This window comes from Dendropsophus ebraccatus, chromosome 1, assembly GCF_027789765.1.
Source record: "Dendropsophus ebraccatus isolate aDenEbr1 chromosome 1, aDenEbr1.pat, whole genome shotgun sequence".
NCBI lineage: Eukaryota > Metazoa > Chordata > Amphibia > Anura > Hylidae > Dendropsophus > Dendropsophus ebraccatus.
Window position 1 is genome coordinate 156,286,801 of NC_091454.1, and position 60,948 is coordinate 156,347,748.

Below are 60,948 nucleotides of genomic sequence, written 5' to 3' on the forward strand. Positions count from 1 at the left end.
TCTTCAGGAGCCTGACTTTAACAACCAGGAGATATACAATCTATGTTGGAAAAGTGCCTGTAAATCGCTTTTTTAACAGTACATTTGTGAAAATTGTATGCAGACATACACATATTGGGCGTTAAATTAAACATTTTCTGCATAATAAAAAAAATCATAATAAAAACATAATATGTTCTGCTAATTGCTTTATAAAATATTGAGCTCATCCCAAAAAACTGGAGGCCTTTACAAGCCTACTTAATATTGCATAGGGCAGTATAGTTTAAAAAAACAGCCTTGATCAAATGCAATGTACCACTTAATCTTGGCTGCGCTGGCTTGTTACTGCGCGTTGTAAACATCTGGCACAGCATTTTTTTTTTCTTGCACCTGCAAGTGTAAGAACGCACATAAACAAAAAAAAAGAAAAAGAAAAAGGAAATTAAATCTTGAACAGCGGCTGAGAAAAAAGAAACAGCCACAAGGCTCAAGGGAGCAGTGTGACAAGTACTGAGCAGTAAACAAGCTTGAGAGGGATTTAATTCTTGTGACAAGTGCCAGTGGTGGCTTCCAACATGGACTGAGCATATGTACGCATTTCAACAGAGGAAATCAAAGAGGGCTTAATTCAAACAATTGAGAGATCACAACGTATCACCTTACCTCACTGCAAATGCAGGAGGGGGATTGCTGCTAGAATAATGGTACGGTTCGGGTTTGTTTGCAAGCGAGATTCAACACATATATGGGGGGAGATCTTTTACGCCTGGACATTTGCTTCAGCACTGATGTACCCGCTTCTGCAAGTGCTTTGTCAGTTTCATTAAGGTAAAGCTTATCAAGGGCACGGGGCTATTGGAGATATGGCCACAAGAGAAGAAGAAATTTGCTTTGTTCATCTTTGCTTGTCATTTTCTATAAAGATATGTTGCACACGAATCAAATAAGTAATGTCTCTTAATAAAAGCTGTCTGCTGTGCTCAGTGATGATCACCAGTATTTTCGCCCCCTAGTATATTCCAATTTAAAAATAGCTGCTTAGAGAAGTCACTTAACAGCTCAGCTGCAGAAGAGTGGCAAAAATGTTCTAGGGCCACAGCTCAGCCATTGTCACTTGTGTCGTGTAGCTCAGAGCGTGTAACCCTCTAGATGCTAAATCTACTTACAGAACAGATCACTGCTTCATGGTTAACATTATTATTTCAACTTCTAGTACCACTAATTGTGGAATAAAGGATAATCAAAGTATGTAACAAATCCAGCAGAAGTATGATCAAACAGGTTGGATTTATTCTTGTTATCACAGTCAAAAACAACAAGAAAGGGATAAAAATCTAAATGTCGTCATTCAAGATCTGACATGCTAACTATCACAGCACTAAAAAGAATAATGATGATGATGATAATAATAGTAAAAATAATGATAAATAATAATAATTATTATTATTATTATTATTATTATTATTATCATCATCTTTTACTATTTATATACTGACACCTTTTGTATTAGAAATAGTAAATGTATAAAATGACAAAGATGAGCTACTCATAAAAAATTATGAGTTATTAAAAGGGTTTGTGGGATAAGGTTCTGGCCACCTTCTGAACTGTAGGTACATTGAAGTAAATAATGTAAGTATTGTACTGCTTTTTTTTTTTTTTTTAACCCAGTCATCCATACTTTTTATTTTATTTTATCCCTCTAGGCAATCCTTTTGCTTATAAGCCAGTTGTGGGGAAAAACAAGGACCATGTACCTTTAACTATGTAAATTAATTATGTAATTCCAAAGAGATCACAATGCGAGTTCATGTGTATATAAGAATAAAATAAGGCACCTATCACTTTTTTCTTAGCATTTTCTCAATGTTTTCGATGCCACCACACTCACCATCTTTTTTGGTAACATAACCTCCGTTTATGTAGTACGTTAGTTATAAATAGAGATGAGCGAACCTCGAGCATGCTCGAGTCGATCCGAACCCGAACTTTCGGCATTTGATTAGCGGTGGCTGCTGAACTTGGATAAAGCCCTAAGGCTATGTGGAAATCATGGATATAGTCATGGGCTGTATCCATGTTTTCCGGACAACCTTAGAGCTTTATCCAAGTTCAGCAGCCATCGCTAATCTAATGCCGAACGTTCGGGTTCGGATCGACACGAACCCGAACCCGGTTCGCTTATCTCTAGTTATAATGTAATCCTTTTATGAATAAGGTTCTATCTTAGTTCATGGAGATGACTGTTGTCTGACTTCATTGTCAGCAAACACTTTTCCTTTCCACCCATAATTATGAGAATGAAAACAATTCAATTCATGAGCAACAAATGCAATATGAATTTTCGGCAGTACCCACCCTAGAGGCATCATGCTGTAGTTTTCAAATATTGTTATATTGTGCTGTAAGTCATACTCATATGTGCTGGCTACAATAAGACTTCCACACTGACAACATGAGATATATACCACCACCCCAAGGCCATAGAAATTTGGCTTCCCGAACACATGCAACATTTCTTGCACCACTTTCTTAACTCACTACCTGTGATTGAAGAGATGACTAAATGCTATGGGCTTGCAGATATGGCAAATATTACAGTGAAATATGTCTCTGCATCAGTTTGTACTGTCACGTCTTTTTATTTTCCCATATTTAATAATTCTTCATTAAGGCCCTGCTCACACAACAGAATCACACGAATCCTGCCTTCTATCAGTTTGAATTGGAGGGTTCGCACGCCTTTGCTCTCCGCGCCTCTCCGCTCAAAGAATTGACATGTCAATTCTTTGAGCGGAGAGGCACAGAAGGTGGAAGTGCGCGAACCATCCCATAGACAGCCTGTATGACACTGAGGCAGACGGGATTCCGCGGCAGAGAGTTCCACTGCTTTCCCTCTGTGTTAACAGGTCCTAATTTGAGATCAACGAGGCTCACTTGGGACTTCTGATGGAGAGGATACTAAAAAACAACACCATTATAGTAATGAAACTGTCACAGTGTAAACTTGTTATAGTGGAATTTATAAAGCAAACAAACCTGAAATGTTCCAAAAATGGTTCCATGGTCTTTTCTTGGTAACATATTTGCAAACTAGTAGTGAAAAGTAAATCAAGAGGTGGACAAGTTCCAGTTTTCAAAACCGACAACTGCTCAAACCTATACAGTATGTACAATGACCTACTGTTTTGGCACTACTCTAAAAAAGGTATTTCAAGTTTTTCAGTCCAAAATCTGCTTCAAATGCACCATTTGCTATATCCAGTGTTAATATAATTTTGTGTTGCTGTTTTGTGTATTAGAAAATTAATGTAGTTCGCCCCTCTACACTCAGAACAGGTTTACACTCATAAGTCCTATCCTTTTTTTTTCATTCACTGTCAATGGTTGGGGAGGCCGTACGGCAAGACCCTGCAAGATGCATTCCACCATACAGGCTGTCCGCCGATCCCATGGCACAGCTGAATAGCTGGATGCTTTGAACTGTCCTATTCAAATAATTAGAAGTCCAAAGATCTGTTTCCCTACGACACTTTGCTATTGCACCAGAGGGAAACATCGCCGGATAGCCTCATGAGTGTAAACCCACCCTTAATCTCCTTATGGGCCATTCCTTGTCAGTCAGTGAAATTTTCCAGTGGCTTAGTTTCACTGCACATGCTCCTAATGCATATTTAGAATAGGGAGTTATGTCTTATCCATTAGCATTAGAGATGAGCGAACCTCAAGCATGCTCGAGTCCATCCGAACCCGAACGATCGGCATTTGATTAGCTGGGGCTGCTGAAGTTAGATAAAGCCCTAAGGCTATGTGGAAAACATGGATATAGTCATTGGCTGTATCCATGTTTTCTGGACAACCTTAGAGCTTCATCCAACTTCAGCAGCCCCCGCTAATCAAATGCTGATCGTTCGGGTTCGGATGGACTCGAACCCGAACCCGGTTCGCTCATCTCTAATTAGCATCCAATTGCTGGGACAACCATAAATCCATAAGAACAGGGGTCCAATGTGCCCTATTTGAATGGAGCAGACCTATGGTCAGACCTATGCGCTGTCGCTTTATTCAGCCATAATGGCTGAACTAATTCACAGTTCATATTTAGTGATTAGTATTAGAAACCAACAAACCAAAAATCACAATGTGAATTGTAAAATCCAAGAATTTATTAACTAACTAACTTATTTATTAATAGTAAGGACAATGATCCTTTGTAGAGATAGAATATACATACTTATTCAGTAGATAAGATTGAAAAAATAACAAGAAGAGTTTAACCAGCCCCGGAACCCCTACCGAAAGGCATTTTCCCCTGAGTTCTGATGACGTCACGGCTTAGGGGAAAATGCCTGTCCCGGGTGATGGACTGCCTGCTCAGTCCATCAGCTGGGTCGTAATATGTCAGCGCTGGAGTTCCTTGAAGCCAACGGGGGTCCCGAGGCTGGTCCCAACACCTACCGCGGTCATGGAGAGAGGTTAGTTCATAAATCTGATCAAATTTCCCCTGTTAAATTTTAAAGACTTCTCCTTTAAACTTAATTTGCTATTTCTCTAACCAAGCCTCCAGCTTCCCCAAATCCCTCCGTAATATTAAATTATCCTCTGTGTTGATTACCACGTTTAGTGTAATTTCCAAATATCATCATTCTACTGTATAATCCCTCAACAAGGTCATTAGAAAACATGTTGAAAAGAAGCAGACACAATACTGACCTCTGCAGCACCCCACTTGTAGCTGTGACCCAATCGATCAATAACCACCCTGTGTTTTCACTGAGCTAGTAACTTACTCATTTACATATCTTCTTCTCTAGTGCCACCATTCTATTTTATGGGCAAACCGCTCCCTCATAAACCTATGCTGGTGCTGTGTTAAAAGGTTATTTTCATTAAAATACTCCAGTATAGCAAATATTTATCAATAATAGATGTTAAACTTACAGGCCTATAATTTCCAGGATCACTCTTTGACCCCTTCTTGAATATTGGCACCACATTTACAAAGCACCAGTCCTGTGGAACAATCCTGATATTATACAATCTTTAAGGAATAAGGGTCTGTCTAGCACAGGATGGATGCCATCTGGGCCCTCTGCTGCACTTCTTTTTGGGGCATGCAAACACTGCAAAGCTTTAAGTTAATATTCAAATGCGCCATAAAGAATAAATCAAGCAGTGGTTGCCCAGGTGCAGTGTGCCCCATTAATTCCAGGGCACAATCTACCTGCATCCTTTAGATTGAAGGGGATCCCACTGATCAGCTAGTTATCCCCTTGGTATCCCATGAAAAGGGGACAACTTGGTAAAAGGAGAATACCTCTCTTTATTACGATTTGTTTGTTTTTATGAACAATCCTAGCAATAATATTTCAGTATAACCATACAGAAATATGAATCATTAATAATAAAATATCATAGATCTAAACCAACAGAAAAAAATTGAATTGTTCAATACATGTTCCTGCCAAGCACACAGCTTTCAAACGATCTGTCAATGGCCGACCATAATGTTGTCTGGCCGAGAAAGCATCCCCCCCTTGATGAGCCTTCTGTTGAAAAATTTACCAAAAATTCTCTGTACGATCATTTCCAGTTTCCAATCGGTTGTCTATGGTTTAAAAACTATATTGTGCAAAAGTAAATAAAAGTAATCCTGCAGCAACCATTCCAATACTGTACGTAGAAAAACAGTGACAACTGCTGTATGTGTGGCAATAAAAGTCTTTATTTTGTACATTGAACAGGTTCAACACAAGCTTAATTTTTATTTTATTTTTTTATCCTTTAAATTGTTCTGGTGATTAAACATTTATTTGAATCCCGTAAAACTTAATGAAGCCATATTTCAGTGCAACCCATACATCTGACTGCTCAAAGTGTATCCAACTCACAATTATTTTTAATAGGTTTTACTATATATTTTTTACTGCATAACTTTACCTGAGTGCTCTCCTGAGAGAATGTGTTTTCAGAAAATATAGGAAATAAAAAGATATTTGCTTTCAGAGCTGGTTGATATAATAAGCACATAGAGATCCAGGATAAGAGGGATGTGTAAAGCCTTACAGCAAGGACATGAAGAATAAAATAGCTGAGATTTTCACAAAGTCCAGTTGTTGGATTAATTTAAGCCCCTGAGCTTCCTGTAGAAGACGCAGGTCGTGTGCTGTATTTAGACACAAGATCTGGAAATTGTATGTGGTCAAATAATAACAGAAGACATGAAACAATGCCTGTAAAAAAACGATATGAAATAAGCAGATAGAGAGATAGACTGTGGATATGTAATATAGTTCTACTGGACTACTGTCAAAACACAATTGATCCAGCAGCAGGCTTGCTTACCGGATAAAGTACTTATTTGCGGAAATGCAGGGTCTCAATGAATGCTAATGTGTCTAGAAAGGGTGTTAATTCAGCGGGAAATAAGGAATGTCTGAAAAGAGGATAAAAAGCAGCACACAGAGCAGCAAGTAGGAGAAACAGGTTTAAATGCAAATACAAGTTAAATTGCACATCGCCCTGTAAAGCTGCATTCTGCTTTAGATTCTCCCAAGTCTTCCTGTTCTGCAAATTGCAAATCATGGGCGCTGAAATTGAATTCCATTCTGCCTTTTGAACATTATTTTTTCTAGCAAGCCAAATAAATAAAGAAAGGATAAGCAAATCAGGCCATGCAAGCAGTCATCTAAAGAGAGAGAAAATAGTACTGATACGCTGTTCTCTGAGCCTCAGTCCATTAATTTCCAGCCAGGGTGGAACCACAAACCTCACATTAGTAACCTGCGAGATTTGTTTAAGACTTTAGCCTTCATATTCCCAGATGGGTGTTTTAATGTTGACAGCTGTTATAATTCTCAAAGTGGAGCTTAGGATCTGTATAACCCTCCGAACAGACACCTGTAATGTGATTCATTTGTTTTCTCTGCTGTTCCCTATGCTCATTTAAAAGTAATTTGCATCTCTTGCCATATTGTAGTGTGAACCCTTCCGGTGCTGGAGAGGACTGGTTCAGCAGAATCCTTTGGAGAACACAATGTTAGAGACTGTTCTCTACTGACACAAGACAGATTGATCAATAATAACACTTCTAGACCATAGAGCCACCACTAAAATTAGTGTCCTCATCCATATGCTGTTATCTATATAAATAATTAGGGGGACGTCACTAAAGCTGTAAAATTACTGGTAATTGCATTTCTGCCTCATTGTCATGACTTGATCATTTTTTCAGAGAGTTACTGGACAACAGTGGACTGTGCACTATTATTTGTGGGGGCAGAAGTAGGAGGCCATTTTAATTGTATAAAATGCTTTGCCATAGTATTGTGCCAACCAAAAGTAGCACTATTGATATAGCATTACTATACAAAAGCAGTCATACAAATATGACAACCAAAATGGCCTTCTAAAGTCCCTGTCAGGACTGTGAGGTAGAGACAAGATGAGACAGTGGACCCTAAGGCTGAACCCACTCACTGTCTCTACCTACTTGCCTCAAACGTGAAGACTACCCTGAAGACGTGCCCTACACTTATTAAGTGTAACACCAAACAAGACAGACAGAGAAACACAACAAAGGAGAGTCGACAAGCAAAGTCAGAACCAAACGGACCATGCAGTACAAAATCAGAGATCAAACGGATAGTCAAAAGGTCAAGCGAGAGATCAGGTAACAAGTCAAGCAAACAGAGGAATTTGGAACAGCGATCGCAGGAGTAGACAGGGGAGCTCGGTCTGGATCCTTATTGGACCGGCGCTCTGATCCTCAAGGGTCCGGACAGACAGAGGCATGTGACAATCAAAAGACACTGCTCAGCTGCAGCAATCAAGGCTAGCAGTGAGCAGTGTAACTCCTGCATTGCCAGGAGGCTGAGAAGCAAGTGGGTGTGTCAGCCAAAAAGTAAAAACAGGCCCAGTTCACACCAGGCTCACTGCACATTCCTGACAGTCCCACTCTGCTCTTCAGCCTGATGACTCGTTTGCAATCAATCAGCGGCCACGAAAATGCAGTTACTTCTTCCTGTGCCAATCTGTGCCGCATTAGAAAAGTCAGCAGAAAGGGTCACAGATGTGTGCCATCAAATCATGAAGATGAATGTAAGATTTACCTAATGCATCCAAGTGTACAAATGAGCATACATTATTTACTGAATACCAGTGACTTGTTGAAAATTCCAAGTTCTAACAAGGCAACAGTTGTTGGAAGCAGAACGTAGTACTTATGGTTGCCTTAAGGCATCTCATTGTGAACTCCAGGGATCTTGAATGTTTCCATAGACACTATTAGGCAGGATAATATTTTAACTGGATCTGGCACAAAGTCATTCATTTACAAGACACAAAATGTTTGCACAACACTGATTTGCAGTAACGGTAGTATCCATCATATTAAATAGATGAGCACCAGAGCCGGCCAATGGTTAAACCTTTCTGCAAAGTAAACAGGAGAATTATTAAGACACAGTACAGTGATTTTTGGTTCTTGAGACAGTTTGTGGATTAATGGGGCACTTTCCCTTATCATCCTTTCTCCCATACTGCTCCCAGCTATGAGCAAAATGCTGACAGAGTCAGCACTTCCAGGGCGTGATCCTGGGTCCTCAGCACAATGTTTAAGAGCCTTATCCTCATAATGAATTACTTTTTTAATGATACTTCTGCAAACATATGGCGAGAGGAAATGTTGAACAAACAAGATTGTTTCTATTAAGTGATCGCTCCTATTAACTGTTTATTCCACTGACTCTTGCAGATTTACAGCTACTCACCTGGTGAATTATTAAAGGTTTTATACATTTGCTGCAAGAGATTTGCCATTACTTTGCTCGCTGTTTATGCTCAAATAAATTAAGTTCCAATTAGGTTGTTGTTAAAAATTTAACAGTATTATGTGGTTTATGTTTGCCTGTTTTCTTGCAGACATATGGTAAGCATAAAAATAATATCTCCAGACTAGGGCTACCCTGAAATATTTATTACTGTGACCATAGAACATTGGTGCAAAGTAACACTACGTTTTCTCATGAACAACAGCCAAATGGATATGATGAAATAGGACGCAGCTTAATGACTGTAAACATATATGATATAGAGGAGGATAAGAACCAAAGCTACCTGGACCCAGATGACCTATAGTCCCTATAGTCCTAAGTGTAGAAGCAAAATCACACCCAGATATATCAATATACAATGTGGAATTTTGCATGTAACTTGCACCCTCTAAGAATTTCAAGCAGAGTGATTTATTTTCTGTTCTTATTTACTATAAATTATTTTCGCGCTTGACAGGTGTCTGTTAATTTACTTTATGATATAGAGTACGTGCAAGCTTTAGGGAACAGATTATAAGCATAAGTTCTTCAACTGTCCCATTCACCTGAATGGGGCTTGCAGAAATGTACGTGCTTGCAGCAGAAACAACCTATATTCATATGTATGGAACAATCATTCTGCAACAAATATGATGTATGTTAATATACCCTTAAGTACATTATTACCTTTAGCCTTTTTGCCTGTTCTAAACATGGGGTTTAGATGGGATCACATTGTAATAATATTACAAACGTATCATGAGAATTATAGTGCATCAGTATACTTAAAACCTATTTGCAGCTGCAAGGAACTAAAGTGCAAATATTGATACATGGCGCCCTCTTCTGTTAGGCACCGAGAACTACATTTCCAAATGCCGTATTCTGTATTAATCTATAAAGTCACAATCGCACACTGTATTTGAGTGTGGTGTCCTCGAGTGGAAAATCTAGAGAACTATAATGGAAAAATCTGTAGCTCTGCCTGGGTCTGTGTCAAATACTGATTTAATATTTTCTAGTGTGAATGAGGCCTAAGTTTCTGCTCCTTAAGGCCATGTTCACACATGGCACAAACAGCGCCCCAGCTAGTCCTAGAACAGCTGCTGTCTGAGATGTTCACCTGGCCGATACTGCAGTATCAGCCGGCAGAACATCACTTCATTTGTTTTTGTTTTGTTGCATAGCACTGAAGACTGTCTTTAGATGGCCATACACACTGGCGTGGCTAACTAAAAGGCCAACTATGCAGTTGCTACAGGCCTATGTGGTAGGGGGGCCCGCTTTTATGGGACTGCTCATAAAAGCACCAAGCCTATTCCGAATGTGCCTGCAATCCAATTAAGATAAAGTGATCGTGTCACACAACGGCCGCTGTTTGTGCCATGTGTGAACATGGCCTAATGGTGCGCTTACACAGAGAAATTTATCTGGCAGATTTTTGAAGCCAAATCCAGGAACAGACTATAAACAGAGAACAGCTCATAAAGAAAAGACTGAGATTTCTCCTCTTTTTAAATCCATTCCTGGCTTTGCCATCAAAACTCTGTTAGAAAATATCTCTGAGTAAAAGGACCCTAAGATAGCGATCAAATTTTACACAATTATTTTAAATGAAGGAAACACTGGTTTATGAGATAAACATGCAGATGTTTAAACCTAATATTTTGTTGAAGGTGCAAATAACGAGTCTGCAATAAATCTTTCAGAAACCAAAGTCTTATGGCCCTATTCCACGGAACGATTATCGTTCATTTTCGGACGATATCGACCGCTACGGACGATAATCGTTCCGTGGAATAGAGTGCAACGATCAGCCGACATCGTTCATGTCGGCTGATCGTTGCAGTCGCTTGTTTTTCAACATGTTGAAAAACAAGCGACTGATATAGCAGCGATCTGCTGCCGTCGCTCCGTTGAATAGGAGCATCGGCAGCAGACGCTGCTATATCCTATGGGCTGCCCGGATGATCAGCGATCCTCCGAGCAGCCCCCCCGCAGCTCCCCGCCGCCCCTCCCGCACTCACCCGCTCGCTGCAGCCGCGTTGAATAGCGGCGGCAGCGAGCGGGGAACGAGGAGCAAACGAGCGCTAATAGCGCTCGTTTGCTCCTCTAAAACGGCCCGTGGAATAGGGCCATTAGGGCCCTATTCCACCGGACGATTATCGTTAGCATAATCGTTAACGATTAACGATCTCAAACGACCGCTATTGCGAAAGACCTGAAAACGTTCACTCATTTCCATGGAACGATAATCGTTACTTATGATCGTAATTGCGATCGTTTCTTCTTCCGTATTTCTTCGCTATTGCGTTCGTATCTATTGTGAACGACCGAACGATGTCTTATTCAATGCGAACGATTTGCGAATGTTTTGCGAACGAGCAACGATAAAAATAGGTCCAGGTCTTATAAAGCGATCAACGATTTCTCGTTCGGTCGTTAATCGTTACTGCATTTCAACCGAACGATTATCGTTTAGATTCGAACGATTTAACGATAATCTGAACGATAATCGTCCGGTGGAATAGGGCCCTTAGAGGAATTTGCATTAACAGTGGAGGACAGGGGATAAGTCTTGTGCTAGAATGATAACTAATGCTCTGCTCCCACTGCCATGATGGCTTCCATTGCAACAGAAATCATGGTGGCAGCGCTAGACCAGTCAAAAGATGGGCTTCATCAGAGCCTGAAGGACCCCTCTGACCCCATCTGTAGGGTTCTGTTGTTTTGAGAGGAGGAAAAGCAGAATATTAGGGTGAATGGCGCCTTAGGTAGGACATGAAATGAACACATTCCACTTTCTGGTGCAACTTATGGAGTTGGTTCACATAGGCTGTATACTTAGGTTTTCTGAAAGAGATAGATAAATGACATTCTGCCTGAATCATAGGCAGTGCCTGGTAGCTTCTCCTTGCCAGGCATGATTGCTCGTGAAGGACGTGAGGGACTACCTGACAGATATTTAATTCTGTAATGTGTGTATGTAAATGTAAACCCTGGGTTGTGCAAAAAAACTGAATCTATTGGTGTTATACAAATAAATATTATTATTATTATATACTAAGGGTTTTATATTATTCGATCTTCGCCCATTGTAAGCGAGCGCTGGTCAGTAAGATTGACACTCTTTTGCAGTGCCTTCACAAGGCAGGATCAATGGTGCGTCCATTAACATTCATTGCAATCATCTCCTTAGAGATGTGCATCCAATAATTATATATTTTCCCACTTATTAGCTTGTTGGCCCTTTTACATAAGCAGAATGAGCATTTCTAGGTATTTTCGTTGCCAATATTAAGCCTGTGTAAAAGGGCGTTAAAGGTCCAGGAAAAAATTATACTTAGCCATACTGCTGGGGCTGTGGGGGGGCATGTCAGTAATGTATACTTACCCATCCTACTCCCCTGCTACAGGAAGTTCCTGGGCAGCCATATCTGCGATACTGTCGGCATATTGAAAATATCCCATGACATGCCACTGCCACTCAAAATAGCCGCTAAGTATAGAGTCTATGCTGATTGACAATTTCCTATGGGAATGGGACATCATTGGGTGTTACAAAAAAACACTGACAGCAGCAGAGAGTGGGTGGCCCAAGAAGCGGCAACAGTGGGGGAGGAAGATGGGTAAGTATTCATTACTGACATGTCCCCTGCAGCCTCGCCAGCATGACTAAGTATGAATTTTTCCTAGACAACCCCTTTAAGACTACTGTTATGTAGTGTACATCTTTGGCAACAGTAACTTACATTTAACATTTTGCCATCAGTGTGGCTTACAGACCTGGTGCAAATATATGCAGTTCTTGCTTTGTGTCAGGTGTAACACAGAAGATTAATGTCCTAGTAAACTCCCAAGGCTACTTTATCTACAGACTGCCACAATGTTATCTCTGCTGGGGCAGAACCTGTAAAATAGTGCATTATCCTCAACATTTAATTATTCATCAACTGCTGCAAATTAAAACTTTGCATTTGTAATCCTTTGTTTTGTCAGAGAGAAGACATAGTTCTAATAATGAGAACTGGACGACTCTGCTCATTATTCTACCAGTGACAAATTCATTATGGGACATTTCCAGATTAACATCAGTAGGTTGTAAATAAGTAATGTGTGTTACATTGTATCAGTATTTATATAAGAAATCAGTATCTAAGTATACTGTACATAGAGCTTCAGGTACATGTAATCATTATTACTAGTGTTGAACGACCCTGTCAAAATGTTCAGGTTCCTCAGCGTTATCTGAACCTGAGAAATATGGATACAGCCACAGACTGTATCTATGTTTTCCTGGCAGTCCTAGGGCGGCATCAATCTTCCGCAGCCACAGGGAATCAGATGCCAAGTGTTTGAGTTCTGATGACATTTTAACAGGTTTGCTCAACAATAATTATTACTTAAAGCAACACTGTCACCCCCTTTTTGCATTATGACTTGTAAAGGGTAAATTTTGCTGTTTTAACACCTTAGATAGCACAATCCACAGATGATAAAAGATCACTTTTCAGTGGAACAAGCACCATGACGCATGATATAAAATAAGGTATGAAAACTGCTATATTTACCCTTTACACCAATGAAGAGAAGTAATAATGCAAAAAAGAGGTGACAGTGTCCCTTTAAATAGGCAAACAGCCGTATTCACATATTAACAAAACAGTTAAAGGGAATCTGTCAGCTCCTGAGCCTTACCTAAGGTGCTGGCAGTCCCCTAGTGAGCATGTTACCTTTTGGTAATTTGTCCGTGCAGTGGATTATGCACAATCTCAGGTCTCCTCTGACACGCCTCACCACTCCTTCCTCCTCCCTGTTCTTCATGAATAATGCTGCCCAGCCTCCTGTTCGCTCAGCTGTCAGCCAGTGTCTCTGATTGCAGACTTAAAGTGACTCTGTACCCACAATCTGACCCCCCAAACCACTTGTACCTTCGGATAGCTGCTTTTAATCCAAGATCTGTCCTGGGGTCCGTTCGGCAGGTGATGCAGTTATTGACCAACAAAAAAAAATACTTTTAAACTTGCAGCCCGTGCCAAACGGGAGTATCTGTGCCCTAACTTTGCACCACCCCTGCGTCCCTCCTCCCCACCCTCTTCATCATTAGGAATGCTCCAGGCAGATTGCCTCCTATTCCCCACCTGTGTCAGCCCGGCACATGGGCTGGATCGTTAAGGACCTGTGCAATGTTCAGCATGGAGAAAATGTTCCAGTGGCATTCCTAATGATGAAGAGGGTGGGGAGGAGGGACGGAGGGGTGGTGCAAAGTTAGGGCACAGATACTTCTGTATGGCATGTGCTTCAAGTTTAAAAGTAGTTTTTTTGGACAATAACTGTATCACCTGCCAAACGGACCCCAGGACAGATCTTGGATTAAAAGCAGCTATCCGAAGGTACAAGTGGTTTGGGGGGGACAGATTGTGGGTACAGAGTCACTTTAAGTCTAATAAATAACAGCCATTGTTTCAAAATAAAGCCTTTCTGTGAATATAGCCTTACTGTGTTTTCAATCCACTCCTAGTTTAAGTTGAAAAATACTGATCAAAAATACTGTGTGGGACCTATATTTCATTTCCATCTGGGGATTTGAACTAAAGAACAAATTGTTGGCAGAACTGTAGACAGGTCATTTACCCTTAGACCAAAGATCCGATCGCCACCCCTGCCGCCGCTGCTCCGATCGCTGCCGCTCCGATCGCCCCCGCCGCCCCGGCCACGAACATACGTTACCTGCTCCGCGTAGCAGGTCTTCGAGATCCCCGGCTCCCCTCTTCAGCGCACTGATTGGCTGAAGAGGGAAGGCGGGAATTTCAAACGGCTCCCCTTCAGCCAATCAATGCTGCCTTGCATTGATTGGCTGAAGAGGGGAGCCGGGAATTTCAAATGGCTCCTCTTCAACCAATCAGTGCTGCCTTGCATTGATTGGCTGAAGAGGGAAGCCGGGAGTTTCAAACGGCTCCCCTTCAGCCAATCAGTGCTGCCTTGCATTGATTGGCTGAAAAGGGGAGCCGTGAATTTCAAACGGCTCCGCTTCAGCCAATCAATGCGCTGAAGAGGGGAGTCGGGGATTTGAAGGACTGCCAAGCGGGGCAGGTAACGTATGCTCGTGGCCGGGGCGGTGGGGGCGATCGGAGCGGGGGGGGGGGCCGCGATCGGAGCGGCGGGGGTGGCGATCGTAGTGGCAGCAAGGTGGCGATCAGAGCGGCAGGGGGGGGTTGGGGGATAGCGATCGGAGCGGCGGGGGGGGGGCGATCGGAGCAACGGGGGTGGCATTCGGGGCGGCGCAGGGGGCTGCGGTTGAGCGGGGGGGCGGGCTGGGCTGCGGGCGCGCGATCGCAAAACGATAGCAAAACTATTTTTCGGTTCGATATATCAAACCGTCTAAACGATGATCGTTATAAAAAAAAAATTATTACTTCTAAATCGTTAATCGTACGATCAGGCCAATAATCGCCTTGTGTAAACTTAGCATTAGACATAAACTGCCTACAGAGGACTGATATGCAATCAGAGATACTGGCTGACAGCTGAGAGAGCAGGGGGCTGGGCAGCATTGATTATTCATGAAGAAGAGGGAGGAGGAAGGAGTGGTGAGGTGTGCCAGAGTGTGGCACAAACAACTTCTGTTTGAGACCTAAGGAGACCTGAGATTGTGCATAATTCACTGCAAGGACAAATTACCATAAGGCAACATGCTCACAAGGGAACTGCTAGCTACAGCACACTGTCAGCACCTCAGGCACCTCCATTGCAATACAACGTATGTTGTGTATAAATCACGGCCGATGTTGCAAATTGCAAAAACGGCCGTAATTTATACACAACATACATTGTGTGAACATGGCCTACAGGTGTATAAACATACCAGGTCTTTTGCAAAGATTGCTGCAGCCAAAAATCAGCTCCATATATCAGTTGAACAGGCAAGCACACAGATTTCTGCAAGCCCAATATAGAAAAATGGGACAGTAAAGAATAAATTCTGGAAGAAATCTACCACACGTGACTGTACCCACAATCAGTAAATACACACTTTAAGTCGCTAATATTCTGGTGCAGCTGTCATTTCACACATATAAAAAACCTAACCAAGAACTAAAATCATCTAAAGAGAAAAAATCTCTAGTAATAAAAAAATTTCCACGCTGTAAGGAACTGCAAAGGCTCCACAAACTTCAGAGAGTCTTCTGCTGAACTAGGGGAATCAGGATGCAGGAAACAGCACATCCTGACAGATCTCCTCCTAAAGGCAGCCATTAATATAAATCAACAGTAGCAATTTGGTTTGATCATTTATTTGCAAGAATCATTAGGGTTTATTAGCATAATTATTCCCTGAGGGGATTCATGTCACTTAAGTGAAAAATGTTGTTATCAATATTTTAAGGATATGTGTGTAATGCTCAGGGAGTGCTTAAAGAGTGCTCTGTAGGTGGTGTCCAGCTGGAGAAAACAACAAGCTATATGGTTCATTTAGTAAATTAAATGTTCAGATATTTTCTGCCTATAACCTTGTATCATTAATACAAAAGCTGCTTTTGGGGAAGATGGACATTAACTCTATTTTATTCTATTTCAATTCTGTGTAATGCACAGCAAAATGGGCTAAGCTACTAAGCAATGTTTGATCACAGGGTCTCATTTAACCCCTAGACGACCCTGGACGTAACGTTACGTCATGGAAGTCTGTCCCCAGACGACCCATGACGTAACGTTACGTCATGGGCATTCCGCGCTGCAGGGGGTTAATAATAACATATAAAGTAAAGATCGCTGCTGATCCTTTCAGCAGCGACCTTTTACTCACCTGCAGCCGCGGAATCGCGTCCCCCACGCCATCACGATCGCTGTGATTGGCTGGCCAATTAAGGGCAGCCAATCACAGCAATACCGGTGCATTGTGGGCCGGTATGACGTTAGAAAACCGTGATTGGTGCTGTCAGAGACAGCACCAATCACGGTTATGCCGGACGCCGTGTACCACGTGACCCCCGCCCCCCGATCACCCGGATTGGCCGTTTGCCAGTAACTGGCCAATCACGGGCGAGGCGGGCGTTTCAAAATATTGATCCCTCCCTGCTCGCCCTCCTTTTCGTCAGGATCGCCGAGCAGAGAGGGTGTTTGTGAGTTGCCCGCTGCTGCCCCGTTGTGCCCCGTCATCGCCCCCCCCTGTGCCATCGCCCCCCTGTGCCATCGCTCCCCTGTGCCATCCGCCCCCCTGTGAGATCCGCCCCTGTGCCATCCGCCCCCCTGTGAGGTCCGCCCCTGTGCCATCCGCCCCCCTGTGAGATCCGCCCCCCTGTCCCATTCCCCCCTGTGCCATCGCCCCCCCTGTGCCATCGCCCCCCTGTGCCATCGCTCCCCTGTGCCATCCGCCCCCCTGTGAGATCCGCCCCTGTGCCATCCGCCCCCCTGTGAGATCCGCCCCTGTGCCATCCGCCCCCCTGTGAGATCCGCCCCCCTGTCCCATTCCCCCCTGTGCCATCTTCCCCCCCTCTTCCCATCAGCTACTGCCCCCCTTCCTCCCCTATCTTCCCCCTCTTCTCCCCCCTGTCTTCCTCCTCTTCTCCCCCTGTCTTCCTCCTCTTCTCCCCCCCCTGTCATCCTCTTCTCCCCCCCCTGTCATCCTCTCCTTCTCCCCTGTGCCCTCCCACTGTTCTTGTGCTCCCCCCCCCATCTGTGCCAGCCTCGTTGGTGGCATAGTGCAGGGTGATCAGCCAGCAGTGCCCACTGTGTGCTGCCTGGCTGATCTCCTGAAATTTGTGACTGTGCAGCAGCAGTAGTTCTACTGCTGCTGCTGCTGCTCCTGTCTCTCTTGTTCTGATCAGTGACTCATCACTGATCAGCAACAAGTGGGCACAAGTTTTTTTTTTTTGTAAAAAATAAAAAAAAAATTCTTGTTTTCCCCTGCGCCACTCCGTGCTGCCCGTGCTGTCGCATCCGTCGGTGGCATAGTGTGTGCAGGGAGATCCTGCTAGCAGCATCCTCTGTGCTGCTAGCGGTCCCCCTGCCTCTCTTTGCCCCCCTCAGACCGTTCCTCCGCACCGCCCCCTCATCTGCCCACCTCACTTTCCCACCCCTGTGCCAGCCTCCCCCTGCCTCTTTTTGACCCCTCAGACCGTTCCTCCACCAGCCTCACCTGCCCACCCCTGTGCCATCCTCCACCTGCCCACCCCTGTGCCATCCTCCACCTGCCCACCCCTGTGCCATCCTCTCTGCCCCTCTTTGCCCCCTCAGACAGTTCCCCCCCACCTCACCTGCCCACCCCTGTGCCATCCTCCACCCTTGCCTCTTTGTTCCTCCAACCCCCACCCACCGCCCCGTTTCTCTTGTTCTGATCAGTGACTAATCACTGATCAGCAACAAGTGTGCCCCTTTTTTTCCCTAACAAATACTTTTTTCCCCCTTTTTTTGCGTCCGTGCTGCCCAGTCCCTCTGCCTCTCTTTGCCCCCTCAGACCTCACCTGCCCACCTCACCGACCCACCCCTGTACCAGCCTCTCCCCCCTGAGTCACTTTGCCCACTCAGACCGTTCCTCTGCCACCCTCCCCCTCACCTGGCCACCTCACCTGCCCACCCCTGTGCCAGCTTCTCCCCCCTGACTCTCTTTGCCCACTCAGACAGTTCCTCCGCCACCCACCCCCTCACCTGCCCACCCCTCTGCCATCCCCCCTGTCTCTCTTGTTCTGATCAGTGACTATTCACTGATCAGCAACAAGTGGGCACAGGTTTTTTTTCCCTTGAAAAGTGTAAGTGTAAAAAACACACACACTACACATAAATAAATTTTACTGATTTACATAACCCCCCATATCTAAATCTTACAAAAATGTCCCATCGTCTGTATTCGGCTGAAGAGGCATATGCTCTTATTGCCTCTGACACCGATACAGCCAGTGAGGGAGAAGAGGAAGATCCTACTTTCCTCGTTTCGACCTCCTCCTCCTCCTCTTCATCATGTAGCGATGATGAACCCCCAAGGCGCCGAAGGCGTCCAAGGCGAACGCCTCCTCCGATCTCCACCCCAGTGACCCCATCTCCACCCCAGCCCCCCATACAAGTGAGCCCATCTGGACCCCAGTCCCCCCCAATTTTGAGCCACAGATTCCCGATTTTGTGGGACAATCGGGAATCCAATTTGACGCCTCAGGCTTCACTGAAATAGACTTTTTTAAGCTCTTTTTCAGTGATGAACTGATAAGTCTGATGGTCGTGCAAACTAATTTGTACGCCCAGCAGTTTCTGGCTCAGCACCCCGTCTCCTCTTTTTTTTCGGGATCCCACAGCTGGACCCCAGTTGATGCAGCAGAAATGACCACATTTTGGGGTCTTCTGCTGCACATGGGGCTAGTTAAAAAACCCCGAATTAGGCAGTATTGGAGTGTGGATATTTTATATAACACTCCAATACACCGGATGGCCATGACAAGGCATCGCTTTGAGGCCATCCTCAAATTCCTGCATTACAACGATAATGCAAGGTGCCCCCCCCCCCGAGATGATCCCTCTTACGACCGCCTATACAAAATTAGGCCGGTCATTGATCATCTTGCGGCCAAATTTTCGGAGGTATATATCCCAGGGAAATATATCTACATTGACAAATCCCTTGTCAGCTTCAAGGGGAGAGTCCAATTTCGCCAGTACCTTCCAAGTAAGAGGGCAAGGTACGGCATCAAACTCTATAAACTCTGTGAGAGTATCTCAGGGTACACTCACAGATTTAGAGTTTATGAAGGGAGGGACACCCACATCCAACCTCCAGAATGTCCCCCCACTCTGGGAGTTAGTGGGAAGCTTGTGTGGGAACTGATGTTCCCACTACTGGATAAAGATTACCACCTCTACGTGGATAACTTTTATACCAGTCTCCCTCTTTTCAAATCCCTCAGTACCCGAGCTACTGTAGCTTGCGGCACTGTGAGGAAAAATCAGAGAGGCCTCCCGAGATCTCCTGTGGCAGAAGTACTGCGACGGGGTGTCTTCAAGGCCCATTGTAGCGACAACCTGGTATTAGTCAAATATAAGGACAAACGCGATGTCCTTATTTTGACTACTATCCATGGTCCTGGCACCACCCCTGTTCCTGTCCGCGGTACCACCGCAGTAGCACTCAAACCCGATTGTATTTTGGACTACAATCGGTATATGGGAGGAGTTGATCTTTCAGATCAAGTCCTAAAGCCATATAGTGCTCTGCGGAAAACAAACATCTGGTACAAAAAGTTAGCCGTGCACATGGTCCAAACGGCAATGTACAACGCGTTTGTACTTTACCGTTGTGCCGGCCACCCTGGGAAATACCTCCAGTTTCAGGAGGCAGTTGTCAAGGCCCTGATTTTTTGTGGAGGAGAAGGAGGAGGGCCTAGTACTTCTGCAGCTGCAACTGGAGGTCCCCGTATCGTGCCAGGGCAGCACTTTCCTGGCGAAGTCCCTCACACTGGCAAGAAGGGCAAAAGCCAGAAAAGGTGTCGCGTGTGCTACAAAAGGGGGTTTAGAAAGGACACGTGTTTTCAGTGTGATACATGTCCTGATAAACCTGGCCTCTGTATAAAAGAATGCTTCAAGACGTACCATACGTCCATGGAGTATTAATTCCCAACCTGCAAAATTTCCAAATTTGTCCTTTCTACTTCTGGTCACTGGTCACTAGAGATGAGCGGACCGTTAGACTTTTGGTCGCTCTCTCGTAATGCCTGTGATCCCGGCTGCATAGTTGCGCTCCCGCGAATATGCGGGCAGGATATTCCAGGGAATTCAACATGGATTCCCTGGAATATACTGGCCACATATTCCCGGGAGCGCAAATATGCAGCCAGGAACACAGGCATTACGAGAGAGCGCCGATGCCATCGGACCAAAAGTCCGAACAGTTCGCTCATCTCTACTGGCCACATGTAGGGTTTATTTTTATTTTATTTTATTTTTATATAGGGTACATAGGGTCCATTTACACGGAAAGATTATCTGCCAAAGATTTGAAGCCAACGCCAGGAATGGATTTGAAAGAGGAGAAATCTCAGGCTTTCCTTTATGACCTGATCTCTGATCCAGCTTTGGAAACAGACTATAAACAGAGATCAGGTCGTAAAGGAAAGTCTGAGATTTCTCCACTTTCAAATCCATTCCTGGCTTTGGCTTCAAATCTTTGGCACATAATCTGTCAGATAATCTTTCTGTGTAAATAGACCCATACACGGCATAATTAGTGGAGGGCAGACTTTCCATGTCGGCATCACATGCCGATGTGGAAAGTCATACTGGCCTGACAGTTGAGCTTCTATGTTTCAACTGTCAGCCAATGCCGTGCCTATCTCCTAATTTAGACCTCAAATACACATGGGCTCCCAAGGCCCATTGTATTTGCAGGCTTATAATTAGAGCCAGATTTAGATTTTTTTTTCTAGAAGGAACATACACGGCATAATTAGGGCATGATCACACTGAGCAAAATCGGGGGAATTCCAAAGCAGAGCTCCACTTGTCTCAGTCTCAAACAGTGTTAGTATGGGAGGGCTCGCGCGTCTCCGCTCAAAGAATTTATATGTCAGTTCTTTGAGCGGAGGCGTGCAAGCCCTCCCATAGACACACTGGTTTACACTGGGGCAGGTGGAATTCCAACGTTTTTGCTCGGTGTGAACGCACCCTTAGGGCCAGTTCACAATGAGTAAACACGGTGTAAATCCCACTGTGCTCAGTGTGCTGCTGTAAGTGAATGAGAGGACGCACGCTAGTTTGAGCGGAGAGGACAGGGAGCGGACCAGCGAGCACCCTCTCAATCACTTACAGCAGCACACTGAGCACGGCGGAGAGGTCCGCCACGGAATAACGCCGTGTTTACTCAGTGTGAACTGGCCCTTTAGTGGAGGGCAGACTTTCCATGACGGCATCAAATGCCGACGTGGAGAGTCATACTGGCCTTACAGTTGAGCAGTGTGAAAATTGGCATTTCTAATTTTCAACTACTGCAGCACATTCAGTCCAGGAAAATAAATTTTTGAAATGCTTTTGCACCCTACACCTCCTAAATACATTTCTTGGGTGGTGTAGTTTCTGTAATGGCGTCCTTTTGCTTGGGCATTTTTCTATTTATTTTCCTGAGAATGTCTGCAACTGTCAGCCAACTCCGTGCATGTCTAATTTATTTTTCTCTTTTAACCCTACCTATGTGCCGGTCACCAGTGAGGTCCATGTAGCATGAGGGCTCAAAAGGGCATTCCGGCCTCAAAAGGGCACTCTGTCCTTTTGGAGGCTTGTCCTGTGCCCACATAGCAATTCATTTCCACACCTATATGCAAAGTGGATACCCCCCACAAGTGGGGTCCATATGCTCACTACACCCCTTGTTAAATTCCTTGAGGGGTGTAGTTTCCATAATGGGGTCACTTGTGGGGCATATCTACTGTCTTGGTAACCTGGGGGCTTTGTTAATTTAACATGGCTTCAATGATCCTTTCTGGCCTCAAGAGGGCACTCTGTCCTTTTGGAGGCTTGTCCTGTGTCCACTTAGTAATGTATGTCCACTTGTGGGGTATTTCCCCCTTCGGCGGAAATTGCTCTGCTCATTCCCCATCCACCCCACTTTTAACCCCTTGAGAAAATGAAAGATTCCAGGCTAGACCAACCTTTTAGTCTAAAAAATTAAATTTTTTATACTAAAATGTTGGTCTAGCTTAGAATCTTTCATTTTCACAAGGGGTTAGAAGAAAAAAATACCCCCTAAACATGTAGAGAATTTGCCCCCGAGTATGGAAATACCTCACATGTGGACTTAAAGTGCCAAGCGGGCGCAAGGAAAGCCTCCAAAGGGAAGGAGCACCGTTTTGGAAGCTGGATTTTGCGAAAATAAAGGACGGACACCATGTTGACTTTACAAAGCGCCTGTGCTGCCAAAACAGTGAAAATACCCACAAGTGACCCCATTATGGAAAGTACACCCCTCAAGGAATCTAAAAAGGGGTGTAGTGAGCATATGGACCCCACTGGTGGAAGGCACATAGGTGGAACAATGTGCTGTGAAAATGAAAAAATTCATTTTTTAATTTTTACAACCCATTGTCCCATATTGTGCCTGCCACCAGTGGGGTCCATATACTAACTATACCCCTTGTTACGTTCCTTGAGGGGTGTAGTTTCCATAATGGTGTCACTTGTGGGGGGTTTCTACTGTTTTGGCAGCACTGGGCCTTTGTAAAGGCAACATGGCCTCCGTCCTCCAATCTGGCCAAATCCAGCTTCCAAAATCCAAACAGCGCTCCTTCCCTTTGGAGGCTTTCCTAGCGCCCACTTGGCATTTCACGTCCACATGTGGGGTATTTCCGTACTCGGGGGGAATTTCTCTACATGTCTAGCAGGTTTTTTTCTTTTTCAACCACTTGTGAAAATGAAAAATTTGAGGCTAGACTAACTTTTTGGTCAAAAAAAAGTAATTTTTCATTTTCTTAGCAGATTGTGCTTGCCACCAATAGGGTCCATATGCTCACTACACCCCTTGTTACGTTCCTTGAGGGGTGTAGTTTCCATAATGGTGTCACTTGTGGGGGGTTTCTACTGTTTTGGCAGCACTGGGCCTTTGTAAAGGCAACATGGCCTCCGTCCTCCAATCTGGCCAAATCCAGCTTCCAAAATCCAAACAGCGCTCCTTCCCTTTGGAGGCTTTCCTAGCGCCCACTTGGCATTTCACGTCCACATGTGGGGTATTTCCGTACTCGGGGGGAATTGCTCTACATGTCTAGCAGGTTTTTTTCTTTTTTAACCCCTTGTGAAAATGAAAAATGTGAGGCTAGACTAACATTTTAGTTAGAAATATAAAATTTTTCATTTTCACGGCACATTGTTCCACATTTGTACCGGTCACCAGTGGGGTCCATAAGCTCACTACACCCCTTGTTACGTTCCTTGAGGGGTGTAGTTTCCATAATGGTGTCACTTGTGGGGGGTTTCTACTGTTTTGGCAGCACTGGGCCTCTGTAAAGGCAACATGGCCTCCGTCCTCCAATCTGGCCAAATCCAGCTTCCAAAATCCAAACAGCGCTCCTTCCCTTTGGAGGCTTTCCTAGCGCCCACTTGGCATTTCACGTCCACATGTGGGGTATTTCCGTACTCGGGGGGAATTTCTCTACATGTCTAGCAGGTTTTTTTCTTTTTCAACCACTTGTGAAAATGAAAAATTTGAGGCTAGACTAACTTTTTGGTCAAAAAAAAGTAATTTTTCATTTTCTTAGCAGATTGTGCCTGCCACCAATAGGGTCCATATGCTCACTACACCCCTTGTTACGTTCCTTGAGGGGTGTAGTTTCCATAATGGTGTCACTTGTGGGGGGTTTCTACTGTTTTGGCAGCACTGGGCCTTTGTAAAGGCAACATGGCCTCCGTCCTCCAATCTGGCCAAATCCAGCTTCCAAAATCCAAACAGCGCTCCTTCCCTTTGGAGGCTTTCCTAGCGCCCACTTGGCATTTCACGTCCACATGTGGGGTATTTCCGTACTCGGGGGGAATTGCTCTACATGTCTAGCAGGTTTTTTTCTTTTTTAACCCCTTGTGAAAATGAAAAATGTGAGGCTAGACTAACATTTTAGTTAGAAATATAAAATTTTTCATTTTCACGGCACATTGTTCCACATTTGTACCGGTCACCAGTGGGGTCCATAAGCTCACTACACCCCTTGTTACGTTCCTTGAGGGGTGTAGTTTCCATAATGGTGTCACTTGTGGGGGGTTTCTACTGTTTTGGCAGCACTGGGCCTCTGTAAAGGCAACATGGCCTCCGTCCTCCAATCTGGCCAAATCCAGCTTCCAAAATCCAAACAGCGCTCCTTCCCTTTGGAGGCTTTCCTAGCGCCCACTTGGCATTTCACGTCCACATGTGGGGTATTTCCGTACTCGGGGGGAATTGCTCTACATGTCTAGCAGGTTTTTTTCTTTTTTAACCCCTTGTGAAAATGAAAAATGTGAGGCTAGACTAACATTTTAGTTAGAAATATAAAATTTTTCATTTTCACGGCACATTGTTCCACATTTGTACCGGTCACCAGTGGGGTCCATAAGCTCACTATACCCCTTGTTACGTTCCTTGAGGGGTGTAGTTTCCATAATGGTGTCACTTGTGGGGGGTTTCTACTGTTTTGGCAGCACTGGGCCTCTGTAAAGGCAACATGGCCTCCGTCCTCCAATCTGGCCAAATCCAGCTTCCAAAATCCAAACAGCGCTCCTTCCCTTTGGAGGCTTTCCTAGCGCCCACTTGGCATTTCACATCCACATGTGGGGTATTTCCGTACTCGGGGGGAATTTCTCTACATGTCTAGCAGGTTTTTTTCTTTTTCAACCACTTGTGAAAATGAAAAATTTGAGGCTAGACTAACTTTTTGGTCAAAAAAAAGTAATTTTTCATTTTCTTAGCAGATTGTGCCTGCCACCAATAGGGTCCATATGCTCACTACACCCCTTGTTACGTTCCTTGAGGGGTGTAGTTTCCATAATGGTGTCACTTGTGGGGGGTTTCTACTGTTTTGGCAGCACTGGGCCTTTGTAAAGGCAACATGGCCTCCGTCCTCCAATCTGGCCAAATCCAGCTTCCAAAATCCAAACAGCGCTCCTTCCCTTTGGAGGCTTTCCTAGCGCCCACTTGGCATTTCACGTCCACATGTGGGGTATTTCCGTACTCGGGGGGAATTGCTCTACATGTCTAGCAGGTTTTTTTCTTTTTCAACCACTTGTGAAAATGAAAAATTTGAGGCTAGACTAACTTTTTGGTCAAAAAAAAGTAATTTTTCATTTTCTTAGCAGATTGTGCCTGCCACCAATAGGGTCTATATGCTCACTACACCCTTTTTTACATTCCTTGAGGGGTGTAGTTTCCATAATGGTGTCACTTGTGGGGGGTTTCTACTGTTTTGGCAGCACTGGGCCTTTGTAAAGGCAACATGGCCTCCGTCCTCCAATCTGGCCAAATCCAGCTTCCAAAATCCAAACGGCGCTCCTTCCCTTTGGAGGCTCTCCTAGCACCCACTTGGCAGTTTATGTCCACATATGGGGTATTTCTCTAAACTGCAGAAACAGGGCAATACATTTTGTGGTGCATTTCTCTGGTAATAGGTTTTCTACTATGAGAGAAATTGGATTACAATATAATTTGTGCACAGAAAATTGAAATTTTCGATTTTCTTACACATTTAGCTTTTATTTCTGTGACTCAACTAAAGAGTTAAAAAACTTTTTGGGAGTGATTTTGAACAGTTTAGGGGGTGCAGTTTCTGAAATGGGGTGATTTGTGGGGGGGTTATTACATACAATCCCCTTAAATTCACTTCAAACCTCAACTGGTCCCTAACAAAAGCTGATTTTGATATTTTCTCGAAAATTTGGAAAATTGTTGCTAAACTTTTAAGCTTTCCAGTGTTTTAAAAAATTGAAAGCAAGTTTAAAAAATGCTGCCAACATAAAGTAGACATATTGCTAATGTTATTTAGTGTCTAATTTATGTGGTATAACTATTTTCCTTACAGGCAGAATATTTCAAAGTTAGAAAAATGAAAATTTTCACAATTTTTCACATTATTTCGTGATTTTTCATAAGTATTCGCTATAAATATCCACTCAAATTTACCAGTAATTTAAAGTAGAATATGTCACGAGAAAACAGTCTCAGAATCATTAGGATATGTAAAAGCATCTAGACATTATTAATGGATAAAGTGAAACAGGTCAAAATCACAAAATCTGGCCTGGTCCACTGGGTCATTTTGGGCCGGGTCCTCAAGGGGTTAATACAATGCAAATTCAGGGCATCAGAGGAGGTAGGCTGCTTATCAGGTTAATAAGGGAGGGTAATGCTGGGTTTACACGTAGCGATCATTCGATTAACGATTTCAAAGTAACGATTTTTTTTTTATAACGATCAGCGTTTAGACGGAACGATATATTGTACGGAAAAATCGTTTTGCGATTGCTTGTCTATCTCGCACATAGGTTAAATTGGTGAACGACTGTTTACACGGAACGATCTACGAATTTTTTATGCGAACGACCAACGATTTGAGAACATGTTCAAAAGTCAAAATGAACGATTTCTCGCATGATCGTTCGCTGCGTTTACACGTGCGATTATTGTTCGAATTTGATCGTTATCGTGCAAATTTGCACGATAATCGCTCCGTGTAAACGCAGCATTAGACAATGAGCCGTGGCTGATATAAAAAAGCTCATAAAAACTTTCTGAGCTGGCTCTGTCAATTGTTTTCTGAACAAATCACAAATCTGTGAATTGTTCCATTTTTTCTTGCACATGGCACATTACATTTATCACAAAGTACATTCTACTATTCTGTGGCACCCTACATTATAAGCATAGGGCAACATGAAAAGTGAAGATTTGGAGCAAACAGAAAACTTCATCAGAGGTGCAGGACTACTGTAAAACCACATGAAAAAAGCTGGGAGGAACCTTGCATTGTTTGAAAGCTTAGAGTTCCCCTTTAAAAGGGTTATCCAGCGCTACAAAAACATGGCCACTTTCTCCCTACTGTTGTCTCCAGTTTGGGTGTGGTATTAAAACTCAGTTCCATTGAAGTAAATGGAGCTTAATTGCAAACCGCACCTGAACTGGAGACAACAGTAGGGGGAAAAGTGGCCATGTTTTTGTAGCGCTGGATAACCCCTTTAAGTACTCAACTCTAGTCAAAACAAAACCTGCTGCTCACATAGAAAGGTTCATCACGGTCGAGCGTTCCTGTGTTCTTTATGGGAAGGGGTAGGCCACAGTGAGAGCACTCTCACAGCGGCTTATCTCTTTCTAAAGAAAGAGGTCAGCTGACCATCGACTAGAGATGAGCGCAACTTGAGCATGCTTGAGACCAACAAGATGCGCCCATCTCTACCACCAGCATCATGTCAGTGGTTGTTCCAGATTGCCCCATGCACCTTATACTGGTGGCCAACTTATGTCTAAGGTGTCTAGGGACCTTTAGGCTCTGCACATTCCTCACCCTCAGTACCTCAAATAATACCTCCTCGATGGGGGGAGGTATTGGGGGAGGAAAATTGGGCGGGCAGAAAACTTCCCCCATTAGCTAGATGTCCCAGTAGGTAATCTTCCCTCATTAGATGTAAGCCTCCAGTGGGTATTCTTCAATAAGTAATCAAACACCCCCTGGGTTAAGTTGATCTTTCCTATAAGGTAGATTCCCCCAGTAGGTAGATAATCACCCAATAGGTAGGCAATTCACCTCATTAGGTAGATTCTGGGTATTCCGCCCTTTTAAGTAGGTGCCCTCAGCAGTTAATTAAGTTGAGAAGAAGCCCTAGTAGGTAGTTAACCCCCTCCATTTAAATAGATGCCCCCAGTAGTTAGTTAACCCCTCAAATTCAGTAAATACCTTCAGCAAGTAGTGAACTCAACCAATAAACCCCACTTAAAAGTAATTAAAAAATCCATTTCCCCTCCATTATGCAGAGCCCTCTTCCTCTGGGTCCGATCTCCTAAGGCAGCGCAAATCCTTACTTGCTGGTGGCACACGAGGAAGTAGTGTCATTGCACGTTCCTGTAAAAGACCTGCACTGCTCTACAGTAGTGAAGCAGGAGTCCCTGCAATCAAAATGATGTACAAGTATGGATTTCTGTAAGAACTACCCCTGCTAACCATTAGTATCAGCCCTATTCCTTCCATCTAATTTCCCACCCTAGCAAATATTTTGTTGAGGCAATCTTGGAAAAATGCAAAAAAAAATCCCTACTTTTCTGTATGCACGCGTGCCATAAAATCACAAACTAACAAAAAAACATGCAATTTATTTTTTTCCCAAAACAATAAATAACAACAAAGTAATAAAGCTCCTTTACTTTCCATGTCCAATGATGGCAATCCAATGAAAATAACAATCATAAGAAGCAGGCTTGTAGTAATCTTCCCTTGCAGCTTTTTTGTGTAAAAAAAATAAATAAGGTTTAATACATTTTCGTTAGTGTCACTATTACAACATTTTCAGAATTTCCTCTCCATTCTTCTTGCGCTTTATACATCGCACTGAAATAGATTTGATGCTGTAGCGATGTTGGTGTAGATGACGTGCTTGGTGTTTTTCTAGAGAACGTCGGCTTAACTGTTTCCCACATTCATAACAGGTCACAGTGGTTGGAACTCCTAGGTGGCGTTGCTCATGCTTCTCAAAGCTTGAGTGATCAGAAAACTTTTCTCCACATTTCATACAGCTAAACAACTTCTTTTTTCTAATATGTTTTAACCATTCGTCACACCCATGGGCTTTATTATTAGCAGCCATTTTTTCCTTGAGTTTATCACTTTTATCCTGTTCAGCCATGTTGGCAGATGTGTTCCTGTCCTCCTTCGGGTTGTCAGTCTTGGAAGAATGAGGCTGGCTCTCAGTATCCATGATAACAAGACTTGACAACTGTGTGGACATTGGCTATGAAGTTGTATTTCTGAGAAACAAAAACATAGAAAACTACATATTAAAAAGACTTTAAAATCTTAAGATATGTACTGTAATTATTAAAATGTGCTAACAAACCATCAAAGCTGTGGACACGTTTCTTGTACAGCCTGTTTAGCACAGGGAACCAAAGCAGATGTATGGCCTAATCTGGTTATAAGAAAATAAATGTCCCATTCCCTATGTCTGCTAACAACCTATTCCACAAGAAGACTGATTGGCTGAGCTGTCCTGTGACCTGCTGATCCCTGAAGATGAAAGGCCTGCGACCTAAGAAGGATACTGTCAAATCCCAGGATGTTGGAACAGGAAAGCGACATCCAGTGAATCCTTCATCCATCAATATGCTGCTGGTATTTACCACTTCACTACCTTGAGGAAAAAAAAAAGTTTTAAAAAGTGATACTAATACAAACTAGAGATTGTGGCGCAAAAATACAAGTCCATATGGCACCGCTAGGGGGTTCAGAAAAGGGTCACACTGTTGGATTGCAGCTATTAGCCGGCATAGCCGATCACCGCACCTGGCTAATTAACCATTTAAAGGGGTTGTCCAGCGAAAATCTTTTTCTTTCAAATCAACTGTGTCAGAAAGTAATATAGATTTGTAATTTACTTCTATTAAAAATCTTAAGTCTTCTCATACTTATAAGCTGCTGTATGTCATGCAGGAAATGTTGTTCTACTTTCAGTCTGACACAGTGCTCTCTGCTGCCATCTCTGGCCGAGACAGGAACTGTCCAGAGCAGGAGAGGTTTTCTATGGGGATTCATAGAAAACCGAGACAGGCAGCAGAGAGCAGTGTGTCAGACTGAAAATAAAACATTTCCTGCATGACATACAGTAGCTTATAAGTATGGGAAGTAAATTACAAATCTATATAACTTTCTGATATCAGTTAATTTGAAAGAAAAAGATGTTCACTGGATAACCCCTTTAACCTCTTAAGGACCCATGACGTACCGGCACGTCATGGATCACTGTCACTTAAGGACCCATGACGTACCGGTACGTCAGCCCTTTAAACGGGCGCCGCGGCCGGCCGGGTCCCGATCGGGGGAGATAGCCTGCTATAATATATAGCAGGCCATCTCTCCCTGTCGGCATGGAGGGTTGTTAACCCCCCCATGCCGACGATCGCCGCTATTGGCTGATAAGCCCATAGCGGCGATCGGAACCTTTCCGGGCCATCGGTGGCCCGATGACCCGGAAAAAAATGGCGGTCGGTGCTGTCCGAGGACGGCACCGACCGCCATTACTGTAAAAAGTAATGGTGGTCACGGTACCACCGTCCCGATCGCCGTGAACGGCCGGCCAGCCGGCCGGCCGTTCACGGCGATCAAAGTCCCCACAAGTAATAAATACCTGCTCCGGACCCCTCAGCTAGGTAGCTGAGGGGTCCGGAGCAGGTATTTGTACATTACTCACCTGTCCCGGGGTCCTGATCGGCGTCTTCCGGGTTCCCGGCGTCCTCTTCATGTTGTCGGGACTTCGGCTTCTTCCGTGAGTCCCGATCGCCTTTTTCCGGCTCCAGCGTCGTCTATTTTCGGATCTTGCGCTCTGCTGCCCCCTAGCGGCTGATAAGTGTAATACACGTATCAGCCACTACAGGGATGTTCAGAATGTAGTAAAAAAAAAAAATTTTTTCCCAATTTTTTTTTTTTCTATTTTCCGCACCCTATCGCCGCTGAGTGTTGATCAGCATCGCACGAAAGTGCGCTGCTAATCAGCAACTCCTCCTTTTTGGCGTAGGGTGGTTTTTTTTTATATCCTACTGCCACGGTCTGCTGATAAGTGCCGAACATAAGTGCGGCATTCATCAGCAACACCATTTTTGGCGTAGGTTTTTTTTGTATACTTACTGTAAAAAACACGTAAAAAAACACTACATTACACCACACTACATTGAATAAAGTTTTACACTACACCACTACATACCCCATATACCAATCCCCATATAAAGATGGCCCCCAGGGTGTTTTCGGTATCGGACGCATACATTATTATTGCCTCCGACACCGAAACAGCCAGTGAGGATGAATGGGGGGTCCTTTGTTCCTCCATTCATCCTCATCCTCCTCATCATCCAGTGACGTGTCTGGGAGTAGCGTAGCGTACGCTGCCCCCTAGACACGTCTTTTCCGCCAGTACCGTCCCAATAAGAGATGACGGTATGGCGTGAAATTCTACAAACTCTGTGAGAGTACCTCAGGGTACACTTACAGATTTAGGGTACGTGCACACTGCGGAATGGCGAAGGATAACCCTTTGTGCATTCCGCAGCTGGCACCCGCCGGCGGACTGATGAAGGGGCGCGTCTCCGCCCGTGTCATAGACTCTATCCTATGCATGGGCGGATTCCATCATCCGTCATTCCATCAACACGTTGGACGCAGAGCGGAATCCGCCCGTGCATAGAACGGAGTCTACGACACGGACGGAGACGTGCGCCTGCATCAGTCCGCCGGCGGGTGCCAACTGCGGAATGCACAAAGGGTTATCCTTCGCGATTCCGCAGTGTGCACGTACCCTTAGAGTGTATGAAGGAAGGGACACTCGAATCCAGCCCCCAGATGCCCACTCCCCCCCCCCCATCCTCGGAGTTAGTGGGGACATCGTCCGGGAACTGATCTTCCCACTGCTGGATAAAGGTCACCACCTGTACGGGGATAACTTTTATACCAGCACCCCCTCTTCCGGTCCCTCGCTGCCCGAGCTACTGTAGCTTGCGGCACGATCCGAACATATCAGAAGCAGTAATAAAGCCCTAATATTTAGCAGCCATGGAGCGGACCCAGCGCTTCTGGATATGAAGGACCCCGTATCGCACCAGGACAACATTTTCCAGGTGACGTCTCCCACACTGGAGAAAGGGAGACCCCAGAAGAAGTGCAGAGTGTGGGGTAACAGGGGGATCAGGAAGGACACCATTTTCCAGTGTGACACCTGTCCTGATCACCCCGGCCTCTGTATACTGGATCGCTCCAAGGCGCACCACACGTCACTGGGGTTCTACATTATCTAAATTCTGTCCCTTATTCCTATTTCAGGGGTCACGTTGATCCAGGGATTATTCTGATCGCCATTATGGAGTCGGGAAGGAATTTTTCCCCTGTGATGAGGCTACTGTCGTCTGCCTCACGAGGGGTTTTTGCCTTCCTCTGGATCAACACAGGTTGAGTTTGATGGACACCTGTCATTTTCAACCTTATAAACTAATAATTGGCCTAATACCCCCAAATAAATTAGAATTGTCCCTTTTCCCCAGCTAAATAGATATGGCCACCATTCCCATTAGAGGATGCCATGATGCAATTACAAAGCCTCTGTGCGGCCAGGACAGTAGAAACCCCCCACAAGTGACCACATTCTGGAAACTACACCCCATAAGGAATCTAACAAGTGGGGCAGCGGGTATATGGCCCCCTGGTGACGGCCACATTTGGGACGTGAAAATGAAAAAAATGGTATTTTTTATTTTCACGGCACATGTTCTACACATGTGCCCATCACTAGTGGGGTCCATATGCTCACTGCACCCCTTGTTAGATTCCTTATGGGGTGTAGTTTCCAGAATTGGGTCACTTGTCGGGGGTTTCTACTGTTCTGGCAGTACAGGAGCTTTGTAATTGCGACATGGCCTCCATCCCCCATTCCAGCCTCTAAATGGCGCTCTGTCCTTTTGGTGACTTGCCCTGTGCCCATATGGCAAATTATGTCCACATGTGGGGTATTTTCGTACTCAGGGGAAACTACCCTACACGTTTTGTGTTCATTTTCTTTTTTAACCCCTTGTGGAAATGGAAAAAAATCAAGGCTAGACCAACATTTAGTGTAATTTTTTTTTTAATTTTTACTCTAAATCATTGATCTTGTCTTGATTTTTTCATTTTCACAAGGGGTTAAAAGATAAAAAAAAAACACAATGTGTAGAGCAATTTCCCCTGAGTACGGAAATACCCCACATGTGGACATAAAGCGCCATGCGGGTGCAGGGTAAGCCTCCAAAGGGAAGGTGCGCCATTTGGTTTTTGAAGGCTGGATTTGGATGGAATGGATTTCGAGGGGCCATGTTGCATTCAAAAGGCCCCTGTGTTGCCAAGACAGTTAAACCCCCCACAAGTGACCCTATTATGGAAACTACACCCCTCAAGGAATGTAACAAGGGGTGTAGTCAGCATATGGACCCCACTGGTGACGGGCACAAATGTGGAACAATGTGGCGTGAAAATGAAATATTAAATTTTTTACACTATAATGTTGGTCTAGCCTTGAATTTATCATTTTCACAAGGGGTTAAAAGAGAAAAAAAAACATAAAATGTGTGGAGCAATTTCCCCCGAGTCCGTAAATACCCCACATCTGGACATAAAGCGCCATGTGGGTGCAGGGCAAGCCTCCGAAGGGAAGGAGCGCCATTTGGATTTTAGAGGTTGGATTTGGCTAGAATGGATGATGAACGCCATGTCGCATTTACAGAGCCCTTGTGCTGCCAAAACACTGTAAACCCCCCACAAGTGACCCCATTCTGGAAACTACACCCCTCAAGGAATCTAACAAGGGGTGCAGTGAGGATATGGACCCCTGGATGACAGGCACATTTGTGCCATGAAAGTGAAAAAATGAAAATTTTCACTTTCACGTCACATTTTTCCACATTTGTGCCCGTCACCAGTGGGGTCCATATGCTCACTGCACCCCTTGTTAGATTCCTTGAGGGGTGTAGTTTCCAGAATGGGGTCACTTGTGGGGGGTTTCCAGTGTCTTGGCAGCACGAGGGCTCTGTAAATGCGACATGGCCCTTGAAATCCATTCCAGTGAAATCCAGCTTCCAAAAGCCAATTGGCGCTCCTTCCCTTTGGAGGCTCGTCCTGCGCCCGCTTGGCACTTTATGTCCACATGTGGGGTATTTCCGTACTCGGGAGAAACTGCGCTACATGTTTTGTGTTTTTTTTTTCCTTTTATCCCTTTGTGAAAATGAAAAATTGAAGGCTAGAACAACATTTTAGTGTAAAAAATACTTTAGTCTTTTTTCAAGCCATATTGTTTGGAAAATCTGTGAAGCACCTGTGGGGTCCAGATGCTCACCGCACCCCTTGTTACATTCCTTGAGGGGTGTAGTTTTCTAAATGGTGTCCCTTTAGGGGTGTTTTTTAGGTTTTGGCACCCCAGAGCCTCTGCCAACCTGAAGTGGTACAGTCAAAAATGACCAAAAATAACGGAGCCATTGAAATTCACTAGGCGCTCCCTTATATCTGAGGCTTGTGGTTGCGTCAAATAGCGCAATAGGGCCACATATGGGGTATTTCTATAAACTGCAGAAACGGGGCAATCAATATTGGGGTGCATTTCTCTGGTAATAGGTTTATAATTATGAAAAATATTGGATTACAATAAAATCTCTGCACAGAAAATTAAAATTTTCAAATTTCTTACACACTTAGCTTTTATTTCTGTGACTCCCCTAAAGGGTTAAAAAACTTTCTGGATGTGCTTTTGCAGAGTTTAGGGGGTGCAGTTTCTGAAATGGGGTGCTTCGTGAGGCTTTCTAACACACAGTCCCCTCAAATACACTTTAAACCTGAACAGTTCCCTAAAAATATCTGATTTTGAAATTTTACTGAAAATTTGGAAATTTGCTGCTAATGTTTTAAGCTTCCTATTGTCTAAAAATAATGAAATATAGTTTAATAAATGCCGCCAACATAAAGTAGACATGTTGCTAATGCTATTTAATATATAATTTATGTGGTATAACCATTTTCTGTATAAGCAGAAAAGTTTTAAAGTTGGAAAAATGCATTTTTTCACAATTTTTCACGCTATTTTGGGTTTTTTCATAAAGATTCGTTATAAGTATCGACTCCAATTTACAAGAAATGTGAAGTACAATATGTCACGAGAAAACCATCTCAGAATCAGCCGGATATCAGCCGGATAGGTAAAAGCATCCCGAAGTTATTAATGAATAAAGTGACACTGGTCAAATTCATAAAATTTGCTCCGGTCCTTAAGGCCATTTCAGGCCCGGTCCTTAAGGGGTTAACCATCATAACTGACAGCGGCATGTAAATGGCTTCAAAAAGCCATCATCTGGGGTCTAATGGCACCCACCTGCTATGCAAATAAAATAAGAGTTATATAAGTTGCATATTGTTGTAATCGTACTGACTTGAACATAGATAACTTGTCCGGTTTAACAGAGAGTGAACAGAGTAAACAGCACGGTCTGTTCTCTGTTCTGTGTCAGTGAATGGGTTGGGCTCCATAGACTTACATTTGGAGCCTGACTTATCACGTTATCACGTCTATGACATGTCAAAAGTTTGTGCTATTGATTAGTGATGGCAAGATGACAGAATTTTGATTTCGATACCAACTATTTAATTTTGATACTCAATACTTTTAAAAGTATAAAAAAAAACGTGAAAACATCAACAGGCCTAGATTTATACACTGCCTTTAGCAAGCAATGCTTTCTGTGCTGTATTGGGTAAATCAATAGCTTACTCGGACAGCCACAAGAGGCTTACAAGGGGCCTCAGGATGCTGCACTTTGTCATGAATTGGCTGCTCTCTTGGACCCAAACCATTGCACCACCAGTTCCATTTAAAGTGACTGTACCACCAGGCCCAGGCTGAAGCACTGGAGGCAGTCCGACCCGACCCCCCCCCCCCCCTTAGTGAGAAGAAACTCCGGCCCCACCATGATGTGACTCCATTAGGATCAATGGAACCCTATCATGGAGGGGCTAGGGTTTCCTCCCACTAAGGGTGGGTCGGCCCGCCTCCAGTGCTTCAGCCTGGGCCTGGTGGTACAGTCACATTAAATGCCGCTGTCAGTTTTAGACAGCGACATCTAAATGGTTTCAGGTGTTTTCCAGATTTAACCCTAGCATGCATAGAGAATGTGGATCCTTACTGGAGCGTACATAGGGGATATGGACCCATAGCAGAAGCATGCAAAGAGGATGTGGACCCTAACCCAAGCGTGCATTGGGGATGTGGAGAGCCGAATACAGCACAACTTTCCTGTGGCTCCATACAGAGGAGCCAGGCTGTCAACTTGATATAGAGATCCTTTGGGGAGCCAGAGGTTGGACCCCAGTGATCTCTTACTTGTTCCATAGGATCCCCCTCAGGGATTTTTCGAGTTGACACCCCAGCTGCTCCATGGCTGTGGATCCGAGCGTGCATAGAGGATGAATGGAGCCGCAAGAGTGTTTTGCAAGAAGAGCTCACAGTTTTTCAAAATTGTAACTTGCTTTAAGAGCATTGCTTTGGTTTAAGAGCCCCCTGTACTGGGTGGGAGGGGGAGGGGGGAGGGCCAGGGTCTACAGCCCTGTACTCTGACCCAGGAAGTCTCCCTCACCTTCCAAATCAGCCCTTGTTTCCCATCCTCTACATTCCTGCTATAATGTACCTCACTTCCACTCAGCTATACACACTGCTGCTATAATGTGACTGTACTTACACTCACTGCTGTATAGAAAGGTGTCACTGTCCCCCTGCACAGCTATGTGATTCTTACTTCCTGATTAATCCATGCTCAACCCCCCCCCCCCCCCTTCCCCACTGCTGTCATGTGACCACACAGACCTCTGACAGCAGCCCTGATTCTCTATACTAGCCTGTTGTACTACACTACTGCATTATGGGGATCTGCAGTTCCTTCCTGTATCTACAAACTGCTGCTGTGTTATCAGGTTTATGCAGTTACTATACATTATACTCCACATGCTGATTCCTATACTGTACAGTAACTTATAATATCACATATTCTGCTGTTTCTTTTTGTTTGTTTCATCTGTTTTACATGTTATTCAGAATAATAAATCATTATTTTTGGGGTGTGGAACCAATTGTCAAAATTTGCTTTGGTTTAAGAGTGGATTTGGATTACAAGCACAGTCCTGGAGCACATCACTTGTGTGTCGTCTATGGCCCGATCTCCATTCAAGAACAAGCAATTAAGCTGAACCTTTTCTTGTGCGACCAGAACTTTCCTGAAGAATAAAGTCATGTGGTAGAAAGGCACAGATCTTCAGCTTATTTTACTTAGAGTAAAAAAAAATTATATCTTTCTATATATACAGAGGCGCTGGCTGTATCGTATATGCAGTTATACCGACTGCCTGAGCGCCTCACAGTCTCACCCATGAATATGGGGGGTGAATATAAGTTTATAAAAGAAAATAAGTAACTATAAGAAAAAACTGCATCTGCTGCCCACATCAACCAATCACAGGGCAGCTTTTATATTATACAGGGCTCTTGGGAAATATAAGCTGCATTGTGATTGGTTGAAATGCAGGAAAGTTTCGCTTTCACAGTTTTTGTAAACCAACTCCTTTATTCTCACAGACAGTTACATACACGATTCCCATAGAGAGACTTACATTACACATCAGGAAAGCACATTCCGGCTATCATAAAGACAGGCGCACGCCACCGTCTACTTCCGCAAACCCTCCAACCCCAGAGGCATGCTGGGATCAGTCCGCCTGTACGCGGGGAGGTTGTCACGTGATCTTGGTGCGGGCTCAGGATGCCCTCTAGGTGGCGCTAATACAGTGACAGAATGTGATGTTGACCTTGTTTATTCACATTCACCAGGGAACCAAAGTAATGGCTACTTGTCTCGCGTCTGCATTCGGTAAATGGGACGAGCAACAGCAGGTCACGTGCGACAGAAGAGGGCGTGGTGGGGCGGGGAACTTCCTTGGAGACTCGGTTACCTGAGTAACGTGGGCAAACAGGAGCGGTGGGCTAGGAAGAAGCGCGGGCTGTGAGCAGAGATGATGGTAAGAAAGGAGATGGTCAGTGAGTGTGTGGGGGATATCCTGTCTGTATACAGATGCTCTGTTGTAGTGTATGAGGTATATATCACTATACACAATAGGCTTTGTATCAGATGCAGGATTACATAACCAGCGCCGCCCTGGCCTCAGGTCATGTTCAGTATTACAGCTCCCCCTCCCATCCTTACTGGGTACTCTGGGCACAGGTAAATTGTACAGGGAGGGTGGTGGTTGGTGGAAGCATTATAGAGCAGTGATACTTACCAGTCCTGGTGCCCCCACAGAGCAGCATCACTGCACACAGTCACCTGCTGTCTCATCAAGCTAGGACACCATGACCTGGCGTATAAATGGCCGCTCAGCCAGTCAGGGACTGAGGCGGGTAGTCATGGTGGTGTTATGACCACACAGTAACCTGGGAGATACGGACATCAGAGGCTGACTGAGAGCAATGGCACTGCGGCTGATAGTGAAGCCATACTGCTGTGGCCTATTCATTCTAGGGATCATGACTGTCAGACCACCATCATCGTCAGCCAGTAAATGATGGGGCATCCCGCCAACCTATCACTTTAGGGGGAAATCTTCATCAAAGGGGTTTTCCAATCGACCCATACTTGAGATTGCTGGGAGTCCAACCTCTATGTCCCTCAGGAACTCTAGATCAGCACCCCGTCTCCTTAGTTATGAATTGAGCCGTGGGTTGGAGCGTGACCAGCAGCTCTATTCATTCTCTAGGAAGCTGGCAGAAAGAGTGCTGCACCCGACTCTCCCTGGCGGTTTCATAGAGAATGAATAGAGCTGCTGGTCACGCTCCAACCAGCGGCTTCATTCATTATCAAAGGAGCCAGGGGTTGATATGGGGATCACAAGGTACGGAGGTTGGACCCCACATGATCTCATACTTGTCCCTTCTCCTTTGGAAAGGGGACAAGTATGGTTGAAGGGAACCAATCAGTAGAACAATCAGCGGTCCTCAGTGGTGAAGGAGTCATGGCTGGCATGAAAAGTCTTCTCTAATCATTCCTCTCGGGGACTGGAGGGTTCTGCAGCTTAATGGTGGAGCCCACCTGTAATGTTCTCTTAGCCCTGATGTCCTCACTGAGCTGTACATCGGCATCCAATCCCCACTCTGTGTTTTATGTACTCCATTTAAAGGAGAAGTCCGGCAAAAATTTTTATTAAAGTATTGTATTGCCCCCCAAAAGTAATACAAATCCCCAATATACAATTATTACAGTAAATGCCTATAAGGGGCTTTTTTCCCTGCACTTACTACTGCATCAAGGCTTCACTTCCTGGATAACACGGGGATGTTTAAAGATGAGCGAACCTCGAGCATGCTCGAGTCGATCCGAACCCGAACTTTCGGCATTTGATTAGCGGTGGCTGCTGAAGTTGGATAAAGCCCTAAGGCTATGTGGAAATCATGGATATAGTCATTGGCTGTATCCATGTTTTCCAGACAACCTTAGAGCTTTATCCAAGTTCAGCAGCCATCACTAATCTAATGCCGAACGTTCGGGTTCGGATCGACTCGAACCTGAACACGACCCAACTTCGAGAGCTGTGCGGCTGTGGCTGCTGGAGAGGATGATAAGCCTTGTTGCAGTGCAGGGAAAAAAGCACTTAATAAGCATTTCCTATAATAAGTGTATATTGGTGATTTGTATAAAAAAAAAAAATTTTTTTGGGGGGGGGGGGAGCAATACAATACTTTAACCAAAATTTTGCAACCAGCTTGGAGTGAAGAAATCAACTGTGGGAGCAATAATTAGAAAATGGAAGACATACAAGACCACTGATAATCTCCCTCGATCTGGGGCTCCACGCAAAATCTCACCCCGTGGGGTCAAAATGATCACAAGAACGTTGAGCAAAAATCCCAGAACCACGCGGGGGGACCTAGTGAATGAACTGCAGAGAGCTGGGACCAATGTAACAAAGCCTACCATCAGTAACACACTATACCGCCAGGGACTCAGATCCTGCAGACGTGTCCCACTGCTTAAGCCAGTACATGTCCGGGCCCGCCTGAAGTTTGAGAGCATTTGGATGATCCAGAAGAGTATTGGGAGAATGTCCTATGGTCTGATGAACCCAAAGTGGAACTGTTTGGTAGAAACACAACTTGTCGTGTTTGGAGGAAAAAGAATACTGAGTTGCATCCACCAAACACCATACCTACTGTAAAGCATGGGGGTGGAAACATCATGCTTTGGGGCTGTTTCTCTGCAATGGGGCCAGGACGACTGATCCGGGTACATGAAAAAATGAATGGGGCCACGTATCGTGAGATTTTGAGTGCGAACCTCCTTCCATCAGCAAGGGCATTGAAGATGAAACGTGGCTGGGTCTTTCAACATGACAATGATCCGAAGCACACCGCCAGGGCAACAAAGTAGTGGCTTCGTAAGAAGCATTTCAAGGTCCTGGAGTGGCCTAGCCAATCTCCAGATCTCAACCCTATAGAAAACCTTTGGAGGGAGTTGAAAGTCCGTGTTGCCAAGCGACAGCCCCAAAACATCACTGCTCTAGAGGAGATCTGCATGGAGGAATGGGCCAACATACCAACAACAGAAAATGTTTGACCTCTGTCATTGCCAACAAAGGATATATAACAAAGTACCAAATACTTATTTTCCACCATAATTTGCAAATAAATTCTTACAAAATCAGACAATGTGATTTTCTGGATTTGTTTTCTCGTTTTGTCTCCCATAGTTGAGGTCTACATATGGTGTCAATTACAGGACTCTCTCATTTTTCTAAGTGGTGGAACTTGCACAATTGGTGACTGACTAAATACTTCTTTTCCCCACTGTATATGTTGTAAATATGACATGATAATATTTATTTTTGCAACATGCCATAACTTTTTTTATGACAAATAGTTTATTGAAACTTTTTTATTTTTACAAGAAATAACAGGGTCAGCAAACAACTGACCAAACAGTGATGAAATAAAAGAAAACATAATATAATATAACATCTCTTATCATGGATAAACATGCCATTACTTTATGACATAAGAAACCCCAACAAGTCACATCTTAAGGATTTCCCCCATCCTATGGAGATGTCAGGTATATTATAAGGGCATAATGTAGTAAAGGGTTTTAATACATCTAGATCACCAATTTTTAGCTGTAAATGCGTACATATAACAACATTATTAATACATCCCCTTCATATGTTTATATTGTAAGATTTCAAAAAGAGGCATGACCTACAGTCAGAGGGAGAAGATGATAGCAGAAGCCAGGCGTCAAGAATTTATTCGGGAGGACCAGATTAAGAAACTGAGCCAAGAACAGCAAATGGAAGTTTGCCTAAAAAGCGAGGAACGTGTGGAAAAAAAACGCTTTCTGAGGAGGCTGCAGGATGAAGAACAGGAAAAAAGGATTGAGGAAACTCTTCAGCAGGTAAGACATGTTAAAGGGGAACTATCAGCAGGTTAGACACCCTATTGTGCAGAAGACGCTGAGGATAAAGGTATGTCTCTTATCTTCCTCTTCTGCGATGTTCCGGTGCAGTTAGTCATTTGCTCCAAAGTCCAGTAAGACCGTTAGAAGCACTCCCCCGCCCCCCATAACGTTGATCCGCCCCCAGTCTATTTGGCTCTTTCTAATGATAACCAATGGAGAAGGCGAGCTGGATCGTTTATATGGGGACGGGACAGTTCTCCTAACTGTCTAAGCGGACCAAGGAGTAAACAACTAACTTCACCAGAATGGAATTGAAGATGAAGTTAAGAGACATATCTTCATCCTTGGCACCTCCTGCACAATAAAGGGCACAACAGTGGTTGCAAGACCACTGCCAAATTCTAAAACAAACATGCAGCAATGGTCAGTGCTGTGCTAGTTGCGACACCTATGCTTTTACTATGCTTTTAGGTACTGGAACGATGGTAGAAAAATGTCAGGGTTGAATATGTTGGTTCCTAGAGTGTTGCTTTAATATTATATGATTATAGTCATGATTCTATGACAGGGGCAGACACTTCACTAAATACCAACAGAATAAAGTTACTCTAGTTTACAATTGTGGTGGATTTCTGTGACCAAACATCAGCACAGTGCATCAAAAGAATCAATGAAAGCAGTTCATTGAAACTATATATTAAAGCCTTAAAGGAGAAGTCCGGTGAAAATGTTTATTAAAGTATTGTATTGCCCCCCAAAAGTTGTACAATTCACCAATATACACTTATTATGGGAAATGCACAAAAGTGCTTTTTTTCCCTGCACTTACTACTGCATCAAGGCTTCACTTCCTGGGTAACATGGTGATGTCACGACCCGACTCCCAGAGCTGTGTGGGCTGTGGCTGCTAGAGAGGATGATGGCAGAGGGATGCTCAGTGTCCCTCCAGTGCTCTGTGTCCCTCTGCCATCATACTCTCCAGGAGCCACAGCCCGCACAGCTCTGGGAGTTGGGTTGTGACATCACCATTTTAAGTAAAGCCTTGATGTAGTAGGAAGTGCAGGGAAAAAGGCACTTTATGTGCATTTCCCATAATAAGAGTATATTGGTGATTTGTATAACTTTTTTTTTTAATAAAAATTTTCACCAGACTTCTCCTTTAAAGATAATTGTGCCTGATGTAATGCAACAATACCAGGTGAGTGCATGTCACCTGGGAAATTATAGTTTCCATGGTTGATCATCCAGTCCACAACATACTGCACCTTGCATCTGTCTTTCTTCCTTTTATAGTGGAAAACATACATTGTACATAAAGAATGCTGATATATGACAGTTTACAGTAATATTGAGTAGGACTGATCCTGGGTTATACAATAGGTATATGTCCACATAATCAAGAGACAGTTCCACTCTTGTCCTGGGTATTGCTGCTTAGAGACACTGTCCATAGGGTTATGCTGCCCCATCTAAGGGTAGTATAAACTAATGACGGAGAAGCTGAAGGGAATGATGTAAGTAATTCACTGTTCTGTTCAGCATTTCCGTCACTGGTTTATGCTGCCTTTGTTTAAGGCAGCATAAACCTTGTAGCAGATTCCCTTTAAAATGCCTCTGTACCCACAATCTTTCCCCCCAAACCACTTGTACCTTCAGATAGCTGCTTTTAATCCAAGATCTGTCCTGGGGTCTGTTTGGCAGGTGATGCAGGTATTGTCCTAAAAAACAACTTTTAAACTTACAGCCCTGTGCCCAACGGCCGTGGCCTAGAGTGTCTATGCATTAGGCTGTCACAACCTCTCTGTCCCTCCTCCCTGCCCTCTTCACCATTAGGAATGCTCCAGGCAGGTATTCACCTATTCATCAGCTGTGTGAATACCGCACATGTGTTGGATTGTTACGGCACCTGTGCAGTGTTCACTGCAGAGGAATAGGAAAAATCCTGCCAGTGGCATTCCTAATGATGAGGAGGGTGGGGAGGAGGGACGGAGGGTTGGTGCAAGGTTAGGGCATAGACACTCTAGGCCACGCCAGTTTGGCACAGGGCTGCAAGTTTAAAAGTAGTTTTTTAGGACAATAACTGCATTACCTGCCGAACGGACCCCAGGACAGATATTGGATTAAAAGCAGCTATAACAAGGTACAAGTGGTTTGGGGGGGGGGGGGGGGCAGATTGTGGGTACAGAGTCACTATAAGTCCAGTGAATAGGGACATACATATTAGGGAATACAGACATGGAGGAAATAAAGTTCCAAGATGGTTAATGGAGCCGTTTTGTAAACCCTTCAGTCAAATATTATATTAAAAGCTTTCTATTAGTGTATAGTCACTTAACTCTTGGTAAAATGTAGGCTGAAGAAGCCAAACGTCTTAAAGAGTTACAGCTAGAACAAGAGGAAAGAATGGCCCAGGAACTGGCAAGAATAAAACATGAACAACTTAAAGATGAGAAAATGAGACAGCAAATACGAGAAAACAGGTAATGTGTTACATATGTCTGATAATACCTTGCCTAGTGCTAATATATTTTTAGCTCAATACTAATATGAATTCTTTGAACATAACATTGTAGACAATTTAACATTCCCTGACAGTAAGACACAAATAATGTAGGTGTTCCATCATCATGTGATTTACTCATACTAAAGGTCACCATACAAAAAAGTGCCAGAGATTTGTAATTTATTTTTATTTAAAAAATCTCAAGACTCTGGACAATTCCTGACATGGACAGAGGTGGCATCAGAGAGCACTGTGTCAGACTGGAGAGAATACACCACTTCTTGCAGGACATACAGCAGCTGATAAGTATGGGAAAACTTGAGAATTTTTTAAAGAAGTAAATTACAAACCTCTAGCACCAGTTGATTTGAGAGAAAAAAAATACTTGATGAAAAACCTTTAACAGTGGGTCAGACATTAGCTTGGTTCTGTTCAGATCAAAAAAAAAATCTTGCAGCTTTCAGATTTTGGGTGCCAGCAGACTCTCTAGAATACACTGGTGTAACCAAAATATCAAAAAGACTGGAGCACTCCAGGGAATAAAACCTGTAGTTTATTCACCCACATACTATCAGTGTTTGAGTGTGCAAGAGCTGGACATTGACATTTTTTGTCTGGCATTTGATAATTCAAAAACTGGTAGATATGAACGCAAACTAAACTGCAATTCCACAAGTGGTGGCACATTGGATGGTTGGCCTAAATCATTGAGCATGGCTGGCTTTTATATAATGTGTACTGACAGCATTCCAAAAACTAAAGGTGGCTACAGACATCAAATAGAAGTGGGTTGATGGTTAAACAACCATGGAGTAAACAAGGACGATTTTAACATAAACATTTAAATCCATATTGACCATTACAATCCATCACATTGGTCATACATGTGCCAATCTGGATGTTTCTAGGAATCTCTTTGGATCATTCACTGACCATCCCTTTAAAATGTCAAGCACAGTATTTCATTGGTTGGCTAAAGAGATTAATTATTGTTAAATTCACTTAATGAACACTTTTGAGGTTTTATCATAATCTATTCTTTGTATGGGGCTGGGTTTTAAGCATGCTCTGTGATCTATACTACAGGGAATGGTGTTTCTCCGAAAATAAGACATCCTCTGAAAATAAGGCATAGTACATGATTTACAGGATAGCTTAAAATAAGGCATTCCCCCCAAAAGTAAGACCCCCCGCAACACCACTAAAGAGGGGGAGTGGGGAGGTGGTTGGTTTTGTCTGGTTATGTTGTTTTGTGATGACAACTACTATACAGTATATAATAAATATTTTAAATTTTTGTTCAACAATAAGTGTTGATTCTTCTTCATGGAAAAATAAAACATCCCCTGAAAATAAGACACAGTGCATCTTTGGGAGCAAAATAAATTTAAGACACTGTCTTATTTTTGGAAAAATACGGTATATACTTGTTTTACCTTAGATTGTCAGTCAAAATCAGTGTCAATTCTGCTTGCTATAAGCCCCCGATTGGATTTTCTTGACTCTGTTTACACAAAGTAATTTCTGCATGGAAATATCTGACGCAGATAGTTCTACCTAAAGAGTTGATATGTTAATTCTTGAGACAGAATTTTCTAACGGAAATCCACAGGAGTCAACAGGAGTGTGTAATTTTGCTCCAAAATCGACTTCAGGCTGGTTAAAAAGTTCAGATAAAACAAAATGTTGTATTGCAGTACTGGATCCCTGTTGTCTTGATATTTTCTGATTTTTGTTTTTTCCTCACAGTCTTGAGCTGAGAGAATTGGAGCAAAAACTGAAGTCTGCCTACCTAACACGGGAGAGGGCTGCACAGGTTGCTGAAAAAGAGCTCCTTAATTATGAGAAAATGGTAAGGTTCTTTCCTTGCTGCAGATCTATACAAAGGCGTACAAGAATATGACCTGGGCACTACTGTCTTCATGGAACTAACACATCAGGGGAGGTCTATCAAGAGTGTGATAAGATGTATAACTACAGGAGCAGTTTCCTGAAGGAGCAGTTCTTCTTATAGCTATTCATTAGAGAATTGCCTTTTGGTTTATTCTCAGACCTTATGTATTTGTTTTGTCTGCACATGTATGGTGCATACAACAGTCAGCATATCTTATATTAGAATCTCTTCTTTATGGACTGGAAAATTCTTTATAGTTGTCAGTAGCACTGAAGCTTTGGTGGGAAGGTTAACCCCTTAGTGACCGCCGCACACATATTCACGGCGGCCACTAATGGGCTTTATTCCGATGCGTACGCCTTTTAATGGCGGGCGCATCGGAATAAATTACCGCCCGGCGGCGGCAGCAGAGCGGTTGATCAGCGGTCAGTGTGACCGCTGACACCCTCCTCTAACTGCCCGGAGCGGAGGATTCTCTGCTCCGGGCAGTTTAACCCGTTAAATGCCGCTGTCAAACCATGACAGCGGCATCTAACGGGTCCTGGTGGATCCTGGTCGCAATGTCCCACGGCGCCGTCCGGTCCTCCGATGTCTCCATGGTGATCCTGGGGTCCTAATGAAGGTCCCCGGGGTCACCATCAAGATGCCTCATGCTGACGGACGGCTGTGGCTATTGCCTGTCAGCATGAGGCATGATACAATACATTGCAGTACATCAGGTACTGCAATGTATTGTATCAGTGATCTAAGTATTTTACACTAGTGTACAGTAATGTACACTAGTGTAAAAGTGAAAAAAAGTGTGCACCAAACACAACACAGCCCCCCCCCCCAATAATAAAGATGCATTACATTCCCCATACACTATAAAACATTACATAAAAGTGATCAAAAACACAAATCCTATACATATTTGGTATCATTACGTCCGTAACGACCCAATCTATAAAACTATATCAATAATTACACCGCACGACACACGCTGTAAAAAACAAAAACACTACCAGAATAGCTGTATTTTATCAATCTGCTTTAGAAAATATGTTATAAAAGAGATCAAAAAGTCATATACATATAAAACTTGGTATCAATAGAAACTACAGATCTTCCCGCAAAAAATAAGCCCAAAACCAGCTCTGTCGCGCAAAAGATAAGAACACTATGGATCTTGCAATGTGGCAACAGTTTTTGTGGGTTTTTGCTAGAAAGATAGTTTCTATTGCGCCAAAGCGGTAATAGTTAAAAAAACCTACACAAATGTGGTATCGCCGTAATCGTAGCGACCCAGAGAATACATGTATATTATGTTATAAGTGACCGCCGATACGGATTTTTACAGCGATAACTAATGGGCTCTATTCTGCTGCCATCAGCTCTTTATGGCGATGGCGCAGAATAGTGCAGCGGCGCCAGTAATGTACGCAGCCACCTCCTCTCAGCTATCGGAGGTAGCTGAGGGGTTGGGGTAGAATGTGGGGTCAGTCCCGGCCAGCCACTCACCGGCGATCGCCGTTATTACCAGTATAACGGCGGCCACCGGTAACGGGCATTGCCAGCGCAGCTGGACGCTTTCATCTCTTCTCACAGTGAATCCACAGTGAGAGGAGATGAAAACATGTCCCCCCCTGTCCCCAGAATTAACCCTAGTGACCTGGTCACTGACCCTCCCCTCACTGGGCGGCCATCTGATCCTAGATGGCCGCCGCCATCACTGTGAACAGACTCTGTTCACAGTGATGGATTCCTAAAAATGATCAAAGCTCCATTCTCTCCACCACCGGAGGTGGCAGAGAGCATGGGGCAATGATCGGGGACCACCCGGTGTGGTCCCAGTACAAGCGATCAGCGGTATATACTATATACCACTGATCGCTTGTTCCAAATGGTGCCGGCACTTTTTTACCCCTGTCACCAAAGTCAAAAGCCGCCCCGGATTAGCTGTAACGACTCCAGATTACTGTAACCACCCCAGATTGCCCATCACCTCCCCAGTTTGCCTGTAACCACCCAGATTGCCCGTAACCACCACAGATTGCCCGTAACCATTGCAGACAGCCCGTCGCCACCCCAGATTGCCGGTTGCCACCCCAGATCACTAGTGAACACCACCAGATTGCCCGTCACCACCCCAGATAGCCAGTGAACACCACCAGATTTCATGTCACCACCCCAGACAGCCAGTGAACACTCCCAGATAGCCAGTAAACACCCACAGATTGCCCGTAAAGACCCCAGATTGCCCGTAACCTACCCAGATTGGCTCAGACTGCTCGTAACCAGATAGCCAGTAAACACCCCGAGATTGTCCATTACCACCCCAGATAGCCAGTAAACGCCCACATATTGCCTGGAACTAAAATGACACTCCTTCCCTTCTGAGCCCTCCCCTGTTCTTCGTGAAATTGAGAAATTTCAAACTAAACAAACATGTTATTGGAAAAATTTATTTTTTTCATTTTTACAGTTTAGTTTTGAATACTTTCCTCCAATACCTATGGGGTCAAAATGGTAACCACACCCCAAGATGTATGAGGGGTGTACTTTCCAAAATGGGGTGACTTTTGGGGGGGGGGTTCTATTCTGCGGACACTACAGGGGCACTGCAAACGCACCTGGCGCTCAGAAATTTCTTCAGCAAAATCATGCACTGAAAATGCTAATTGGAGCTCCCTTCCTTCTGAGGCCTGCTGTGTGCCCATACAGTGGTTTATGCCCACATATGGGGTATCGTTCTACTCAGGAGAACCTGCGTTACATATATTGGGGTGAGTTTCTCCCCTGTTCCTCGTGAAATTGAGAAATTTCAAACTAAACAAACATGTTATTGGAAAAATTCTATTTTTTTATTTTTGCCGTCTTCTTTTGAATACTTTCCTCCAATACCTGTGGGGTCAAAATGGTAACCACACCCCAAGATGTATGAGGGGTGTACTTTCCAAAATGGGGTGACTTTTGCGGGGGTTCTATTCTGCTGACACTACAGGGGAGCTGCAAACGCACCTGGCGCTCAGAAAATTCTTCAACAAAATCTGAACTGGAAATGCTAATTGTCGCTCCTTCCCTTCTGAGCCCCGCTGTGTGCCCATACAGTGGTTTACGCCCACATATGGGGTACCGTTGTACTCAGGAGAACCTGCGTTACAAAATTTGGGGTGCATTTTCTCTCCTGTTGCTTATGAAAATGAGATACTTTAATCTTAACAAATATATTACTGGAAAATTTCTATTTTCCATTTTTTTCCGGCCTAATTGTGAATACTTTCCTCCAGCCCCTGTAGGGTTAAAATGCTCATTATACCCCTAGATTAATTCTTTAAGGTGTCTAGTTGCCAAAATGGGGTCACTTATGGGGGTTTACAATATACAAGCCTCCTAAATCAACTTAAAAAAAGAACTGGTGCCTAAAAAAAATCAGTTTTGGAAATTTCTTGAAAATTTTATAATTTGCTGATACATTTCTAAGCCCCGTAACACCCTAAAAAAGTGAAATATGTTTACGAAATGAAGCCAGAATAAAGAGGACGTATTCATAATGTGACTTACTAACTAATTTTTGTCATGTGACTTTCTTTTTTTAGTAGCAAAGAATTTCAAAGTTCGTAAAGTGCAAATTTTTCATATTTTGATGTTTTTCACAAAAAAAAAAACACAAGACAGTGACCAAATTTTGCCACTGACATAAAGTGCCATATGTTAGGAAAAAACTATCTCAGAATCGCTAACATACATTAAAGCATCACTGAGCTATAAGCGCATAAAGTGAGACAGGTCAGATTTTGAAAAATGAGCCTGGTCATTAAGGCCCAAATAGGCTTGGTCCCTAAGGGGTTAAAGGTGTATTCCTATGTAAAAAAAATGTATATGTTGCTGGGGGGGAGGCTGGTAAAAATAAATAATATTTTTCTACCATTGTTTCCTGCAGCTTCTAGATCAGCAAATTCTGAGACATCTTGTTTTGGTAGAATGAGTTGGGGACTGGACTGGGAGTTGCAGGGGACCATTATAGTTGCGATTCATTTATTGTACTTTCTGATGCTTTTACAATTTCTAACTAGAAACAAGAGTCTGAAATGGCTCGCAAAATGAAGGAAGAACGTGAACGAGCTGCAGAAGAAGAGTTGGCCAAGGAGACAAGACGTTATCAGGAGAAATTGCGGTACCAGAATGAACTAGAAACACAACTGGAAGACAAAGAGAAGAAGAGACAGGAGGCTTATCAGGAATTCCTAAAGGAGAAGATCCTGGTTGACGAAATTGTGAGGAAGATTTATGAAGAAGATCAAACGTAAGCTTATTTTATCTCTCAGTAACATGTATATTGAGATGAAGTAATGTGCTGAAGAACCCTATAACTTATACTCTTTAAAATTGTTTAAGAATTTTTTTGGCTTGACTATTAAAAATCAGTCTGAGTGTGGGAAAATCTGTGGAGTACTGTAACTTCTGTATGGGATATTTTCCATGAGTGACTTCAGAAAAGATAAAACTGGCTATATATTTATTTGTAGTGCCTACCCAAGTCTCATAGCAAATGGCTGAATAATTACAGATGTAAAGCTGGAAAGGCTAATAAAGGCCTATTCGTAAAGCTAACCATACACATTTGATGGGATCCGCTCACTGTGTAATGGCTATGGGGCTTTGCTAACCCTCCGTCTATATCTACCGTTTTTAAAAACAGAGATTCAATAAGATGGATTTGTCTTTTTGTTCCTCTCAGAGAGAAGCAGGACCAACTATATGCACTTTATGATAAATATGAGATAAATAATTGTTACCCTATGCCTGTGGCTTCCTTCACAATAAATGATGATCACAGAGTGTATAATGACCATACGTTTATTCGATTTTTCGATGATTGCTATTGTTAATAATATCCTATCATCAGGGTAGATGTTAGCATTGAGTTGCCTGCTTTCCTGCATAGGAACGATTGACAAGTAACCAACAGATGGCAGCAACATACACACATATATATCCACCACATCTGATCATCAGCCTATCCTGCATTTAAAGTCCACATCTAGAGAACCTACACTTTAATGCAAACTTCCAAAGTCCCTGTTAAATTAGAGAAGCCATACTCCAAATATTACATGAGTAGTGACATGTGGCATAATTCATCATACAAAACGATATTTTCCTTGTCCTTAGATGTTTTTTTAGTTATTGCCCTTGAGGAAATACACTGAAGTGTTATGTTTTGTATGATTACTCTTTTTTTCAGAGAAAGGCAATTGAAGCTAGAAAAAATGAATGCCACAAGGAGATATATAGACGAATTTAAGGAGCAGCAGGACACCTGGAGAATAATGGAGAAGGAGAAGATGGAGGAAGAGAACAGAAGGATCTTGGCTTTTGCTAATATGCAGCAGAGGAGAGAGGAGGATCGCATGGCACAAGTTAGAGATCGGGAGGAGAAGAAAAAGGCTCTTCAAGATATGGTAATGGATCAACTCATTACTATACTATAGAAACTATAAATTTAATTATGGTAATTTAGAGGAAAGAAGTTCACAAAAACTCCTTATTTATAATATAAACTGGGCTTCTCCTTGCTGTCTTTTTTAAATGGGTTGTTTCATGCACAGAATTCCTGTCCATATGGCTGATTTGTTATGTCCTTTTGTTACAGTTTGTGTAGGGGAAATGACTGCGGCTTCCTCTGCCCAAATCAGTCAGCTGATCGCCCCAGGGGATGCATTCAGAAATAGGGGGTCTGTGATTAGACAACCACTTTAAAGCACTTGACATCTATGTTTTTTATCTTTCCTCAAACTTCAAAAAGTGTTGATGCAAAGCGTTGCAGCGTTGCAGCTATTTTAGTAAAATCTTAATAAAAATGCATTTAGAGGAATAGATAAATTACTGTATAACTGTTTTCTGTAGAAATAATCCATTATACCTTTTGATATCAGCTTTCAGAACATATCCACAGAGAACAGCAACAGAGAGAAGAGCTTGAGCAGATGCGTGAAGAGCTATACCTGGAAGAACAAGCCGAGGAGGCCAGACAACGGGAAATAGTAAGTGACAGGAAGTGTTTATTTCTCTCCATATTTATCACACGATTATTAATTCTCCGATATGAACAGTTACAGTGGTGATATTCCCAGAAGCTTAGAGTGTAAACCATGGCACACATGGATGAAAAAGGCTCTGAACTTATAAGGGCTACTGCATGCCACGATACCTAAAGGACTCCCTTATGAAGAATTTGATGGGAAAAATCTGTCATCATGCAGCAGTTTCCCCTTAGTATAGAAGGTGTACCTTCATTGTCAATGACACCTTGATAATAAAAAGTATTTCCTAGAAGAACTTCTGTAACCATGTGAATGGTTCCCTACATTAAACCACTAGATGACCCTAGCTGACCTGGCCAGTAGTTACATTGGGTAAATGGCAGCAATCACTGCTTCAGCAGAGCTGTTAAATATGCCCTGTAATATGTAATCAGTACAGGCATTAAACATTGTCATTGCTGCTACTCCTAAGTGACACGTGCTTTTTAATTTGCCTAATCAGGTTTAGAATCAATACCTACACAGAATGTATTTGGTTAAACATCATTCTGATGCATTGATTTTTTTAAACAATAGGTTGTAGTAGCAATCTGTTACATTTAAAGAATTTGACTGGTTAACAACCAGGTTGAGATTTTTGAGATTAGTGAGGCCTAATAGGGATTAAAGCATTTATTGTTCAGAGATGTTTGCCTTGAGGGAGGTAATGCCGACAGTAAGAGGATAGTTCAGCTGCTGCTCTCATGCCTAGTAACAAGACAGTATCCTGTTTACCTTCTAACTCCTCCATGTAGCTATATACCATCTCCTCTACTGTATCATCACAGGCAATTTATTCAGTTGTATGAAGATGTGCATTCAAAACAATTCTTTTTATACACCAATTTTTAGTTTTGATCTTTTAAATTAAAAAGGTATAAAAAATAGAAAATAAGAATTGCAAGCTGTGCAACATACTGTGCTCTATGCACTTCTCACCAAGCCAGTCTGAGAATGTCAAACTTAAGAGGCCAAGGCTGATAGATGTGTACCCTTAAAGGAGAAGTCCGGCGAAAATTTTTATTAAAGTATTGTACTGCCCCCAAAAAATTATACAAATCACCAATATACACTTAATACGGGAAATGATTATAAAGTGCTTTTTTTTCCCTGCACTTACTACTGCATCAAGGCTCCACTTCCTGGATAACATGGTGATGTCACGACCCGACTCCCTGAGCTGTGCGGACTGTGGCTGCTGGATGATGGCAGAGGGATGCTCAGTGTCCCTCCAGTGCCCTGTGTCCCTCAGTGTCCCCTCTACTATCATCCTCTCCAACAGCCACAGCCCGCACAGCTCTGGGAGTCGGGTCGTGACATCACCATGTTATCCAGGAAGTGAAGCCTTGATGCAGTAGTAAGTGCAGGAGAAAAAAGCACTTTATGGGCATTTCCCATAATAAGAGTTTTGGGGGGCAATACAATACTTAAATAAAAAATTTTGTCGGACAACTCCTTTAAAGGGATTATATGGATTTGAAAAACATTGCTTCTTTCTTTCAGAAACAGTGCCACTCTTGTGCGCCTTAAAAATCTCTAAAAAAAACGACACACCTGTCATTTTGTGCCTTCACACCAAAAAAACCTGATAGCCAGACAATCTTAGTAAATCAGGGCCTGTATGTCCAAAAAGAGTTGTCTGAAACTAAACAACTTGTTTCATATTAGTCCCACCAGACCTCTAAAAACCCACCCTGAAATACTACCCAGTGAAGCCATGTTATTAATGTTTCAGCTGAGTGAGGGAACAATGGACTCATTCTCATGAAATGTAAATTATAGTAGCCTATAAGGATAATTGACCCCATTTATCAAAGCTGGCCCATTGCAACCAACTGCTTTAGAAACATGACAGCTGCTCTGTGAATACTTGCTAAGAGATACAAGGCCAGTTTTTTGTTTTTTAGGCAGCATTTCCCAATTGTTGGAAAGTTGGATGTTTTTGATGCAGTTTTATTTTACACAAAACCAGTAACAGGAAATATAGTGACTTATTCTTTTTCTGCTTTGACTCAAAGGACTGCATCCAAAACTGCACCTAAATTATTTTGGCTTGGAATTCCTTGAGCTCCAGCTGACACCTTCTGCACTAAAGGGGGAGATTTATCAAGATGAGCCACAGGCGTACATCACGGAAAAGAGGCAGATTTGCCCCTTTTCCGTGGTGTATGCCAGCTGTTTTCCCCACTTGCCTGATGGGCGTATAGGGGGGTGAGGAGGGGGCATGGCCTTCTCCTGTGCCAGATTTATCTTGATTTATGCTTGCTCGCAGGTGTAAATCATGATACAAATTAGTAAGAGGCCTATACTGTGTTTACACGGAGCGATAATTCACCCGATCGTACGATTAACAATTTGTTGAAATAACGATTTGTTCTTTATAACGATCAGCGTGTTTAGACGGAACGATATATCGTATGGAAAAAACGTATTGCGATCGCTTAAGCCTATCTCACACATAGGTTAAATAGGTGAAAGACTGTTTACACGAAACAATCTGCAAATTTTTTGCCAACGACGATTTGAGAACATGTTCAAAGATCAAAATGAACGATTTCTCGCTCGTCGCTTGATCGTCCCTTATGTTTATATGGAACGAATATTGCTCAAATGCGATCGTTATCATGCAAATTCGAACATAAATCGTTCCATGTAAACGCAGCATAACATCTCTTAGTAAATCCGGATGGGAAGAGGGGGGCTGGGCTATATTTAAGACTGGTATACTTGTACGCCATTCTTGATAAATGTCCTGCTAAGTCTCTACACAAATAGATAGCAGATGAAAACATATCACTTTAACAGACAGCTAACATTTTTAAATTTGTTTAAGGATTTATTTTTCAAAGAACTAATTTAAGTTTTTGACAGTCCTGAACCCTGTTTACTGGATATATTCACCTATCAATATTATTTTCTTTATTTCTTTAGGCAGAGATGGAGAAGAAAATTCGTCAGCGGCTTGAATTGCAGCGTACTTTTGAAGAACAAATGGCTTTTAAGCAAATTGTTCAACAAGCTGCTAAAGAGGAAGAAGAAGCTTTCAGGCAAGCCATGCTTGCAAAGTTTGCAGAGGATGATAGGATTGAGCAGATGAACGCTCAGAAGAGGAGGATGAAGCAGCTTGAGCACAAGAGAGCAGTGGAAAAACTACTGGAGGATCGACGCAAACAGTTTATTGCTGATAAAGTGAGAAATTACATATTTGATTTTATACTGCGTATTAGAACAGTGCATATACTGTTACTCTTTGTTATAAGAATGATGGGCCTCATTTATACAGATTGCTCATAGTAACCAGTTACAGAACCACTTTGATTTTCCCAGAGTTGGTACAGAAATTAAAGCTGAGCTTTAGTTGGTTGCTATAGGCAAAACAGTTTTATTTTCCATACTCCTCGCAACTTTAGGTGCACTTGGGTAAGGCATGATCAATGCATTCAGAAGTGCTTGCACCTCTTAATAAATTTGGCACATTTCATTTTCAAGTTCCATTTAGAACTTTTTACATAGACTGATTATCATTAAGAGCTTTCCTAGGAACATTTATTCGCCCGATAATCAGCCCATGTAAAAGGGTCAGCAATCAGCCGATGAGCAAGTGAGCCAATAAAATCATTAGTTATTAGCCGCAAAATCTGTCTGAACAGAGGATGTGTGGCCGATAACAGTGCATTTAATGGCTTCGGCCCCTCGATTAATCGTGCTTTGTAAAGGCACTGCAAACCAGTGTTTGGGGCCACACATTGGGTTGTGTAAAAGGGCTCTTACTCTCAGTGCCACAAATCTATCTTCTCTAGCTCACAGATAGAGGAGTTTTCAAAGCTTGGAACACCGTTGCCAATTTTTGGCATTAGCAACATAAAAAGCAAAGTCACAAATGTTTGCACAAAACCCATTTTGTACAAAATGTGTAACTTTTGTTCACCGTTGGCATACAAAGATGATAATTCTCCCCCGCCCCACTAAATCCTTTCTCTTGGCTTGGATAATAAGTCAGTACATTTTCTAATATCAGTATGGACTACAGATGGAAAAAAAAACTAATATATAATGTAAACAGCTTGTACTAACAGTTTTAATTGTTTGTAGGAACGTGAGCTCCAAGAAAGACTGGAGGAGGAGAAAAGAGAAGCCTTTCGCAGAGCTATCATTGAAGAAGAGAGACAGAAACTTCTTAAGCAACATGCCTCACAGTTACTGGGCTATCTCCCAAAAGTGAGTCTTTGTCATCTCGTACCATAAGTATCATAACTACATTACAGGTCTTTACAGGTCTATGGAGCCGACGGAAAGGCGCGCGGCCGTGCGGGCGGACATACTGTGGAATTCCGCTGAGTTTATCCGCGAGAATTCCGTAGTGTGGACCCACCCAAAGAAACATAATGAAAAAGACAGAGCAAGCAGTAAAACAATAAGGCACATTAATTCAGTTACACCAGTTACCATATAGAAAAATAGCACAGGCTATGTTGGGTACAACTTGGCCTAATTCAGTAACTTCCCTTAGTCAACATAACTTTTCTTGAAAAATACAACAAATGCTGAATTGTAACTAGTAGTGGCATACTGCTAGGCAGGAGAAGTTTCTTGCTGATCCTGAATTACTGGTAAAAGCTTGTGATTGCGAAAGCCTTTCTGTTATTTTTATAAACAGTAGAAGAGCTAAACCAATAAAAACCAGCAAAATAACAGTGTGGAGAAGACTTTATAACTGCACTACAATGTTCAATTTGTGTGGGGACAACATGCATACATGTATATTGTCACAGTTGTGCACATAGATGTGTTAACCTGCTTTGGGAAGAAGCATTGCATTGTCTGTATTTAACCTTTTGAATTATGTTGCTGTTTTAATATTCTTTAACCTTTTTGTGAATTTCAGGGTATATTTAAAAATGAAGAAGACCTCAGTATGTTTGATGAGGAGTTTCAGAAAACTTTTCAGAAACGTCGTGCAGACCCATTCTCAGACGGGGGCTGGGATTCCTAAATTACATCATTTACTGTTAAACCTTAAGGTGGCAGTGTGTCTCAGAAGCAGCCTAGTTACCTGGAAATATTTAATTTATGCATTTATTGTACTGGTATCACTTTGTTTCTCAAAGTCTCCAGAGTGACAGGTACACTTTAAAGGGCAACTATAATGTTTAGTGGACGGCAGGATACGCTATTAAAAAAAACCCTGCTGTTGTGTCCAGCCACAGTCCCATCCTGCTCCCGATGCATGCATGCACCAGATACAGATTCCTTCCAGCAGCACAGTTGATTGCATTGCAGTCAACTGTGCTGCTGGAGGGAACCCGTATCTGGCGTGTGCCTGCATCGGGAGAGGGGCGGAAGCTTTTTTTATAGTGTATCCTGATGCCCGCTAAACATTATAGTTGCCCTTTAATTATAATATATTTTAAAGCTGATCTGTCAATGTGTAAAAATGTTTGCTATTTCTTCAAAAAATAAAGTTCTAAGTAAAATGTTTTTCTCCATTACCTCTATAAAGAAAAAAAAATGTTCTTATAAAAAGAAACAAACAAGGTAGCTCAAGATTTTGATGAGGAATTCGGTGTAGTTGTCCATGTATCCTCCACATTAAAAATAGTTTTTTACTCCTGATATACATACACTACTCACCCGACTACTCAAGAGATTTTATTTACTGTATGGTTCTGCCACACTGGTAGCTGATAGAAATCCAAGAAGTGAAGAAAAATGGCCCTTGTGCCAATTCACATTGTCTCCTGCTCCTTCTACTCTCCCACCTTAGGAGACAAATCTTCCATGCCTCTGTCTCACATTGTGTGTGTTTGCTGAGTGCAAGCTGATGATGCAGACAGAGGGCAGGGCGTGATGGCACAAGAGGCTTTGCTGGATCCCCCAATCCCCTGAGTGATTCACCATCTCTGACCGGCCAGAAGCAGGTGCAGCAAGTAGAGATGAGCGAACTTTTCGGATTTCTGGTTCTGAGCACAGAGCGAGTAGACAGCGGGAATCCGACATCGATCGTTCTGGTTCTCACGAGCCAGAAATCCGAAAAGTCCGCTCATCTCTAGCAGCAAGGAATGTGGACTGTGATGAACAGCTGAGGGAAAGCATTGCATTCTGGAACCAGTACTGCATTCTGGGAACTGCTCAACCAGGAAGTACAGAAACACAATACAGAACAAAACCCCCCAAACCAAATGGATTTTTGGTGACTTCAAAACTGGGATAGATAGGTAAGTAATGTGTTATGCTTTTGCAGAAGTTTTATTTTTTTATTTTTTTTATCCTCTACCTAGAGTTCCCCTCTAATCGTATATTTCGGTCCAATTCTAAATGGTATCTCAGACAGCACAGCAGTGCTTCTTAAAGTGTTAAGCATGCTTCACTAAATAGAGAAGTCTCCCTTTTAAAAAGAAAGTTTTATAATCCTCTTTATATGGCAGATCCCAATTCGGTTATATTGCAAGCATCAGCGCTGCCCAGAGGTCCACTGTATGTTGCCGTTGGCACCACCCTCCCCCACCCCTCCTTTCTGCTCCTCCTCTTCACATGTGGGCTTGTGAATTGCAGTACAATACAGTCAGCTCTGTATCCCCCATGCTTCTGCTGCATTTCCTCTATTGTAGCATACCATTGTCTCCTGCCATCAAAGCAGCACCAGGTGGGGACAGAGACAGGTAATGCAGCACCTGCTGCTTTCGCTTCTTTTCTGATCTTTTGCCTTGGCAATGCTCAGCACAAGGCAACATTCTGTAAACACACCCCACTCTCCTTAAAAGACAACTTGGCGGGACCTGAAAGAAAAAAAAAAACAAGACACACACATACTTCATACTCACCATACCTCCTGAACAATGGATGTTTCTGTAATTTCATAAGGGGCTTGCCACCATAAAGCATGTTTCTGTAAATAATACTAACCATGCCAGTCAGATATACCACTGCAGTCCTGTTCTTTATGAATATGCAGCTGTGCCCCCTGCCAATGCTACATTTGTGGCACTGTGCCTGCACTCCTAGCTTGAGTGCAGTGTATTGCTATGGAGCAGGATGGAGGAGCCGGTAGGTGACAGGTGGGAGTGGAGCTGCAACATTTATAAAGAACAGGGCTGCAGCAGGATATGTGACTTGCTGTCATGGTTATTATTTAAAGGGGAACTCCAGGTAGAGGTAAAAAAAAAAAAACTAGCTGCAGAAGCATATAGCATTGCTTACCTGTCTAACCCAGTTTTGAAACTACCAAAAATCAATTTGCTTTGGGGGTCTTTGTTCTGTATTGTGTTTCTGTACTTCCTGGTTGAGCAGTTGTACACAGTACTACAGTTTCTAGAATGCAATGCTTTCCCTCAGCAGTTTATAACAGCCCCCCACCCTTCCCATTTCCTGCCCACATCTAGGCTGTGTTCACACATTGCAGTTTCATTGTGTTACTGAATTAATTGCAGTACTTTATCATTTTATTGTGTTCCTCCCCACACAGCGCGTTACCTATAAGTGGAATAAAGTAAAGAACTTTTTGAATTTTTTTTTTTCATCTCTACGCACATATTATGATCAAGCATTATTTATCTTTGAGGTTGAGCCCCACAATAAGGAGTTTATCCGATATTATGTTACATGAGATATACTGTGTATGCCTAGTTCTTTGTCCAGGTGGGATCGGCAGTGCCGGCTCTGATCCTCTGTGCCGTTAACCATAATTTAATTGTGTTACTGCATGATTTTTTTGAAGGCGCTGCAGGACTGTAATGAAACTCTGGCATGTGTGAACATAGCCCTAATTTCACTTCAGACTTTTGCACAATCACTGAAGTTGCAGCAGCTGCTTCTGGCTGGTCAAAGATGGTGAATCACTCAGGGGATTGGAGGACCCAGTCACGCCTCCTGTGACATCACGCCCTGCCCCAGAGGTGGACTTATCACTTGTGCAGCCTGTTCAGCTGCACAGGGGCCCAGTCCAATAGAGGGCCCCACCAGGCTCAGACTCTAAAGTGTCAGCTCAGCATGGCACATGTCTGTAGTGGGCCACCCAGGCAGTATCAGCACCCGGGAAGTGCGGGCCCCCTGCTCCTGTAGGGCCAACTTAGTGACTGGATGCTGGATTGGACTGTGAAGAGGAGCAGCAGCAGCAGCTCTGACATTGAGTGATGGTCAGTGTGTCTGTCAGGTCACTGGAAGTGTAAGGTATAGGATGGACTGTGTAAGAGAAAGCAGAGAGCCCCCCACCCTCTGATGCTGTTGTTTGAGTTTGTGCTTTTTTGCCAAAAAAACTGTGCCCTCCTCCCCCTGCAGCATGGTTGTTTTTCTCTTTCATCTCCCCCCTAAGCAGCCACATACAGTACATGTATCCCACCTCTCAGACACTACAACTCCCAGCATTCCCTGATAGCTTCATAAGGGTAAAACAGTGAGATCTGTGGGGTTCTTTATTTGGTTGCCCCCCATGATCAGTTCTATTGGTTGGCCACCTGTACCCCAGTCCCACACTGGGGCCTGCACAGACTACAGTACAGTCCTTTAGTGGACCCTGGCATCTGTGCTGTAGGGCCCTCCCGAGAAACCAGGACACGTACCAGATACCCAGGCATGCATATGTGTGTGCCTTTAAGGCAGAAAGGTGGAGAAACTAATAGGTTACTGGGGCCCAAACACATTTTTTGCACAGGGGCCCTCTGCAGTCTGTGTCCGCCTCTGCCCTGCCCCCTGTTTGCATCATCAGCCTGTGCTAAGCAAACACACACACCGTGAGACAGAGGCATGGAATTTTTGACTCCTAAGGTGGGAGAGCAGTGGGAGCAGGAGACAATGTGGATTGGCACAGGGGCCATTTTTCTTCACTTCCTGGATTTCCATTCCAGCTACCAGTGTGGAAGAACCGCACAGACATGGTAATACATTATGTAGACACATCTATGTAACTTATAATAGAAAAACGTTTTCCTTATGTGGAGTTCCCCCTTTAATTCTACAATTCATATCATGCCTCTGCATCCAAAGCTTTGATGATGGGAATTTTAGTTCTTAAGAAGCTG

General features: G+C 43.3%; 1 protein-coding gene and 1 long non-coding RNA gene across 2 annotated transcripts; one reads left to right on the forward strand and one right to left on the reverse strand.

Moving 5' to 3' along the window:
- Positions 1-28,561: 28,561 nt before the first annotated feature.
- On the reverse strand, positions 28,562-38,130 carry LOC138779248 (uncharacterized). The gene is made up of 2 exons (XR_011361092.1): positions 37,643-38,130; positions 28,562-29,232 (listed from the first exon to the last, which is right to left on the reverse strand). It is a non-coding gene; the product is annotated as an uncharacterized lncRNA (long non-coding RNA).
- MNS1 (meiosis specific nuclear structural 1) lies at positions 37,961-57,386 on the forward strand. The gene is made up of 10 exons (XM_069956568.1): positions 37,961-38,047; positions 41,254-41,469; positions 43,825-43,952; positions 45,725-45,827; positions 49,925-50,154; positions 51,097-51,313; positions 51,788-51,895; positions 54,866-55,123; positions 56,027-56,152; positions 56,820-57,386. Exons 1-10 carry the CDS (start codon positions 38,042-38,044, stop codon positions 56,925-56,927), a joined length of 1,500 nt encoding a protein of 499 aa, XP_069812669.1. The 5' UTR covers positions 37,961-38,041; the 3' UTR covers positions 56,928-57,386.
- The last annotated feature ends 3,562 nt before the right edge of the window (positions 57,387-60,948 follow it).

What these genes read in the sequence shown, in the direction of transcription:
- MNS1 (XM_069956568.1), top strand. An exon ending in ATTTATGAAGAAGATCAAAC is followed by an intron (nt 50,155 to 51,096) that starts GTAAGCTTATTT and finishes TCTTTTTTTCAG; the next exon opens with AGAAAGGCAATTGAAGCTAG. An exon ending in AACAGTTTATTGCTGATAAA is followed by an intron (nt 55,124 to 56,026) that starts GTGAGAAATTAC and finishes AATTGTTTGTAG; the next exon opens with GAACGTGAGCTCCAAGAAAG.